We start from the raw sequence: 72,089 nt of genomic DNA, 5'->3' as shown, positions 1-72,089 counted from the left end.
AGGCCCACTTTCGTACCAAATAGCAAACTTACTTAAAAAGAAGAAAAATATCAGAATCAGCTTTTCCACAAAAAATAAATTACAACAAAAAGTGATACATGATGTAAACACCTCCAAGAATCCCTACCGTAAATCAGGAATATACAAACTCAAGTGTGATACATGCCCAAAATTCTACATTGGACAGACAGGCAGAAGTTTTGAAATTAGATATAAAGAACATATTGATGCCCTAAGACTTGGTAACTTGAACAAATCAGCATTTGCAGCCCATATTGCTGAAGAAAACCATTCAGTGGGTAACATTGAGGACAACTTAAAGATTTTACATCTAACAGAAAAAGGGGCCACTATGAATATATTAGAGGAATTAGAAATACACACACACAAAAACAGCACCCCAGACTATATCCTTAACGAACAAACAGAGTTGGCTAACGCCCCTTTCCTGAAAAATTTCCAAAAATTACTTTCCAGCCTCCAAAGCAAATAATATTCATACACCTATCTGCAGATCAAGTAGAAAATTTATATGTTACTATAATTCTCATGCTGCCAAATGTAATAAAATAATGTACTATTTTACCTATACAGCTCTAAATATATATAAAAAACTTTATAATTAAATTAGCAATAACAGATTTTTATATATATATATATATATATATATATATATATATATATATATATATATATATATATATATATATTTACAAAAAAAATTCAATCTCTCTACACTAATGTAAAAGACATTACAGTTTTGTAAAAGAATATATGATCCTTTCCAAACATAGGAGATCATCGTCAAATGTTACGATATATCATAGCATCTGTGACACCCATATGTTTGTAAGCTCTTTGTATGCACCAAAACATGTGGTGCGTGGTTGGAATGAACTCAGTGACAAATCTAAAGTGTACAGTGAGAACTATTACGTGTGCAACAACGAGGATGCAGTGGGAATGCATTTACATCGATTGGATGAACGTTATAGAAACAATCACTCGAAACCGACGTTTCACGTAAGTCACATGCAACGAAAATCTGCAACGCAACCATCTGTGTGTGGCGTGTTTGTAATTGTGTTTTATTTATATTTTAGGACAATTAATCTGTAAAAAACACACCAAATGTAGAAAGAAAGCGTGTAAACCGTCTGATGATGAATCGCAACGATTCGAAACCGGTAAGGGTTTCCTTTGAATAAAGGAACTCAAAGTAAATTTGTGGCTGGTTGCTGTCCTAACACGATCAACATTTACCGTAGAATTATTTCAGAATTCAAAATAATACGTCAATACGTCATCTCTTTGAGGCATACTAGATCACTGACTGTATCAACCAGGTTGCCTCCCTTTGTTGTTCTTTTTTTTTTTTTTTTGTTCAAGAGAAAAATTAAAGGAGTGTTTTAGTACAGCGGAAGGTTCTGTTGAGCAGCTGCCAGCAGCTTTAAAAAGAGACTGTTACTAATGTGATGAACAAATTATATGGTTTCTGTTCAACAATGTTTATTCACTTGATAAAATAAATAATAATTAATATAATTTGTATAGCGCAGTTCCTTAACTATATTCGTCCATATTTCTTCCGTTAACTTATTCCGCATGCAATCCGGTGACTCGTAAGATAAAGCACTGTGTTATCCCGAACTGAGTGAACCAGGTATTCCATCATTAAATGATTTTTTATGTTAGCAACCGAAATTAACTGTTGCGTTAGACGCACGTGGTGCCACGGTAAGCTCTGTAGACGAAAAGCGCAGTCTGATGTAAATAGAGTTGCCAGGTCCAAAAATAGAAAAGTCAAACATGGCTTTACATTTAGCCGGAATTTTGCCCTAAACCCGGACTACTTAGTTTAAAGGGAAGTAGTCAGTTGGGTTTTTTCCATCGTTTATTAATAATCAGTAACTTTGTGTAATCAGCCTTAAACGTGCTTATATAAAATATTAATTAGTAAATAGAGTAAATTAGGCAATTATCACAGCATCTAAGTGCTCAATCTTCTTAATTGTTCAGTCTTATTCTTAACTCAGTTTAATGTCAAAACAAACTAAAATTTCTTCATTAAACAAAATAAGCAACTATCAGCTTTTCAGGGCAATAACATCAAAAGATGTTCAATGATGTTGGTTATTTCAGTTAGACGTATAAAAATATAATAGTAATCTGTAGTTAAGTATTAATATCTCCTATTTTAACTCATTTTATAAGTAACGTTATTTTTCTTGGAAATAATTTTGTTGAATTGTTGACAGGATAATTATAAATTACACAGAACGAACAATAGCATCATCTTTCTGTTTCTAATTTACTGCGCTCCTTTGTCTGTTGGGTGTTTATAAAAGAGTACTCACTCCACGTTGTAATCATGGCCTGGAACTGTGAAATAATATGTTGCCAGTTTCAACAATTCTGCATAAAATTCTTCACGCTGCTGCGATTTGAAATAAGATGTCTGGTTTTCATGTGGACATAGCGGCTTGGCATCGGATGATTGGCAAATTCCACTTTGCCTAAGTAATTCTCCGCATAGCGCGGTTGTAACATTGCGCGTTAGGCTCGTTTGGTGTTTGAAGAAAAGCATAAAACACAGATGGAAGCGTAGCTTGGATTGGTATACATATATGTTTTTATTGTGTGCAGGGTGTACATAAAGTCCGGGAACACTTTCAATTATTTATTGCACAAGAACCAAACAATGTACAGATATCATACATAGGTCATTATGGAGAGAAACCCTGAAGGTTTTTTTTTTTCATGTATACCACCACAATGTAGTTTGGTAATTGATCGATAGTCGGCGCTAGTCGCAAACATGGCGAGTTCAGGTGCAGAGCGAGCTTTCTGTGTGTTGGAGTTCGACAGAAACAAGTCTGCTACAGCTGTTCAACGGATATTTAGAACCAAGTACGGTAAAAAGCCACCAACAAGGAAGACCATTTACCACTGGCACAATAAATTCGTTACGATGGGTTGCTTGTGCCGGCAAAGAGAAGCGGACGTCCCAGTGTGAGTGAAGTGAATGTGGAACGCGTACGAGAGACATTCACAAGGACTCTAAAGAAATCGGTGCGTCGAGCAACCCGTGAACTCTAAATGGCTCCAATGACAGTGTGGAAAGTCCTGCGACAGAAGCTGTCGATGAAACCATTCAAATTGGTGTTAGTGCAGAAGCTGAATGACGACGACAAAGACAAGCGTTTTGAGTTTTGTTCTCAGTTCCAACAACTGAATGTGAGTGGGAATGGCATTGTTGATCGCTTAATTTTTAGAGACGAAGCAACTTTTCACACCAATGGGAAAGTGAACAAGCATAATTGTGGAATCTGGGGTACAAAGCACCCACACGAATGGATTGAATTTGAGCGTAATTCCCCCAAAGGTAAATCTTTTTTGTGCCCAGTCACGTCGAAAACTGTACGGGCCATTCTTCTTCGCCGAGAGCACTGTCAGTTGATATTCCTACTTGGAGATGTTTCAGCAATGGCTGATGCCTCAAATGCAATTGGACTCTCCGTTCGTCTTTCAGCAGGATGGGGCTCCACCCCATTTTCATCGTGAAATTCATGGGTACCTGAAATGGCCTCCCCAGAGATGTCTCTCCGTGTGACTTTTTTCTGTGGAGACACATTAAAGATCTGGTGTAGCAGAGCTCCGGGAGAGAGAACGCGGGAAGCGATTGCCACAGTAGACGATGCCATGCTGGGACGGTTATGGCAAGAATTCGACTACCGTGTTGACATCTGCCAGTTCGCTCATGGTTTGCATATCGAATGTTTGTAAGAAAAAAAACTTTCAGAGTTTCTCTTCAAAATGCAGTATGTATGACATGAGTACAATGTTTAGTTCTTATGCAATAAATAATTGAAAGTGTTCTCAGGCCTTATGTACACCCTGTATTTTATTCCCCCTTATAAATATTGGCAATGGCCTTGACAGTGGTTGTTATCAGATCAGTAATGTGAAGCACTCTCTGGCTTGGATAACACTTGGATGGGTGACCATCCGGGTCTGTCGGCCACTTTTGCTAAGTGGGATGCAATCAGCCCTTGTCAGGCCAACTGAGGAGGTGATTGACTTATACGTAGCGGCTCCGGTCACGAAAACAGACGACGGCTGAGAAAGGGGTGCGCTGACCACAGGGCTCTCCATATCTGCGCCTAGTGACACCTATCGGTTGAGAAGACCTGGAGATCGGTCGGACAGTTGGGCCTTCCGAGGCCTATTCGGAAGGATTTTTATAAATATTCCTCCAGGTCAAAGAAGGGAGGAAAGAAGATCAGGGTTAAACAACCCGTCGACGTCGATGTCATTAGCGACAGAGCACAAGCTCGGAATGTTTCAAGGAACGTCCATACCCTTTCAAAAGAATATACTGGCATACGCCTGGAGCGGTTTAGGGAAATCAAGGAGATTTTAAATCCTGATGGCCGGACTCGGATTTGAACGGCCGTCCTCTCGAATGAGAGTCCAGAGAACTAATCACTGCGTCTTCGCGCTTTAATTAAGTAGCTCGGAACAGGCATCAGTTGTTGGTTGTTTACTTCATCCCTAAGAAGCCTAACAAAATCTCGAACGGCAAGCTTATATATACAGTATTTAGCAGGACACGACTGTAAAAACCAACCGTAGATGGAAAAGCTGACAAACACCGAGAATGCAGACAACAGGTGTGACAGTTCCGTGACAGAGGGTAACTGTGCTGCTCTGACATTGCCAGAGGCCCGCCCAGTTTGACTGCCTGTATTGCGCATCTGATGGTCCACATGTTTACACGGTTTAGTAGGAATATTGTTTGGTCGTTGCTAATAGTATTAGTCTCATGTTACTGACTTAAGGCACTTACCTTCATGTGGGAGAAATGCGTACTGTTAAACACTGACCAGATCTGTTGTTGCTGTGGTAACCAGCGGTCACCTTCATTAACAACTGGAAAAGCTACCAAAGCAAAACGTATTTAGCTACCAAGTGGTTAGCCCTTATATTAATGCACTTGTGATCTAGGGCATTAATCACCATTTATATAACTTCACGTATCACGATCATATGTCTGTGAGATAGCGAGCGCTTCTCTACGTCGGCTAACGACAGCCGTCAATACCGTATTTCGGAGATGAAGCTGAAGAAAAATGCCGGAACGACTATCGCGCACCATACGGCCTGGCAACCGGGACTGATGGTCTGGGGTGCCGTTTCTTTTCATAACCGGTTTCCTTTGGTTGTCGTCCGAGACATCCTTACACGACGGCGGTAAGTCGACGATATTCCACGCTCCGTTGTTTTTTTTTTTTTTTTTACCCTTCATTGCAGGCCATCATGGGATTACATTTCAGGAAGATAATGCCCGCCGACCACGGCGATGGTTTCTACTGTTTGCCTTCGTTCTTAGCAAACCCTACCTTGACCACCAATGTCACCGGATATCTCCTCAACTGCAAACGTCTGGAGCAGTATGGGCAACGCCCTCCAACCAGATGGGGATTTTGACGACATTAAGTGCCACTTGGACAAAATTTGGCACCATGTACCTCAGGAGGACATCCAGTTTTTCTATCAATCAAAGCCAAGCCGAATAACTGTTTGCACAATGACTAGAGGTTGTTTCCTGATATTGCAGTCATTGTCTGTACATCTAGTTTACACCTAGCGATTTCTGTCCCATTCGAATAATTTCCTCGTGGTGCGTCGTCTTATATATATACAGGCTGGTCCATTGATAGTAACCGGGCCAAATATCTCACGAAATAAGCGTCAAACGAAAAAACTACAAAGAACGAAACTTGTCTAGCTTGAAGGGGGAAACCAGATGGCGCTACGGCTGGCCAGCTAGATAGCGCTGCCATAGGTCGAACGGATATCAACTGCGTTTTTTTAAAATAGGAACCCCCATTTTTATTACATATTCGTGTAGTACGTAAAGAAATACGAATGTTTTAGTTGGACCCCTTTTCTCGCTTTGTGATATATGGCGCTGTAATAGTCACAAACATATGGCTCACAATTTTAGACGAACAGTTGGTAACAGGTAGGTTTTTTAAACTAAAATACAGAACGTAAGTACTTTTAAACATTTTATTTCGGTTGTTCCAAAGTGATTCATTTACTTTTGTGAACTTATCATTTCTGAGAACGCATGCTGTTACAGTGTGATTGCCTGTAAATACCACGTTAATGCAATAAATGCTCAAAATGATGTCAGTCAACCTCAATTCATTTGGCAATACGATTAACGACATTGCTCTCAACAGCGAGTAGTCCGCCTTCGTTAACGTTCGCACATGCATTGACAATGCGCTGACGCATGTTGTCAGGCGTTGTCGGTGGATCAAGATAGCAAATATCTTTCAACTTTCCCCACAGAAAGAAATCCGAGGACGTCAGATCCGGTGAACGAGCGGGCCATGGTATGGTGCTTCGACGACCAATCCACCTGTCATGAAATATGCTATTCAATACCGCTTCAACCGCACGCGAGCTATATACCGGACATCCATTACGTTGGAAGTATATCGCCATTCTGTGCAAAATGGTTCAAATGGCTCTGAGCACTATGGAACTTAACATCTGAGGTCATCAGTTCTCTAGAACTTAGAACTACTTAAACCTAACTAACCTAAGGACATCACACATATCCATGCCCGAGGCAGGATTCGAACCTGCGACCGTAGCAGTCGTGCGGTTCCGGAGTGAAGCGCCTAGAACCGCTTGGCCACTGCGGCCGGTGCCATTCTGTCATGCAGTGAAACATCTTGTAGTAACATCGATAGAACATTACGTAGGAAATCAGCATACAGTGCACCATTTAGATGCCATCGATAAAATGGGGGCCAATTATCCTTCCTCCCATAATGCCGCACCGTACATTAACCCGCCAAGGTCGCTGATGTTCCACTTGTCGCAGCCATCGTGGATTTTCCGTTGCCCAGTAGTGCATATTATGTCGCTTTACGTTACCGCTGTTGGTGAATGACGCTTCGTCGCTAAAGAGAACGCATGCAAAAAATCTGTCATCGTCCCGTAATTTCTCTTGTGCCCAGTAGCAGAACTGTACACGGCGTTCAAAGTCGTCGCCATGCAATTCCTGGTGCATAGGAGTATGGTACGAGTGCAATCGATGTTGATGGAGCATTCTCAACACCGACGTTTTTGAGATTCCCGATTCTCGTGCAATTTGTCTGCTAGTGATGTGCGGATTAGCCGCGACAGCAGCTAAAACACCTACTTGGGTTGACGTTTCACATTTGGCTGAACACTTCCTGTTTCCTTAAATAACGTAACTATCCGGCGAACGGTCCGGACACTTGGATGACGTCGTCCAGGATACCGAGCAGCATACACTGCACACGCCCGTTGGGCATTTTGATCACAATAGCCATACATCAACACGATATCGACCTTTTCCGCAATTGGTAAACGGTTCGTTTTAACGCGGGAAAAGTATCACGAAGCAAATACCGTCCGCACTGGCGAAATGTTACGTGATACCACGTACTTATACGTTTGTGACTATTACAGCGTCATCTATCACAAAGCGAAAAAAGTGGTCCAACTAAAACATTCACATTTCTTTACGTACTACATGAATATGTAATAAAAATGGGGGTTCCTATTTAAAAAACAAAACGCAGTTTATATCCGTTTGACCTGTGGCAGCGCCATCTAGCGGGCCAACCATAGCGCCATCTGGTTTCCCCCTTCAAGCTAGACGAGTTTCGTTCTTTGTAGTTTTTTCGCTTGATGCTTATTTCGTGAGATATTTGGCCCGGTCACTATCAATGGACCACCATCACACATTTCTTTCTCCTTCCACCGGCAGCCGCAGCTAACCATACTGGTACAGTATCATCTGTAAAACATATGTCGTGCGAATGCCATACCGACGGCTGAATTTCTGTCTCTCTTACATATATTCACTTTAATGATTTTCCAAGGTGAAGAGAATGCCATACCAACGGCTGAATTTCTATCACTCTGACGGTTACGTGTGTTCACTTCAATAATTTCCCAAGGAGATGCGAATGCCACACTGACAGTCGGATTTCTATTACTCTGGCGGTTACATGTGTTCACTTAACGATTCTACAGGAAGAAACATATACACCGTCACCACAACCAATTAATGCTTTCATAATTACTGACATTAACAGTTTGCTATGACATTCACCTTAATTTATGCTCCCTCCCGTAAGGTGATCGAGCAGTCTCCGACTTGCCTGCCAGTATCATCAGCCCAGTGTATATTACCACCACTGTCGCCTTGACAAGTCGCACCACCTCCCCGACGCTTTACGACCACAAACATCACCGCTGGCCATACCAAAGGCCCTTGAAGAATGGCAGCACCTTCGTACACAGTTTTCTTCCTCGCGTTTTATTACAGGAGCATTGCTATTCGGAGACTAATATTGTAATGAATTCCTATCAGAAATGAGTGATGCTTTTTTAGAGCGGAGAACATGAGAGAACAGGGCTCTATTGCCAGAACACTTAGAATGTGCAGCAATGTGTATCTGGTGTCGCTCAACATTTCCTTGATGTGACGTTCAGTGTTGATAGAAAGCGTCTGTTCGTTTCCCTGTTACAAACAAAATAATTATTAAGGCGAAGTTTTTCCTGTCTCCTCACTATTGCAATCTCCAATTTAGTGTAGTTTAACATATAGATTACTAGTGACCCATCCCAGCTTTGTACGGGTCGCAATATGTATGGCCAGACGACTGGAGTAGTTTATTTTGTTTCGTGGCAAGGAATGAAATACCTAGAACAACATTAAGTAACTGAATATAAACAATTTCATACCACCTAATTGGTGTAAGCAGCGCATGCTAGGAAGGTTGTCTGCAGTCATATTCCGTATAGAAGTGGCTTTTGGAGTGACATATCAAGACAATGAAGAGGGTACATCGCGGTGTAAGTAATACGTGTAATTAGCCATCCTGATAGCCGCGCGGTCTAACGCGCTGCTTCCCGAGTTGGAGGGCGTGCCGGTCCCCGTCACGAATCCGCCCGGCGGACTAATGTCGAGATCCCGTGTGCCGACCAGCCTGTTGATTGGTTTTCAGGCGGTTTTCCATCTACCTTGGCGAATGGGGGCTGGTTCCCCTTATTCCACCTAAGTTACATTGTGACATTGTGTCGGCGATTGCTAACCAAACACCATTTCCACGTACGCGTACATCATAATTACTCTACCACTCAAACATTTGGGGTTACACCCGTCTGGTATGAGACGTCCCGGTGTTGGTGTTGGGGGCGGGGGGGAGAGGGCGGGGGAATGGGGGGGGGGGCTCCACTGGGGACGGACCGCAAAATAACCCTGTATTCGGTGTGGGGAGGCGGTGGGGTGGATGGACTGCTGTGGCCTGTTGCCTGTTGTGGGGTGTGAACCGCTGAGGACTACGGCGGAACGAAACCTCTTCGTCGTTTCTAGGTCCCCGTTTAATACAATACAATATGTGTATGTAGAACCAATGTAAATAATGTACTTGAATCGTGGGTGTAGGTGCAAGTGAGTGATTCCGTATATATTGGAGGCTGACTGAGATGTCACAAATAAAAGACAAAACAAGAAAAACCACACATGATCTACACGATTATCTCGTGTCCAAAACATTCATTTAGTGAAGCTTAGCACACAACACAATGCGTTGTTGAGGCTCTTTACCGCAATCCTTTGTGGGGGAGCTCGTTGTGGCAGACTACTTTGCCGTGCCAACAAATAATCGTGTCCACATCTAAGTTTAATTCAAGGAAAGCAGAAGGTGAAATTTGAGTCATCTTCTGCGCTGTTGAAAGACCGTCCTGTACGTAAACGAAGCAGAGTTGCTGAACCACTTTGTCGGAAAACGTTTTACTTGAAGCATAAATGATAAAACACGACGTTTTTTGGATTGTAATGTTTTTGCCGCTGTACAATTGTTCTCAAACGATGGCAGGATAAGTATTGGTTAAAAATATTTGATTATTTCAAAATGTAAGTCTCAAATTACAACTTTACAACGAGGTGGCTATCTTTTAGTTATTGCTCATATACAATTGTCCGTTGTTCGAAAAATTTGCATTGAATTAAGAGTATGAATTGCAACTGATAACTCAAGGGAAGCAAAAATTGACAGTCTGATGCTGTCGTCATACTGCAAAATGCATTCCTTAACCATCCGTAGACAAATCTCGAAATCTCGTGTATTTATTCGCGTGCAATTTACGAATTCCATTCAATAAGATTGTGGCTGTGTATTTATGATCAGTAAGAGGCTTGTATCTCTTTCTCAACAGTGGAGATTCGTATACCAGTCTTCTGTGTAATTTGAGACTGTCCAAAGAAATGATATATTTCGCCCCACCACGCAGAGGATCTATGTTTGACTCGAGAAAAGCAGAAAGCTGTTTGTTAGGTGGCAGTGGCGTCGTTTTCAAATCTCAACTTCAACTCGTCGTAACTCAAACAGTTTGTATGAAATATTTACAAATTAGATACAAAAATCTTCCTCGTAAATCAGTGTATCTATTAGTGAGAAACGTATCAAAGTCTGTAAGACAGTTCACGAGATCTGCACGTAATCGGTAGCATCATATCAACTAACTTAAACGTGAGTCCATGGGGTTTTCTTTCCAACACAATGTTATTAGATGGATATAACCAACATGTTTCTTATGTGGGAGGTAGAGGGTATATTAACTCCGGTTTAGGTAAACCTAGATATCAATTCTAGTTTCTCAGCATGATCATTTGTGGGAAGATGTAATATCTTGGCCAGAATATAATGTCTAGGATTTTTTCAGCTGTAAACCTCTCCGCAATGCGGAAACCTCTCTTGTAGCGGCTGCCCGGAGTTCGCTATATAGCATTTCCGTTACGATAATGTGCCATTCCACACTGGATCTTATTTGTCTCTTCTGTCAATTCGACCTTGCGCTGACAGACGATAGACTCACCGCAGTTCACGACACTTAAGGAAGATCAGAAAAATGAGCAGGCATTTTGTTCTCGAGTTATTACTGACAAAGGTTAGGGAACATATACGGCCATGAAAGAACACTCACGTAAAGAGCTCGAAGACATGAGAAAATTAGGACTCTTACAAAAGTATAGATTCGTTTTCTTCTCACTAAGGTGTCACCACTTGATGTCTAAGGCCATTGGTCAGAGTACTTTGTTTGTATCGAAATCCAAGAACATTTGATGTTTACTGTCAGTTCTTCGAAAATGGGAATGGCTGCTTAATACCGTGTCGGTATACGGTGCAACGCCGATTTTGTGATAGACAGGACGAGAATGCTGCGGCTGGTCTTGATATGTGAGTCGTGCTGCGCCTCGCATTGGTGCTGTTTGTAGGTTCCCTCCCTCTGTTGGAGGCCAGACCATATCCTTTAGTTGGCATGGTTGAGGTTGTTTGTCTTCTTCTTGTCTTGACTGATGCCACTCGTTTCGCAAGCGTTGTCTGTCCGCTAGTGGCAGCATCGGCGGTTATCGATATGTAGCAACTGTTGCCCTATCTTCGAGGCGACGTAGTTGTTTTTCCGTATAGTGTGAGTTTGGCAGTTCGGTTGGGGACTCAGGAGGAGCCAGGTCCGTGCAGTGCGAGAACACGCCGGGAACTCTGGCGGCGATCATGGACTGCCGGATATAAGGGCTGTGGTCACGAGGGTGCACGACCTCGTCCTAAACCAGATCCTGCCGGCTTTAAAATGGTTCAAATGGCTCTGAGCACTATGAGACTTAACAGCTGAGGTCATCAGTCCCCTAGGACGTAGAACTACTTAAACCTAACTAACCTAAGGACATCACACACATCCATGCCCGAGGCAGGATTCGAACCTGCGACCGTAGCGCTCTCGCGGTTCCAGACTGACGCGCCTAGAACCGCACGGCCACACCGGCCGGCTGCAGGCTTTAAGATGAGTGCATTTCAATTCAAGTAGAGAAACCTCCACCATTGTGGCATCTCGCGATTCTGAAGGGACTTGGGCTCTTGCTGCTGCTCGTAGTGTCGCCGAGAAGAAGAGCAGCGAGTGGATCATCTCTCTGTTGAGACATAACGATGCGAGATTGCAGCACATCTAGTCACTGATTCGAATCGCTACAGAAATGAAACCAAAATCGGACAACAGAAAGACATCGAAGCAATTCGGAGCCAAAATAAGAGAATTTGGTGGCGAAATCCTTGCTCTGATTGCAATGAATCGCAAATGAGGGAAATCTTGTGGAAATGTGCCATGTTTGTTGCGTGCTTATAGATGTGTATCCAGCATACTGATGTAGCTAGGACTAGTGTGGAGGCCGCGCGATATTAGCCGAGCGGTCTGAGGCGCTGCAGTCATGGACTGTGCGGCTGGTCCCGGCGGAGGTTCGAGTCCTCCCTCGGGCATGGGTGTGTGTGTGTGTGTGTTTGTCCTTGGGATAATTTAGGTTAAGTAGTGTGTAAGCTTACGGACTGATGATCTTAGCAGTTAAGTCCCATAAGATTTCACACACATTTGAACATTTTTGAACTGGTGTGGAACTTTCAGCTTTCTAGTTGTGACGGATTTGAGTTTGTGGTAGAAATGATGACACACTTATCACAATAATTCAATGCATAATACCGCCACGTGTCATAAATACATATGATCTGTGATCTGTATTGCTCTCTAGGAATACATGCGTCTCCTCAGTCTGCACATGGATGGGTTAATGGAAGAAACAGACAATATCCAGCACAGAGTGGGATGTGGTCGTTACAGACGCTCCAGTGGCATTCATTACAAGAGAGGTCTGATGCATAGTGGAGATATTACTGTAGAAAAATCCTAGAGGTTACATTCTGGGCAATGTATTACATCCCCCCACAAATATCTCACGAAATGATCATAATCAGAAATTAGAGCTAATACATAGGTTTACCTAGACCTAGGTTAATTACCCTCTACCACACACAGTAAGGTGGTAAGCAGATGTTATGCAAAGCAGATGTTACGCACCTAATTGCACTGTCTGGGAAAAATACTCCACGTAAACGCATTTAAGTTCTTATGGTGCTACTCATTACCTAACTTACAGCTTAAACTGTACTTGTTACCATAAAATATACCATGCTGAAAAAAATTAGTACACCCTTTTAGAGGTTTCCACTTCATTCAAGATTTGTTGTTGCAACAGTGCATATTGAGTACATGGAAATAATTACATTTACAGATCAATAGCACAAGCGGTTATGAGATTGATGGTACAGACGGCGAATGCTGTCTTGAGATATGTTATGCCGCGCCTGATCGGCCTGTTCCCATTGTACTGTAAGAGTTGTTGGTTGATGAACCGCACGAGTCACTTTTCGTCCCATCATATCTCGCTTGATTGCAGACAAGTCCGGAGAGAGTGCTGGCCAGAGAAGCTGCTGCACGACTTGCAGTGCACGTTCAAATTCATGGGCAGTTTGTGGGTGATCATTATCCTGTTGGAACATCTCCTTGTTAAAACAATGGCAAAAGAATTGATCTGACAACATTTTGCACATATAGAACGCTAGTTAGCGTACTCTACAGAGACACCAAAACTGAACGACTGTTGCAACTTATCGCACCCCAGACCAGTGTGCCTTGGACGAATGCACTCTACGAGACAGGTCTCACTAAGCCAACATCGTACGTGGAAATAACCATGACGTGTGTGCAGGCAGAATCTGTTTTCGTCGCTGAAGACCATGGAGCGCCAATCTATCACCCAAGTGATCCTCTGACGGCACCAGTCGAGCCATTATCGTCGATGCTGTGGCGAGAGTGTAAGACGGGCTGGAGATCGCATGCGACTGTAGTGCCACTGCTTTCAAACGGCTCCGAGCACTATGGGACTTAACATCTATGGTCATCAGTCCCCTAGAACTTAGAACTACTTAAACCTAACTAACCTAAGGATAGCACACAACACCCAGTCATCACGAGGCAGAGAAAATCCCTGACTCCGCTGGGAATCGAACCCGGGAACCCGGGCTCGGGAAGCGAGAACGCTACCGCACGACCACGAGCTGCGGACAGTGCCACTGCTATTAACTGGTCCGCAGCAGTTCGTGTTGACACGTCTGGGCTCATAAGCCTTCTTATCTGTGCTGTGGTAGCTTACGATGTGCCACTGCTGCCCTTACAATACGAAATTCCTGGCGACCGTCTGAGCTGCTTAGATGTCCTGAACCCCCTCTACGGGTGTGAGATTGTTCACGTGATCACGTTCAAATGGTTCAAATGGCTCTGAGCACTATGGGACTTAACATCTATGGTCATCAGTCCCCTAGAACTTAGAACTACTTAAACCTAACTAGCCTAAGGACAGAACACAACACCCAGCCATCACGAGGCAGAGAAAATCCCTGACCCCGCCGGGAATCGAACCCGGGAACCCGGGCGTGGGAAGCGAGAACGCTACCGCACGACCACGAGATGCGGGCGTGACCACGTTGCACAACTGACACAGCACGTCCAACTTGTGTACAATTCTCCAAAAGAACCACTCCCACCATGCCGAACACCACAATTTCACCCCTTTCAGACTCGTTGATTTGGCTGTAGAGAGCACGAGTGTGTTTCCGTTGCTTTGTTGGCTGCTTGCTTCACACGTTTGCACCACACTGAGCCTTCGATCTGTGGGCATTCCCTATGAAAGGGTACACACAGACGGCGTCTGATAGCAGTGCCCCCACGCTATCTGAGGACGACGTTGAAACATTACCAGCACAGTTACAAACCGCACGTGGCATATGCCGTCATCGAATCAAAATCGACGTCGTCTTTCCAGGTGTACTATTTTTTGCCGGTAGTGTGTATAATGGAATCGACTGATTTGGAGACTGAAGTAATGAATAGACATGTAAAATTCGGGCTTAAAAATCATTTTGTTCTTAATGGGGAAGCAAATTAATGTTTTCTGTAAACGCTGGATGTCGCATGAAAGACATGACAAGTAGTATATACAGGGCGGTCCATTGATCGTGACCGGGCGAAATACCTCACGAAATAAGCGTCAAACGAAAAAACTACAAAGAACGAAACTCGTCTAGCTTGAAGGGAGAAACCAGATGGCGCTGCCATAGGTCGAACGGTTATGAACTAGGTTTTTTTTTAAATAGGAACCGCCATTTTTATTACATATTTGTGTAGTACGTAAAGAAATATGAATGTTTTAGTTGGACCACTTTTTTCGCTTTATGATAGATTGCGCTGTCACTGTCACAAACATATGGCTCACAATTTCAGATGAACAGTTGGTAACAGGTAGGTTTTTTTAAATTAAAATACAGAACGTAGGTAAGTTTGATCATTTTATTTCGGTTGTTCCAATGTGATACATGTAACTTTGTGAATTTATCAATTCTGAGAACGCATGCTGTTACAGCGTGATTACCTGTGAATACCACATTAATGCAATAAATGCTCAAAATGATGTCCGTCAAACTCAATGCATTTGGCAATACGTGAAACGACATTCCTCTCAACAGCGAGTAGTACGCCTTCCGTAATGTTCGCACATGCATTGACAACGCGCTGACGCATGTTGTCAGGCGTTGTCGGTGGATCACAATAGCAAACATCCGTCAACTTTGCCCACAGAAAGAAATCCGGGGACGTCAGATCCGGTGAACGTGCGGGCCATGCCATGGTGCTTTGACGACCAATCCACCCGTCATGAAATATACTATTCAACGCCGCTTGAACAGCACGCGAACTATGTGCCGGACATCCATCATGTTGGAAATAAATCGCCATTCTGTCAGGCACTGAAACATCTTGTAGTAACATCGGCAGAACGTTACGTAGGAAATCAGCATACATTGCACCATTTAGATTGCCTTCGATAAAATGGAGGCCACTTGTCCTTCCTTTTATAATGCCGCACCATACATTAACCCGCCAAGGTCGCTGATGTTCCACTTGTCTCAGCCATCGTGGATTTTCCGTTGCCCAGTAGTGCATATTATGTCGCTTTACGTTACCGCTGTTGGTGAATGACGCTTCGTAGCTAAATAGAACGCGTGCAAAAAATCTGTCATCATCCCATAATTTCTGTTGTGCCCAGTGGCAGAACTGTACACGACGTTCGAAGTCGTCGCCGTGCAATTCCTGGTGAATATAAATATGGTACGGGTGCAATCGATGTTGATGTAGCATTCTCAACACCGACGTTTTTGAGATTACCGATTCTCGCGCAATTTGTCTGCTACTGATGTGCGGATTTGCGGCGACAGCAGCTAAAATACTTACTTGGGCATCACCATTGGTTGCATGTCGTGGTTGCGGTTTCACATGTGGCTGAACACTTCCTGTTTCCTTAAATAACGTAATTATCCGACGAACGGTCCGGACACTTGGATGATGTCGTCCAGGATACCGAGCAGCATACATCGCACACGTGCGTTGGGCATTTTGATCACTATAGCTATACATCAACACGTTATCGACCTTTCCGCGATTGGTAAACGGTCCATTTTAACACGGGTAATGTATCACGAAGGAAATACCGCCCCATACTGGCGGAATGTTACGTGATACTACGTACTCATACGTTTGTGACTATTACAGCGCCATCTATCAGAAAGCGAAAAAAGTGGTCCAACTAAAACATTCATATTTCTTTACGTACTACACGAATGTGTAATAAGAAATTGGGGTTCCTATTTTTAAAAAAACGCAGTTTATATCCGTTTGAGCTATGGCAGCTCCATCTAGCGGGCCAACCATAGCGCCATCTGCTTTCCTCCTTAAAGCTAGACGAGTTTCGTTCTTTGTAGTTTTTTCGTTTGATGCTTATTTCGTGAGCTATTTGGCCCCGTCACGATCAATGGACCACCCTGTATTTGGGTCGACACTAGCTACACAATTCTGCACATTCTAAGTGTTGTGGCAATAAAATACGGTTCAGTTGTGTCATTCTTTCTAAGGTGCTATCAGCCCTGTCTGATAGGGATTCAACACAACAGCAGTGAGGCCGGCCGGAGTGGCCGAGCGGTTAAAGGCGCTACGGTCTGGAACCGCACGACCGCTACGGTCGCAGGTTCGAATCCTGCCTCGGGCGTGGATGTGTGTGATGTCCTTATGTTAGTTAGGTTTAAGTAGTTCTAAGTCCTAGGGGACTTATGACCACAGAAGTTGAGTCCCATAGTGCTCAGAGCAATTTTGAACAACAGCAGTGACTGGATGTTACTGCTCTGGTAATAAAACGTAGGACAGAAATGTTTGTACCAAGTGATCATGTTTCTACAGGGGCGTTCGTCGTGGCCAGTGTGACGGCTGTGGCTGTACGGCATCCGGCACGTGGTGTGTTTGGCTTTTCGAGTCTGGCAGGAGTGTATACTAGGCTGGTTTGGGTGGTAGGCTGGTCAGAGACAGCTTGATGACCTTAGCAAAGTGATTGTAAATTGAGGAGACAGTCATAGCGGTCTTCTAAAGTGAAAAATTATGAAACCTTCACAAATTATAGAAATAGTGTCACGTTTTTTCTCGGAAAATCATTGATATGCCAGCATTTAACTGTCAGGGTGAAACATGTTAATCTGTTTGTATGGCATTCAGACATATTGCATTTTACGCGAGCGTGGTAGACAAGAAAGCACCTGCCGTAAGATACTGCCAGCACACAGGGTTGCAGCTGAACGTGGGGGGTGAACGGCGTGTGTGATGTTTTATGTTAGAATACGATCTCTTAGGTGCTAATGGTAGCATAACCACAAGGCCCGTGCCTCTGTAAGGGCACTGAGACGGCAGAAGGAGTGTGTGTGAGTGTGTGTGTGTGTGTGTGTGTGTGTGTGGATGGGCGGTGGGGGGGGGGGGGGGGGGGAAACGGGGAGACAGTGTGAGCGTGCGCCATCGGGTGGGATTTTTTCGTTGTGCCTCCAGGTGCTGGCTGGGATACACGCACACAACCCTGACTGTACAGCACCCGCTAGGCATGGTGTTACTCTTTCGAAGCCCTGTCATTCCAGCCGTAAATGTTTGCAAGAAAAAGCTGTAACTGTTTACAAATGAGATCCCAGCATCCTCCCTTTCTTTCTACGTAACAGCTACATTGCCTCCGTGTGTGACTACAAGGGGATCTGGTAGCACAGTTTATCTCCAATTTCAATCTGCTGCATTGCTGTTTTCAACGGATACTGATATGTACATAGTGCGACTGTTCAGCGGAAAGAATGTACTTGATATAATATGTGGAGCTATACGACCTGTTGATTTTGTCATGTCATTCTGTTACAAAGTATGATTGTGCAGCGGTAGGAGTGTGCTTAATGTGCTACACAGGATTCGTGAGTGGGCTTGGAAATGGAATTGATGCACTTTTACATTGGACGAATGTCCACTGTCATGCTTATTCATCAGTAAATGGTTTATGTTATTGTAATACAGGATGTTACAAAGAGGTACGGCCAAACTTTCAGGAAACATTCCTCACACGCAAATAAAGAAAAGATGCTACGTGGACATGTGTCCGGAAACGCTTAATTTCCATGTTAGAGCTCATTTTAGTTTCGTCGGTATGTACTGTACTTCCCCGATTCACCGCCATGATTTCATACGGGATACTCTACCTGTGCTGCTAGAACATGTGCCTTTACGAGTACGACACAACATGTGGTTCATGCACGATGGAGCTCCTGCACATTTCAGTCGAAGTGTTCGTACGCTTCTCAACAACAGATTCGGTGACCGATGGATTGGTAGAGGCGGACCAATTCCGTGGCCTCCACGCTCTCCTGACCTCAACCTTCTTGACTTTCATTTATGGGGGCATTTGAAAGCTCTTGTCTACGCAACCCCGGTACCAAATGTAGAGACTCTTCGTGCTCGTATTGTGGACGGCTGTGATACAATACGCCATTCTCCAGGGCTGCATCAGCGCATCAGGGATTCCATTCGTCGGAGGGTAGATGCATGTATCCTCGCTAACGGAGGACATTTTGAACATTTCCTGTAACAAAGTGTTTGAAGTCACGCTGGTGCGTTCTGTTGCTGTGTGTTTCCATTCCATGATTAATGTGATTTGAAGAGAAGTAATAGAATGAGCTCTAACATGGAAAGTAAGCGTTTCCGGACACGTGTCCACATAACATATTTTCTTTCTTTGTGTGTGAGGAATGTTTCCTGAAAGTTTGGCCGTACCTTTTCGTAACACCCTGTATAGGTTGACTCCTACTTAGCTGCAGAATATTTCATTTAACTTCTGCTTATTGTATTTCATGTTTGTTTCGGCTGGTACGCCATTGTCAAGTGCACTTGTTGACGCTTACTTACATGTACATACTGTATCATATGAAGTTGTTTTGACATTTTTACTCGTTTCTAGGAGGAGTGACGTTCATTATACATCTTGGAGCTGATGTCAGTCTGGTGACAAGTTGTATGAATCATGTGCTTTCGTCTGTTTAGAATACTAGGTTTGACAGATCAAATGACCTTGCTCCTACGAGACTCCAGGTTAACAGAGTAAACCGGATCTCTCTCTGTTGCTGAGAGATATTGGTTGTACCTCACAGATATTAGAATTTAGTTGTTAACTACAGTGAAAGCGGTGAGGTAAAAAAAATGAGGGAGTTGTCATGTCACGAACTTGACGCCGACTTCTACCACTTTACATCGCCCAAAACGTTGGGTTCTCCGCATTTACACATCTATGCTTCATCACGGTGCTAATGCCCCGTCATGTCACTCTGACGTGCTCGGTCCAAGTTTCGAGAGTTGGAGATATCTATCGATTTTTGTGGTAGTATCCCAAATAATAGATGGTGTTTTCCTTGTGTGGAAATGTTGTTCCATCAAAAATGTCAGCTTGCGTCGCTTAGGAGAGTACTAATCGATCCATCTAAAGTCCAAAAGAATCACATTTAATTCGTAAGTGCAGCCGTTTATTCTTTCCTGTATTTTTCATTGCCCTACAAACCCTACCGCTCTGACATCCAAGCCAAACTGTACCAACGGTCTCGTCCCCACAGAACACACGGCTACATGAACGCGTTGCTTGTTGGTGCAGCATCTCATGCCCTATATTTGTTTCGCCGGTAATTATTCATTGTTCCCACTACATCCCTCTTTTAAAATGATTCTGGCTAGAACAGACGGAGACAGCGGTGATGGGTGTATGAGTTTTGTTTGTGTGATTCTATGAACGTGTGTATTTGTGTGCCTTTGCTTCCTTTTGAAGAATCTTTGGCCGAAAACTTATGTGAACAGCTGGTCAGCTACTAGGCGTGTGTGTAGCAGGCTATCTGTTTCACGGTATAGTTGTTCCCACATGAAGTTTTTTGTAAACAATCTATTACACTTCAACGGGAACAATAATGTATAAAATTACAATACCATAAGCAAAAAATGGCATTCATTACACCACATTAACGTTGTCTGCAGCACAAGCAGGGTTCACAATGCTGCAACCAAAGCTTTTGATCACTTACCCAGTGATAAATGCCTGAAAGTCAGAAAAATAAAATTTGAAAGTATATTGAAAACATTTCTCTTTAAGAACTCCTCCTGATGCGCAGAAGACCGTCTATTACTGTAATGTGGACATGGTGATGGGTAGGAATTACTGACTAACGTCTTTCTTTCTTTAATTGAAAAACAAAGAAAAACTAATGAATGTTCAGCATAGAGGCATATTTACAATAAATAATGAAATGAAAGTAAAGAATGATGTTAATACATAATGACTCGTTCCACGTAATTAAAATTTATCGTGCAAATTATACAAGGAGCATGAAACTATCTATTGCTGTGTCACGAAGCACTTATACACCTTGAAAACCTCAAAATGAAATGCAAATGATCAAAGTAGACGTACATTGCAATTGTGATATGACTGGTTTTTGCTGAAAAACTGATAATTAATGGCGAGAAATATTACGAGAAAAGAAGAAAAGATGCTGGTGTTGAAAAGGTAGGCGTGCATGTTGCACAGGGAAGGCTATCACCGTTAAAAATGACTAGCATACATGTTAAATATCCATTTTGCAAGGTCTAAGCGTTTGAGATCATTCCTTTGATCACATTTATAGTACAGGAAAATGCTGGAACATGTTTAAAAATTTTGTCGTTGTTTTACCCTGTAAATTGCTATTGTTAGTCACACACTGAATGACACATCATATGTAAGATTTCAAAGTGATAAGACGTGTAAATTACGAAACTAATCCACTGCCAATAAAATAAGTATTCTTTTCTGCGTGAAGGTATACCTCTATGTAGTTCTCTTTCCTTTACATTTCAGTAATCGTTCACTTCTTTGACATGCACAAAATGTGAGAGCATGCATTGCTTCTTTCCTCATTGCACACATTATGAGCTAGCAACGAACACTTAGGTAAGTTTTTTTTGCAAACTTCAACATCAGAAATGTTGTGCGTATGACATGAAAGCCGATCATGTTACGAACAAGAAGCAGTACCAGTAAACAAACGTATTGATAGCGGACTTCCAGCTTCGTTTGCTTTCGATACAAATACAATAAAAATGGAATGAAATTGATTACGAAAGCACGCTTTTCACATCACTTCCTTCTATTCTTTGTTATTCGAAATATAGAACTTTAACCACAAAATTTTTTCTACGCTTGCCTTTTCCTTACTGCGCACTGTCTCTTTCGAAATTCTCTCTTCCACAATTGATACACCGCTCCAAACACCGTTCCCACTTCCGGGAGCAGTCTGGATACGCCTCTTGCCTGATCGCGCGAAGCGCCTTCTTCGAATTTTCTTTTAGCTCGTCTATCGTTGCAAATCTTCGTCCTTTCAACGGGGTTTTCAACAGTGGAAATAAAAAGTATCCCTAGGGGCCAGGTTCGGAGAGTACAGAGGATGACACAGCACAGTGATTTCCTTTTTTGTGGAATAGTCACACACGAACAGGAATAAATGAATGAGTGGGTGCGTTACCATGATGCAAAAACCATGAATCGTCTCACCACATTTCAGGCCGTTTAGTTCTCAAATTTTCTCGCAGGCATCGCAACACCTCCCGATAGTACCATCGGTTAACAGTTTGTCCTTGTGGCACGAATTCATGATGAACTAATCATTGAGAGTCAAAGAAAACTATCAGCATGTGTTTGACATTTGACCTGACCTGACCTGACGAGCTGTTTTTGGTCCTGGAGAAACTTTCCCGACCCACTACGAAGATTGAACCCCGGTATCAACACTATAATCGTAAACCCACGTATCGTCACTCGTTACTATTCTCTTAAGGAACATCTCGTTCTCATTTGCACGATCCAAAATCTCTTCAAAGATTGCGAGGCGAAGGTCTTTCTGGTCTGGAGTCATAAGCCGTGGGACGAACATGGCGGCAGCACGATGCATTCCAAGACGCTGTGTCAGGAATTCATACCGAGCGAGGTGGCGCAGTGGTTAGCATACCCGGTCTCGCTTTCGGGAGGACGACGATTCAGACCCGCGTCCGGTCATCCTGATTTCGGTTTTCTGTGATTTATCGCTTCAGGCAAATGTCTGGATGCTTCCATTGAAAGGTCACTGCCGACTTCCTTCCCCATCCTTCCCTAATGCGATAGGACCGACGACTTCGCTGTTTGGTCCCCTCACCCCACATCAGCCAACCAACAAGCCTTTTATGACGTGGTCGATCTGAAATGTTAGATTGTACTGCAATTTCTCGGACAGTCAGTCTTCGATTGGCACGCACAGTTTCGGTAGACGTCGAAGAGTATCCTGAACGAGGGTCACTTTAACTTCCGTCCGGCAGTTTCTCAACCGTGTGAACCATACATAACACCAAATGCGGTTTAAGTCCGCATCACCGTAGGCTACCTGCATCGATTGGTGTACCCCTGAAAATGTTTTCTTGAGTTTCATGCAAAATTTAATGCACACGCATTGCTCCTCTAGCTCTTCCATCTCGAAATTCGCAAACTGTGTAAAACAACGTTCTACTCAATACAGAACTGAAAATTAACTAATAGACACATAACAATAAAACTTCCGGCAGTTAACACATTAAACACAAACGTGTGGAGGGATTCCAACTGCATTTACTCGTACACAACATTGGCGTGAAATTACGAATGTCCCGGAAATTTTTGAACAGATGAAAAACAAGATACATTGACGAGATCAAATATGTCGTATTACTAGAGCAAATAGGCATTCAAGAACAAAAAAACGTTAGAAACTGCGTTGCTACCAGTATGTTATTCATGTAAGCATTGTAATTTTTAGAGCTTGAAATTGTTGTTGCGGCACACGACAGAAATTATGAACAAGAAGCAACAGTAAACAGTAGCCTGCTAATATTTTGGGTTGTTCAAGATATCAGCAGGCTCCGCCTACTCTGGTTTCAAAACATTGTACAGCGTAAATCTATAGCACCATCTCCCTTCTTTTTTTTTTTTTACATCCATGAGTGAAAGGTTGTCTATTGTACTTGTGTGTCACGTGATTTTTATTCGTTTTCTTTTTCTGACATTTGAATACAGCATTCTAATTAATTTCTATGTTTCAAGTCGGTTTGCTCGTTGAGGAACTTACTGGTAAATTTATTCGTATGTGTGTAAGTTTCCATTTCTTCCAAAATGTTCATACTACGGCCTTTAGGGATTTCTCATAGAATTTTTAAACCATCTTTTATGTGCTTTGCAGTGTGGTTTTTGGGTCTTTCGGTATATGTAGAAGCTTGACTGGTTGTTTTTCTAGCTTTTTTAAATCGAATTGTGAAGCTTCCTCCCAGTTGTCCAAAACAAAAGTAAGTGAAAACGATACATGAAATTTTGTGGTCGTCTGGCTCACACAAAAAGTAAAAACGGTGTGCGCCACATTAACCTTTAAGACAATCTTTTGATTGCTGTTATTCTAGAATTTAAGGACAACAAATTTCCGATATTTGTATTCAACACTCTTTTAGTCAAATTCTGAAGAAAGACTGCTCATATCCCAACTTAAAAAATTTATTACTAAAATGAGACACACCTTTAGAATTTTTCAACAGTCCTAAATGTCCTAAATCTGGTTATTCGCAACGACAAGGACTATTAACAAATGTTTCAAATGGCTCTGAGCACTACGGGACTTGACTGCTGAGGTCATCAGTCCCCTTGAACTTAAAACGACTTAAACCTAAGCAACCTAAGGACATCACACACATCCATGCCCGAGGCAGGATTCGAACCTGCGACCGTAGTGGTCGCGCGGTTCCAGACTGTAGCGCCTAGAACCGCTCGGCCACACGGGCCGGCTGACTATTAACAGCTTAATTAACTAGATACAGTATTTTATACAGTACACAGTATTATATACAACAGCTACAGATCATTGAAAAACTTTTTCACTCCCCCCTCCCCGCCAACCCTCGCACCACCCCAATATGCCCATCCTCGATCTCTCCCTGCATGTATATATGGCCTAAGCGTATCGCCCCTTCACATAGAAGATGCTGATACAATAGGTCAACAGGAGTAGAGCTAATACACACATAAGGAGACGTTGATAACAGCAAAGGTAGTCACTCAGTTCATGGTGGTTATAAATTCAATTAAAATGCTGATACATGCCACTAGAGTTCTGGTAACAATTTGTTTATGCTGTTTGGTGGCCGCATCCTCAGTGACTTCAGATATTACTTCACGTTCTTATTAATGCACAGCTCATGACAATTCTTTATATACCAATGTGAATCTAAATTTTTCCCCAAACTTATTGCCCCTTCGATGTAGCTGGTTGATTATAAAAGTCCCGTAGAGAAAAGGGACTGACCAGAAGAGTACCAAGCTTTTCTGACGATCGCGTGCAAGCGTCATGTTTTGTTGGTTTGTTGCTGCCAACCCCTGCAGGCTGTTCACGTAATTAACGCGTATGACGCAGGTCGACGCTCCTGAGGGAAGTAACCCTATCTCAGTGTGGATCGGACAGTAGCAGTGAAGGTGTCCACAATGAATGACGCACATTGCTGAAATTCACATCTGCGATAGAATATCGAGGATGCAAGGAGACGCAAGTACTACAAGTAAAATAATGAAACAGCTGTATTTGACAATCTGTCTGACAAAATGAATCAATGTGGTGCAACTGGTAGTAGTTTTATGTATTAACCATGGCGGGCCAACAACGTGAAAAATTACAATTACGGCTCAAAACAAGTGGCCGTGGGATTCTTCTTCCTACAAAATGTCATCCCACAAGGAGTGACGCACTAAACCAGAGCTCGCCTCCAACCTGGAGGTGAAGGAAGACAATATTATTGACATGAGCCAAAAAGTATCATTTCCAGCGTAGAAAACGGTTTACGACACGCTTTTAACATAAGAATTATGGGAATCAGTTATGAAGTGTAAACACTCTTTCACCAACATTTTGTTTTGCAGCGAACATATCATAAATAGTGTAATTAATTAACGGTTCTGTGAGTGCCAGTTGCCTGTGCACGAGATTAATGCAGTAACAGTATACATATCTCACTATGCTAACTATACCGCAGTTCAATTACAGTGGACAGAGCATTTATCTATCTATATACTGTAAGCTTCCCATAAAAAATATCTAGAAACGAAATACTGATTATTCTTTTTTCAAAAGTTTTCTCATCCTGTAACGTGTGCTCTACGTAGATACCGTATTCAACTGCTGAACAATACTGGCTGTTTGTTGGCCCTCTGTTGTGCTTATGAACAGTGCCATGAAACAAAACTTCATACTTTGCCATATACTAAATCTGAAATAACTAAAATTCATGTATTTAAATGCCAAAAGTAAGTAATTGTGCACTCAGTGAAAACTATTGAACTGAAACTCAGTAGAAAAGTATATTATGAAACTTACATGACATGACGTGCAGTTTCTGACTTGAAATGCCCACAAAAATAAAATATCGCTCTACTCAGAAGAAAAATAACTTCTGAGATTAACCACAGTGTTTACTGTAAGTTAATCTGCTTGCTCAGCACAACACTCGATAATTCTGACTACTAACTGTTTCCTCATAATAATGCAAAGTGAGATCTGCCCTTACGTAAGAGTAACTTACCTTATGCTCACAAGGAAACCTCCCCGTCGCATCCTCCTCAGATTTAGAGGTAAGAGGGCCCAGTGGACAGCCTATCAAAAACTAAATACAAATCGATCATGAAAACAGGAGGAAGGTGTACTGAACTGTGCCAAAAAAAAAAAAAAAAGCAAGATAGGAACTGTGAATGGTCCAAGCTTAAGAAGTGCAGAAGAGAAGCGACGGCGTCAAGGTAAAGTGGTCCCCGTGCTGGACTGCAACGCTGGCGAGCCGTTTTCAAGGCTACCCTCTGCCTTTTCTTTTTCTTTATTTAATTTCTTTTTCGCTGTTCGCTGTATTCAAATTTGTATCAGTGTAGCGTTGTAACGTCCATTTGCGACAGCGAGGTGTAAGGAAGAGACCGATAATGAAAGTTGACTCTGCACAACTACTCTATTAGCAGCCACAAGGAAGTGGCTTTCGAATGGAAACCGCAAACCTTTGATGACAAGGCGGCAAGTCAGTCGAATCCTCCACCGGAAAACACGTCTGCTGTGTCACACACGTATGTAGTATGACAGGGCCTAATTTGTACGCCTGGTGAGTGAGTGAGATATATCTCCTTACCCGTTTTAGGTGTGCGTGTGAATGTGAATGTGATTTCTTCCAAGGAAACGATGAAAACATAATAGTTCGTCACATAAGCTGCAACTAATGAACGCAACAGTTTCGAAATCACACAGTTTCTCTGTGTTCTGTCAAAACATATGTTTTTAATATTTTTGAAGTTGCATTCCGTTTTGGAAGTTTTGACTCTTGAATTCCTTTGTTGTGACATAGTTCACGTCCGCTTATGTGTTGTTTTCATTTCTGTGAGACGTCTAAGTGGTCTCTCGCTTGCTCCCACTGTTCATCAGATTTACTTGTGACGGTAATGCATTTGATTTACATTCTGTAACTAATATATGGTATGAAAACTATCAAGACTAGAGAAAGAGAACAAACATTTCAGTGACTGAACCGACTGAAAAAATAAAATAAAATAAAAATAAATGGCACTGGGAATTTACAACCCGCCTCGCCCGCTTTGCCTATGAACACCGTGACCGTGACCACTTAACTATGACATCATGTCTCTTACACACTTCTCAATTTTTTACTTCTTAAGCTTGGATCACTCACTGTTTGTGTTTTGCTTTTTTTCTTAATTCAGGACAACCTCTTCTTGTTTTCATGCTTCATCTATGTTCAGTTTCTGACGGGCTATCCATTGAGCCATCTTACCGCTAAATCTGGGTTGAGTGGGGGGGGGGGGGAGGTTCCCTTTTCAGCATATTGTTTTGTGTCTGGGGTACTGACGTTCTTGAAAGCAGATAGAAATCACCAGATGCAGCAGGTAAAGAAAAAAAATCTGGTCACTGCAAAATTTGTTTATACCTGTCAGAAACAATCTGTGGATGCGTTCGGCGTAAGGTGCAATGCACACAAAACAAAATATTCAAAACTTTAGTAAGAAAGATGGAGGAGGGTTTTACTTTTAAAAAAGTCGTTGTTGAAAAATTTACTTCTAATTATTGTCAAAAATATTCTACAACATTAGGAAACGCTAAAAATTATAAAATTCTCTTATTACTAAAAAAATTACAGTCATTGAAATTAATTACACTAATTGTGATGTAACGGTAACAAAGGGCTCAAACAATACTATTAGTTAGCTAAGGGACAAAGATTTCCTTGAATTAATAGTTCTGACAAACATTTCATTCTTGCAGACGCATTGCTTACTTGAAAAATTCCTTCAAGGAATCTTCTCTGTCAGCAGAATCAACAACAAATGCTTACAAACAAGTTTTAATATCCATAGTTAAGTATTCTAGATAACCTTTCTCAGATTCAAAGTTATCAATTCTCCTTCTCTAAAAGCACAACTGTTCTTTACAATGTCCCGGTTAAGAATGTCCCAACGCTGCACATCTGACAGGCGAGCAAGCGAACCACAGATAAACTTAAACACAGAGTCAAGGACCTTATTCACTACTTGTCCAGCATGGTCATTTATGTTTGTCCCAGTACAGTAAAGGTGAATTATTTACAGTGGCAGGAATCATATGAAAAGTTTGCGATACTAAAACTTTTTCAGGTAGAAAACATTCTGAGTATGCATACTGCAGACCTCTACTCACCCTAAGTCTTAAGCATATTTTCAGATTTTCAGTGGTGGACAGTTAGATGCAGACTTTGAAGAGGTATCTGGGTAGCAGAACTTGGGACGATATCGTATGCTGCGACAATTTCGTGTTTATATCAATATGTCAAATCATTAGTCAAGAAGCATATTTCAGCTCATAAGGCAATGTATTTTGAAAGCAATGCTCCCCTACATTTTAAAACTGCGCAGAGGCGATTAAACATTATGTAAATGGGGAAGGGGGGGGCACATTCATAAACATACGTGATGCATTTAGAGGACTTCATTGGGAGCTGCTAACAATGACGTCCTTTGAACCGTTGAGTTCCTTTAAGATGTCCTCTAGAGGTCGTCCCTTGGTTTCTGGCAGCAACCACCATCCAATGACAGCGCAGGTCAGACAGACAGCTGCGAAGAACCAGAAGCTGCCATAAGTTCCCATTGCCTCTGACATGGCTGGATAAAGTTTGGTCATGATGGCCGCAGCGCCAATGATCACTGTGTATGTAGCTATGGCAGCTAGACCTCTGATCCTCGGAGCCACAATCTCCGAGAGCACCACATATGGCAGTGAGTTCAGCCCAAACGCCAGCATCAGCACGTATACCGAGAGACATGTGGCGGGCAGCCAGCTGACGGAAGAAAGGTCCGTCTGCGTCTCTTGCTTGAGGTACATGTAGACCCCCATGATAGTGACGGAAGTCCCGACAACCCCATTAGAGAGGAACAGGAGGGGTCGTCGACCTAGGCGGTCCATCGCCACCACGGAAGCTGCAGTGCCAACTACCTGTTCCAACAAAAACAACAAGTAAAAAGTAAAGATTTACAAACATTTGTACAATATTTGTTTCCGAAATATTAGGGTACTAAGGGCGTGAGTGTCTAGGTTATTTTAGAAATTGTTAATAAAATAAGTACACCAAACAACATATTTGTTGAAAATATTTTGTATATGCAGTGTTGGATGTTTATCAATGTTAAAAACTGCGTTACCAATACAAATCTGTACCAGTTATTTTGTTTTTGACTACCGATTTTCGTCTGTTTCATACTATACATGAGACCTGTGCGCAAAAGGGAACAAACTCTACATGAAGTGTATACAATGACTAAAGCTCATAAAAAAATTATTCCTACCTAGAATATACATATATATATATATATATATATATATATATATATATATATATATATATGGTGTTACAAAAAGGTACGGCCAAACTTTCAGGAAACATTCCTCACACACAAAGAAAGAAAATATGTTATGTGGACATGTGTCCGGAAACGCTTACTTTCCATGTTAGAGCGCATTTTATTACTTCTCTTCAAATCACATTAATCATGGAATGGAAACACACAGCAACAGAACGTACCAGCGTGACCTCAAACACTTTGTTACAGGAAATATTCAAAATGTCCTCCCTTAGCGAGGATACATGCACCGTGGAGAATGGCTTATTGTATCACAGCCGTCCACAATACGAACACGAAGAGTCTCTACAGTTGGTACCGGGGTTGCGTAGACAAGAGCTTTCAAATGCCCCCGTAAATGAAAGTCAAGAGGGTTGAGGTCAGGAGAGCGTGGAGGCCATGGAGGCCATAGGCCTCTACCAATCCATCGGTCACCGAATCTGTTGTTGAGAAGCGTACGAACACTTCGACTGAAATGTGCAGGAGCTCCATTGTGCATGAACCACATGTTGTGTCGTACCTGTAAAGGCACATGTTCTGCCCAATCAAGACATCACCAACAATGCCTGCCCAAACGTTCACAGAAAAATTGGGGTGATGACGTGATTGCACAATTGCATGTGGATTCTCGTCAGCCCACACATGTTGACTGTGAAAATTTACAATTTGATTACGTTGGAATGAAGCCTCATCCGTAAAGAGAACATTTGCACTGAAATGAGGATTGACACATTGTTGGATGAACCATTCGCAGAAGTGTACCCGTGGAGGCCAATCAGCTGCTGATAGTGCTTGCACACGCTGTACATGGTACGGAAACAACTGGTTCTCCCGTAGCACTCTCCATATAGTGACGTGGTCAACGTTGCCTCGTACAGTAGCAACTTCTCTGACGCTGACATTTGGGTTATAGTCAACTGCACGAAGTATTGCCTCGTCCATTGCAGGTGTCCTCGTCGTTCTAGGTCTTCCCCAGTCACGAGTCATGGGCTGGAATGTTCCATGCTCCCTAAGACGCCGATCAATTGCTTCGAACGTCTTCCTGTCGGGACACCTTCGTTCTGGAAATCTGTCTCGATACAAACGTACCGCGCCACGGCTATTGCCCCCGTCCTAATCCATACCTCAAATGGGCATCTGCCAACTCCGCATTTGTAAACATTGCACTGACTGCAAAACCACGTTCGTGATGAACACTAACCTGTTGATGCTACGTACTCATATGCCTGTTGCTAGTACTGTAGAGCAATGAGTCGCATGTCAACACAAGCACCGAAGTCAACATTACCTTCCTTCAGTTGGGCCAACTGGCGGTGAATCGAGGAAGTACAGTACATACTGACGAAACTAAAATTAGCTATAACATGGAAATTAAGCGCTTCCGGACACATGTCCACCCAACATCTTTTCTTTATTTGTGTGTGAGGAATGTTTCCTGAAATCTTGCTCATTCTGAGATGTACTGTTACAGTGCACATATACCCAATATGTCCTCTGTCTCAGAATATGAACATTAAAGTGTGTGACAAAGCTGATAGTACGTAGTTTATTGCTGCTGTTGTCGAAATGTCTTATCTTACAGGCACAAAAATTATGAAACAGTTAATATTCAAAATCCATTCACTTTATGATTACAGCATTGAACTATATACAATTACAAAAACAAATTAAAATGTGCAGTCGATGCTATATGTAACTCGTACAATTTTAATTCACTATTAACTGATGACAGTGGCTGTATAACCAGGTCAATCAATATGTCTTAACAAATTATGATTATGAGACAGGTATGTGCTTTCTCACGCGCAGGGCCATAACATCTGTTACTCTATTGAGGCACAATGATCAATTTAACTATTGACATATTCTGTTGTATATACAGAATACAACTTCATAGTCTGTTGGATACATTCGTGCACTAATTGCTGTTTATAATTACAGAATTCATAAATATAAAAACAAAATTAGTCATTACCATGTTTTAAATGAGTATCTAGCTCTATCTACGTATACAAGTACATGGTCCATTGATTGTAATTCTATAGTTTAATTTTTAATTACATGGGGGAACATATATGTCTACATGTTCTAACATTATGTCTGGGTGGAGAGTAGTGTACACTTGTATGGCACTTTCACTTCATTTTAAACTCCTTATACAGGGTAATTTTTTCCACCATGTACTATCTCTAGGGATCGATCGAAGAGAGGATACGGAAGAAAAAGTTCTAACGAATTTATACCCGGAAAATCAAAGTACTCTAGTGGTTATGATAAAATATCAATGAAGTTAATTAAAGAGTGTTCATATGAGTTACGGTATATATTATGCTGTTTGTGTAATCAATCTCTTATCAATGGAACATTTTCAGACTGGCTAAAACGTACTGAAGTTATGCCTCTTTACAAGAACGGGGAAGAACCGATACCGTCGAACAATCCACCAATTTCACTTTTGTCACCTTTTTCAAAACTATTTGAAAAGGTCTTAAGCATCTGACTGCAAATACTATATTGTCCAAGTAACAGTTTTGGTTTTTCCTTAAGGATTCCGAAGCTATGAACCCTACTTGCATGCACAGTGAGAATGTACTTAATTCATTAGATAATAAATTAGAGGCTACTGACACTTCCTGTTAAGTAACAAAAGCCTTTGACTGTGTGAATCACAGCACTCTCTTAAGTAAATTAAAGTATTACCGTGTAACTGGCAGTGATGCAGAATGTTTCAGGTCTCATCTAACTAAAAGGAAACAAAAGGTGTCGTTCCAAAATACTTATGGAGTGAGCAATCAGTCTTTATCTATTTGTAAGTTAATTACATATGGTGTTTTGAAGGTTCCATCTTGATCCGCTGCTTTTTCTTGTGTACATTAATGACCTCCTGTCTGTTACATTGCGAGATGATAAGTTTGTTTCGTTTGCAGATGATACAAACATTACAATAAATACCAAGTCATGTACAGATTTAGAAATGAATGGTAATCAAACTTTCACTGACATTAATAAATGGATTAAAGCTAATGCACTGTATTTAAACTTTGAAAAAAAAAGCACTACACACAGGTCATAACCTGTAAGAGATACGCTTCCATCATGTGTACAACATACGAAGATATGCAGATAGAAGTGGTTGACACTGTTAAATTTCTGGAACTACAACTCAACAACAAAATTAGCTGGAAAGGCGTACCACAGAACTATTGAAGAGCCTTAACAAGTCTGTATTTGCAATGTGAATGATGTCAGTTGTAGGAAATGTAGATATAAAAAAAAAAATCTTCCATACTTGGCTTACTTTCAATTTATTACGTCGTATGGGATCGTATTCTGGGGTAAATCGTCAAACCGAGCAAAACTGTTTAGAGTGTAAAAGCGAGTAATAAGAATCATTTGAGGCGTAAATTCGGGAATATCGTGTAGAAACCTGATCAAGGAATTTGGTATTCTGACCATTGCTTCTTAGTATATTTATTACTTAATGAAATTGTTGCACCTATCACGTCTCTATTTCCAGCCAATAATTCAATTCTTAGTATCAATATCAGGAACAAGAACAGTCTACATAAAGACCTAAAATCACTTACCTTCGTCCAAAAGAGGGATCCAGTATTCTGGAACACACATTTTCAGTAAATTGCCAGAAACCATTAAAGACTTGGGTTCAGATAAAGCGCAGTTTAAACAGAGTTTGAAAGACTTTTTGGTAATAAAATCTTTCTACTCTACAATAGAATTACTTAATAGGGACCATTCAGTAGAAATATCTTTTAGATTCCAGTTTTGACAGCACTTAGTCACAACTGTCAGGATTAGGTATTTTGTGTATGATAAATTTATCAAAAGTGCATATCTGTTTCATTCTGAGAGTGTATTAATTCTACAAATATTACCAGTTCCATTTTACTGTACTGTATTCACAATTCTGACAATCTCCTAACAAACGATCAGGGAAGTGAGTATTATATTAAACTGTTCTATGGTTTTTACGTTATACTTTCTGACATTTTCCACACTCACGAGAAGCACCTCATTTTTAGGTCTATGGAATAAAAACTGAGCCTAATCTAATCTAATGTGAAAGTAGAGTGGAGTGATTGAGTATGAAATGGATATGGGCATCTGGTATCCCATCCAGGAAAATACTTGTACACTGTAGGAGGGAGAATAGTAGCGGCACTCCAGTAGCGCGACTGGGATGGTTGACAAAATTTCGTCCCCAGGGTCTACTTCACTACCTTCTCTGGTATTGGCAATTGCAGAGAATAGGGTGCCATTCCCGTACAGATATTCAGATTCTTCAGTGGAAGTTTCAAGCCGGCCGGAGAGGCGGAGCGGTTCTAGGCGCTTCAGTCTGGAACCGCGTGACCGCTACGGTCGCAGGTTCGAATGCTGCCACGGGCATGGGTGTGTGTGATGTCCTTAGGTTAGTTAGGTTTAAGTAGTTCTAAGTCCTAGGTTCAGGAGTGGAATTAAAATACAAGGTGGAAGGATATCAATGATACGATTCGCTGATGACATTGCTATCCTGAGTGAAAGTGAAGAAGAATTAAATGATCTGCTGAACGGAATGAACAGTCTAATGAGTACACAGTATGGTTTGAGAGTAAATCGGAGAAAGACGAAGGTAATGAGAAGTAGTAGAAATGAGAACAGCGAGAAACTTAACATCAGGATTGATGGTCACGAAGTCAATGAAGTTGAGGAATTCTGCTACCTAAGCAGTAAAATAACCAATGACGGACGGAGCAAGGAGGACATCAAAAGCAGACTCGCTATGGCAAAAAAGGCATTTCTGGCCAAGAGAAGTCTACTAATATCAAATACCGGCCTTAATTTGGGGAAGAAATTTCTGAGGATGTACGTCTGGAGTACAGCATTGTATGGTAGTGAAACATGGACTGTGGGAAAACCGGAACAGAAGAGCATTTGAGACGTGGTGCTATAGACGAATGTTGAAAATTAGGTGGACTGATAAGGTAGGGAATGAGGAGGTTCTACGCAGAATCGGAGAGGAAAGGAATATGTGGAAAACACTGATAAGGAGAAGGGACAGGATGATAGGACATCTGCTAAGACATGAGGGAATGACTTCCATGGTACTAGAGGGAGCTGTAGAGGGCAAAAACTGTAGAGGAAGACAGAGATTGGAATACGTGAAGCAAATAATTGAGGACGTAGGTTGCAAGTGCTACTCTGAGATGAAGAGGTTAGCACCGGAAAGGAATTCGTGGCGGGCCGCATCAAACCAGTCAGTAGACTGATGACCAAAAAAGAGGACGGTGGACAAACCCCATACTAGCATTCATTAATAGGTGGCCAGCTACATGTGATCAGTTATTGTATTGAGGAACGTAACGCACCTGCAGAGCGCCTAGAACGATTGTTGCCACCTCGGAAGGTACTGATCCTCCAGCCTCGTCGAACATCATGACGGCGTAGTTGAGTACAGCATAAGAGCCGCAGAACTGCAAGTTGGCTGCAAGGACGATGACGTTAGCGAAGCCCTTTAGGGAGGCCCTGGAGCAGATTTCCCTGAGTGAGACGCGTCCAGCGCTGCCCTCCTTCGTGCCGTCTGCTGCCAGAGATGACCGTATGCGCTCTACCTCGCGCTCCAGCTGCTCGTCTGAGATCCCACGGCGCAGCCACCTCAGTGCCTGTGACAAAGGGCATACACCCATCTCACAGGAAGTCCTAACAAACTGTCCCACTGACAGTAGTGTGTGAGATGTTTTACACTGTCCTTTTCACATACGATATCGTGAAATCCATTGATCAACGCCGTCAGGCATATGCAGTATTTCTTGACGCACGAAGAGTAGCTTGATCTGTACCACGTCAACGTTTATTAGCAGAAGTGTGATCATATGGCTTATCAAACAAAATTTGGATTGAGGACTTGAGATTGTGGGGACATTCTTGAATAAATGATTTGCAGATATCTTGCCGTATGGTATTCAGATTCATCACCGCTGTTCCACCAGATGGATAACGTTATCGTTTGTGGATACGCGCGGGACTTTGTACGGGAATTTGTTGCTTTGTTTCACTTGACTCATGTCATTGTAAATAAACATTTCCTACTGACGAGATTTGGTATGTTTAATTGTTTAGCATGAGTCATGTCACTGCAAATAAACATTGACTTGCTTTTTATGGTTGTATTGACAGTTAAGGTGTTTTCTACGTGTTAACATAAGAGTGATATCTGTGACTTTGGCTTAGCGTGTGCTGTACACACATACCCAATTTTTGACTCTACCCACTGCACGAAAATGTCGCGCAATGGTGCTACCACAGTTCATCACATTTGCCAATTCTGGAGTACACTGACGTGGATCGCTGTAGATTAATGCGTTCAAACTACCTTCATCAAACCCTGAAGGTATTCCTGAACGTGGAAAGTTACTAATGTCAAAACGATCCTCCTTAAAACTAGAGAATTATTTTCTTGCCGTTCACTGTCCAATGGTATTATCCTCATACACGACGCAAATGTTCCTGGCAGCCTCCGCTGCTGTCACCCCTCTACAGAACTCAAACAGAAGAATTTCTCGGAAAGGTCTCTATTTCTCCACTTAGTATTCCATTTTCTAGCGTCCACAGCTCTATTCACTATCCCCAAATGACAAAATGACAATACGTAAACTACACATTAAACGTAACAATCGACAAATAAACCCATAGGAATCGGAATGGCAACAGGCAAAACAAAAACGCTACGAACTTGTGCACCAACCTCATACAGGGTGATTTTTTTCATCGTTTAAAAACTCTAGGAATTGATCGATGAGAGGATACGGAACAAAATGGTCTATCGAACTTACGTCCGGAAATGGATGGTTTTTATGCAAGAGACCATTTATTAAGTCACACATTTTTACAGGGAATGCAGTCTAATACGCGCTGTACCATGCAGCCATAGTTGCAGTTGTGTTGAAAAATTTCTTCCATGTGCTTCGACGCATGCATGTACGCGCTGTGGCATGTTGTTCTGCCTCACACGTTCACATCGGACAGGCAACATGAATATTCTGCTCCAGTGTCTCCACATCTGGAATCGGCTCTGCATACACGATACTTTTGAGATGATCCCATAACCAGAGACCACACGGGTTGAGATGCGGTAAACGAGTGAGCCATTCAACTGGACCCCCTCGTCCGTTCCATCAACCACGGAAGACGTTAACGACGAATACGACTGGAACACCATCATGTAGCAGCCACATAACCCTTCGAATCATCAATGGCACTTCTACCATCAGGAGATGCAAATTCATCCGCAAGAAACGCCGATATTTCCGGCCTGATAGGCGACGTCGAAGGAAGAAAGGTTCCAAAATACGGTCGCCAATTATCCTGGCCCACACATTCCAGCTGCAGCTATGCTGATGATTCGCCATCATCATACCATGGGGGTTCTGCATACTATCCCACTCTTGACTGTTATGAAACCTGAATATCCCACTCTGCATAAAGGTGATCTCATTTGTGAATAGGATGGAAGACACAAATCATGATTGTCTGATGAAGAAACCAGTGACAAAACTGCTCCCGATGTGGTAAGTCAGTTGCTAGTTAGCCCTGCACACGCTCTGAGTGATAAGGGCAGTAACAATTGTCATGGAGAATGTTCCACACGGTCGTCTGGCTTAACCTTGTACTGACGGGCCAACTGCCTGGTACTGACACGGCAGTCGCCTTCCACACTGTTAATCACAGTTTCCTCCAAGTATGATGTCCGAACATTTCTGGTACGCCCTTCACGATTTCCTGCTTTCTGAAACGACCCTGTCTCTCCCAAGCTGTAAAACACTGTTGCAGACATTGAATGCTGTGGTTGTTGTCGGCAGGGATAGGTCTCCTGATACAACCTAGCTGCCTGCCGCCCATTGCCTATTGCCTTTCCGTAAGTAAACACCAGGTCGGCAAGCTCTCGATTTGAATACGGAACCATTGGGTACAACGCTGCATCAGATCCACTACGAAGGTGAGTTAGCAAAAGAAATTGATCGGACACAACATTACCAGTGCATTCAAGTTCTAAGGCCTCCGATTATTTTTCTAATTAACTACTCACCCGAAATCGATGAAACTGGCGTTACTTCTCGACGTAATCGCCCTTCAGACGTACACATTTTTCACAACGCTGACGCCATGATTCCATGGCAGCGGCGAAGGCTTCTTTAGGAGTCTGTTTTGACCACTGGAAAATCGCTGAGGCAATAGCAGCACGGGTGGTGAATGTGCGGCCACGGAGAGTGTCTTTCATTGTTGGAAAAAGCCAAAAGTCACTAGGAGCCAGGTCAGGTGAGTAGGGAGCATGAGGAATCACTTCAAAGTTGTTATCACGAAGAAACTGTTGCGTATCGTTAGCTCGATGTGCGGGTGCGTTGTCTTGGTGAAACAGCACAAGCGCAGCCCTTCCCGGACGTTTTTGTTGCAGTGCAGGAGGGAATTTGTTCTTCAAAACATTTTCGTAGGATGCAAATGTTACCGTAGTGCCCTTTGGAACGCAATGGGTAAGGATTACGCCCTCGCTGTCCCAGAACATGGACACCATCATTTTTGCAGCACTGGCGGTTACCCGAAATTTTTTTGGTGGTGGTGAATCTGTGTGCTTCCATTGAGCTGACTGGTGCTTTGTTTCTGGATTGAAAAATGGCACCCACGTCTCATCCATTGTCACAACCGACGAAAAGAAAGTCCCATTCATGCTGTCGTTGCGCGTCAACATTGCTTGACAACATGCCACACGGGCAGCCATGTGGTCGTCCGTCAGCATTCGTGGCACCCACCTGGATGACACTTTTCGCATTTTCAGGTCGTCATGCGGGATTGTGTGCACAGAACCCACAGAAATGCCAACTCTGGAGGTGATCTGTTCAACAGTCATTCGGCGATCCCCCAAAACAATTCTCTCCACTTTCTCGATCATGTCGTCAGACCCGCTTGTGCGAGCCCGAGGTTGTTTCGGTTTGTTGTCACACGATGTTCTGCCTTCATTAAACTGTCGCACCCACGAACGCACTTTCCACACATGCATAATTCCATCACCACATGTCTCCTTCAACTGTCGATGAATTTCGATTGGTTTCACACCACGCAAATTCAGAAAACGAATGATTGCACGCTGTTCAAGTAAGGAAAACGTCGCCATTTTAAGTATTTAAAACAGTTCTCATTCTCGCCGCTGACGGTACAATTCCATCTGCCGTATGGTGCTGCCATCTCTGGGACGTATTGACAATGAACGCGACCTCATTTTAAAACAATGCGCTTGTTTCTGTCTCTTTCCAGTCCGGAGAAAAAATATCGGAGGCCTTAGAACTTGAATGCACCTCGTACTGTGGCAGGAAAGGCATTACGACACGACGTCCACCAGTTGGGGTACTCAAGGATGTATGCCCACTGGTTTCCTCATTACCTGACAGAAGACCATGAAGAGCAACCAAAGACGATCTGTACGGAATTGCTTGCGGGTTACGAGGCTGATCATGTCAGTGATATGCTGAACATCGTCACAGGCGATGAAACTTGGCTCCGTCACTTCGAACCGGAAATGAAACGTCAATACGTGGTGTGGCGCCACACCACCTCTCCTCTGAAGAAAAAGTTCAAAGCCGTACACTCGGCAGGTGTAGTCATGGGGACTGTGTTCTGTGACTCTGAAGGGGCTATTCTGTTTGATGTCCTCCCTCATGGTGCAACGATCAGCTCAAGGTTATTGTGCTACCCTCGGGAAATTAAAGAAGCACCACAAAAGGACAAAAGAACTTCGCCTTCTTGGACTGTTCTTCCTTATTCACCCTACAGCCCACATCTTGCACCTCCAGACTTTTATCTGTTTGGCCCAGTGAAGATGCACTTTGCGGGAAGCAGTACGTCGACGATGTCGAAGTTATTGATGCAGCAAGATTTTCATTTACCATGTGGGCATATAAGTACTCCTAGTCATGTGCCTGAACTCAGCATTAGAACTGGACCGGCCGCGGTGACCGAGGGGTTCTAGGGGCTTCAGTCCGGAACCGCGCGACTGCTACGGTCGCAGGTTCGAATACTGCCTCGGGCACGGATGTGTGTGATGACCTTAGGTTAGTGAGGTTTAAGTAGTTTCTAAGTTCTAGGGGACTGATGACCTCAGAAGTTAAGTCCCATAGTGCTCAGAGCCATTTGAACTGGACCGGCCGACTTACCTGCCTTCCGCAGGTAAACACTACTTACTTCAGCGAGTCTGCCCACACCACGCTTCGCGTGCGCCCCACATTGAATTTGGCCTCACTGGTCCGCTGCGCTACTTACTCCAGCTCATCTGCATTCATCGCGATGTCTTCTGGTGGGGATCTAAATCTACAACTACATCTACATGATTACTCTGCAGTTCACAGTTAAGTTCCTGACGGAGGGTTTATCGAACCGCCCTTACGCTACTTCTCTACAATGTGTAGGAAAATCGAACGTTTAAGTCTTTCCGTGCGAGCTCTGATTCATCTTATTTGATTACGTCGATTATTTCTCCCTGCGTAGGTGGGCGCAAAAAGAATATATTTTCACACTCTGAGGAAGAAGTTGGTGATTTAAATCTCATGAGAATTTCTTTCCGCAGCGAAAAAACCTTTCTTTTATTGACTGCCACCCCAATTCGTGTATCACATCCGTGACACCGTCTCCTCTATTTCGTGATAATACAAACCGAGCTGCTTCCTTTTTGAACTTTTCCAATGTCCTTTGTCAATATTCTTTGATGCCGATCGCACTCCAGAAGCGGGCAGACAATTGTAGTGTTGTCAGTCTCTTTAGTAAACCTGTGTTCTGCCAGTGAATGGCGGTCTTCGGTTTGCATTCCTCACATTATATGACCGTTCCAGTTTGAGTTATTCGTAATTGTAATCCCTAGGTATTTAGTTGAGTTTATACACCCTTCAGATTTGCGTGATTTATTGTGTAACTGAATCTTAGTGGATTTTGTTCAATGTTCATGTCGATGAATTCACACTTTTCATAATTTTAATGCAACTTTTTTCACCATATCTTATCTCAATCATTTTGCAATTTGTTTTGATCATCTGATAACATGACATGACAGCAAATGATAGTAGCATCATCTGCAAACAATCTAAGAGGACTGCTCAGATTGTGTGCTAAATTTATTTTGTATCGCTTGTTCCTTTTCCTGTGGTTAGGCAGGGTCGGCATGGTTAATCGGATTAGGCAATGCTAGTTTAAGGCGTGGCCGGATGCCCTTCCTGCCGCCACCCCATATCCCCTGGGATGTAATTAGTGTAGCTCAACTGTCTGCGACTAGTGTAATCCATTGAGTAGTGCGAATGTGTTCAGATGTCTGCGAGCCGTGTAACTGAGCCGGGAGTGGGGACCAGCCCGGTATTCACCTAGGGGTATGTGGGAAACCGCCTAAAAACCACATCGAGGCTGGCCAGCACACCGGCTGTCGTCGTTAATCCACCGGGCGGATTCGATCTGGGGCCGGCGCGCCTACCAGAGTCCAGGAAGCAGCGCTTTAGTGCTCTCGGCGAACCTGGCGGGTAGATTGTCTGCTAAATCGTTTATGTAAATCGGAAACAACACACGGCCTACAACACTCCCTTGGCGAACGCCATATATTACATCTGTTTTATTCAATGACTTTCCGTCGGTTATTACGAACTGTGATCTTTCAGACTGTAAATCGCAAGTCCAGTCACACAACCGAGACTATACTCCACAGGCACGCAATTTGATTAGAAGTCGCTTGTGAGGAACGGTGTCAAAAGCCTCTTCTAAGTTCATAAATATGAAATGAATCTGACGCCCCCTGTCGATAGCACTCATTACTTTGTGGGAATAACGAACTAGCTGAGTTTACCAATAACGATATTTTCTGAATCTGATTGTCAATAAATCGTCTTCTTCGAGGTGATTCACAATGTTCGAACGCAAAATACGTTGCAAAATCCTACCGCAGATCGACGTTAGTGATAAGGGTCTGTAATTCAGTGGATTACTCCTACTTCCCTTCCTGATTAGTGGTGTGACTTTGCAACTTTCCAGTCTCTGGGTACGGATCTTTCTACAAGCGAGCGGTTGTATATGATTGCTAAGAATGGATCTATTTCATCAGCATACTCTGAAAGGAATCTGACTAGTATACAATCTGGATCGGATACTAGATAAATAAACAGCTCCATTCATATCGCTTAAGTTTAGTCGGTGTATAGACTGAAAACCGTCAGGACACGCACCGTGCATTCAAACTTCAAAGTAGAGCATGCCGAGAATCTAACGCCATAGTGCGGAAGAGGCGTGTTGGGGAGGCTTTGCGAACGTGCGGAGCAAATATCTGGCGTTTCACGTACTTTCAACGTTCGTTGAAACGAAGGCCAATGACATGGAAGAGCCCCACCTATGTCATAAGACGCCATCTGTCTCTAGTACCGAGCCGGCAGACGCCATACCGTGTATCATTTGAAGTTTATAGTTGTTGGTTTTTTATATTTGCCGTTTAAAACCACCAGCAAATTCAGAATCTTTCGGAAACTGGTCATTAATTGTACGATTTATCCTAATATAATGAGAGGAAACGTCACATTGGTGGTTAAAGAATTTTCGAATTTTAACTTCGACTTTATGAAATTATGGGGTTGTAAGGCACATTGAGGATCCATCAAAAACGATTTGTTCTTGATACAGTTTGTTGTAATTGAGCTTCTATTAATAACGTACTTACGATTCAAGCTTTCAGGAGACAGTAAGATGCAAACTACGGTCGTTGCAGTGCAGTGTGTAGATATCTAGTATTCTAAGGAGTCACATGATGTGCTTGTTGGCTCGTGTCTCACAACAGTTTTTTTAATAGGTTCTAATAGATTGTTATTAATTTACTAGAAGTATGTTCTATAACATTTGATGTTACGTAAATATAAGTGCGCGCTGTCTGCGCAGTGAATTTGTTCTATTGGCTTTATCTACAAGACAACTTGCACTAACTGCAGTAAGATATTTTTCATTTTTTTGTTTCAAGTCTTGTATTACACGTTTTAAGTACTCTGCTACTGAACAGGAACAATGATCAAGTGAGAATGATATTAGGGCTTTAGTAAAAAGAGGCAACGAGGAAATAACTTTTATCTTAAGTGGAGAGCTGTTGTAAATCTGCATCGAACTATTTGTGCTGGAACTTTTTGACGGAACATCATGCTTTCATTTTTGCCATGTAACAAGTACGTGAATATTGAAGTTTTTATTAATGTGTACTACAGACAAACAAACATGACTTGAATATGAACGAGACTGGAAATGTGCGTTTTACAAGAGCAAATACAGAAGTTTTGTGCCCGTCTATACATAACCAACTGCGTGATTTGCGATCCAGATAGAGCTGACAAATACCGCTGGAACGCGCTGCAGTCGCATATATCACATTAAGACACACGAAACATCATATCCACGAGTCGCATCGTTTCTGAACATTCATCAGCACGGTGGACTCGGAACGCTTAACGTTCGCGTTTGAATGACTGTGTACCGACGGCTTAAGAGAGAGTTAGCCACGGTCCGCCACCAAATCTGTTCCCTAGTGCTGCTGTTTCTTTACATCCTGTAGGAAAGGCTCTGGCTGTAATATTCAGAAACCACAGGTTGAAGCATCAGTGACAATTGAAGTTCGAGTCAGGTCACACATGCCATCTGGTTAAACCATCTGATTAAGACAGGAATTTCTATTTAAGTCCCTGTTTCCCACAAATTTTCATGTGTGGAAAAAATTTCAAGATTTTTTTTGGGAAGCATGCAAAAGTGTATTTAAAAAACAATATTTAGTGAAACAGTAACATAACTTGTACCAATAAAGGTTTTTCTGGCATTTTTTTTGTAAGAACACTACCAGACCTGCCAATGTTTCACAATTTCTAAACGTGTAAAGGAATTGAGGATACGTCCTATTCTCCTTCTCCCTCCTCTCTCTGTGCATCTGCTCCTCTCCCCTCCCATTGTTTATCTTCTCCTCTTCACTCTTTCTCCGTCCAATACCTCCCCCTCGCTCTATCCACCTTCTTCGTTCCCTCTCTATGTCCATCTCCTCTCTCTGTTCATTTTCTCTTCCACCTGTCGCTGACCTCGAGCTTTGTTTTTTGTTATAGCCAAAGAAAACTTGATTCGAAATGGAATTCGCTTAAAATATATTGGTGAATTGGTTGGAAAGATTGGTATATGAGTTATGAGATACTTGTCCTGCTGCTGGATCTGTGAGGACAGTCGCTTCTATGACAGTATTTCGCATAGTTTTAATCCGCAAAATTTCAGACGTTTCAGATTCCATAGTAGTATTCTTATGATAAGCTGATAAGCCACAAATGCAACTTTCCTGTTTCCTGTCAAGACAGACACAGAGAAGAACGAAACAAACCAGCACACAGTCGAGCATACAAATTTTTTTAAACCCTAGATTACTAAACCCGCGATTACAGTTAGTAAAATTGCAGTTATACCACATCACAGTTCCTTTCAATTTGGTAGTCAGTATAGGGCGTAAAACAGGACATTTTGCACTTATTTTGTATGTGACATTCTAGTGCATAAATTTTTTATGTGATCTCTGATGGTTTAGTAACAAAGTGACATACACTCCCATTGAAATTGACTGCAAGAAAGAAAACAAAATCTGTACACTTTTATAGCACAGTGTAGCACATAATTTTCTTCCTCGCAGTCAATTTTGGCAGAAAACATGCACATAGTTGTTTAAAAAATTCATAGCCTTTGTCCATCTGAATATTTACTGGAGAATCGTGTAAAAACTTGAAGTAAGGCGATCAAGAACTTACCGAGATTTTTGCTTATGACTTTTCCCTTTATATAGGTTGTAATACGTATAAGAGCAGATACGAGTGTTTCTACTGGTGGTTGAGGATGGTGAACTGAACAAGATTATATCAGTATTTATGTCATTTGCAGACTAATGATTATGCTATTACAAGTTGAATGTCTTTAGCTTGGGTAGTAGCTCCACGTACATGTGGCAAGAGCAAACAAAATGCTAATACCCCCTGGGCAGCAGTTCAGGCCTTGTAGTGTGGACGCATGGATGCAAACCAGATCGTATATACTCCCAGTTGTAGTTCAAATGGCTCTGAGCACCATGGGACTTAACATCTGAGGTCATCAGTCCGCTAGAACTTAGAAATACTTAAACCTAACTAACCTAAGGACACCACACACAACCATGCCCGAGGCAGGATTCGAACCTGCGACCGTAGCAGCGGCGTGGTTCCGCACTGAAGCACCTAGAACCGCTCGGCCACAACGGCCGGCATGTGTAGTTCACTTGAAGTCCAGGTACGTCATGCAAAAAACATCAGGTCGTCAAGTTTGCGATGTGTTTGTGGGAAGAAAGAGAAAAAACAACAACATCCCATGTATGCACATATTAAGATACAACATGTAAAAATGTCTGTAATTGTACTTGTTTCACCCATTTCCCATGTACATCCAAATGTTTATTTGAGTACCGTGTAAAAATACGAGAGTTGACCAGAAACTAAGATCCGATCGGTCGTGATATGAACACCACAGTGAAAACCCGATGAAGCTTTGCACATATGTGTTGGGTAGTGTCTCTAGTATGACCGGCGATCGCAAAAGACGGTCTCTTCAGTTGTGAGCGTACTGTGAGCGAGTAGAGGTGCCTAGAACAACGATGTCTCCTGCGAAGTATGAGGGTCCGCTGAGAGGCTTCGCCTTAACGAATGCAGCCCACCTAACGCAACTGCCACGCACTACCTTCTGCAGGGGCAGTGAAGACATTCCTGCAGCCTTTTCGATGGGAAGTGTTCGATCACCCACAACACAGCTCTAATTGGCTCGTCCTGAGTATCATCTCTGTTCACATGAAACATTGGATACGAAGACAACACTTGGAGAAAATTATTGGAAAGCACAGGCGGCTGCCTTCTATGACAATGGTGTTGGAAATATGGTATAACGCTCCGACAAATGTCTACGTCGGAGCGGCGACTATGTAGAGAAGTATCTGGAAAGAGTAGCTAACTTTTTCAAATAAAATGTTTCTGATTTTCACTGTGGTTTCCATTTAGCGACTGATCGGAACACACTTTCTAGACAACCCTCGTATGAAATACATTGGTCAAGCAATTTTCGAGATTTTTGGTGAGAACGGTATACAAGGACTTGTCTTTATATTGTGAAATAGATAAAGGCAATCCTCAAGCAGTTATTACCTTTCTTGCCTGCTCATACCGATGAACAGTTGCCAGCCTGTATGGCGTCTCAGGCATGAAGGCGAAACTGATGATGAAGATGACTGCAGGAACGACGTTCACGTACAGGACGACGTAGTAAGGCAGGAAGGCGCCGATCACGTACGCGAACAGGATGCCGCTGTTGCACAGCAGGGGCAGCATGCAGCCCAGGCTGCCCCGCACCTCGTCGCTGGCCGTCTCGCTGACGTACAGCGTCGTCAGCATCAGAGTGCCAATACACTGCACACCTGCCAGCACCCTGCAAGCCGAGGTGGTCAGGGAGATGCGAAGTACTTTCGATACGGACTTAAAGCCAAAACTTCACAAGGATACCTGAGAAGCTGTGCCATAGACTTCGTGAGGCTATACCTGGCTGTGACTTAGGATCTTCTATCCCTGCTCACTACTGGCCATTAAAATTGCTACACCAAGAAGAAATGCAGATGATAAACGGGTATTCATTGGACAAATATATTATACTAGAATTTACATGTGATTACATTTTCATGCAATTTGGGTGCATAGATCCTGAGAAATCAGTACCCAGAACAACCACCTCCGGCCGTAATAACGGCCTTGATACGCCTGGGCATTCAGTCAAACAGAGCTTGGATGGCATGTACTGGTACAGCTGCCCATACAGTTTCAACACGATACCACAGTTCATCAAGAGCAGTGATGGCGTATAGTGACGAGCCAGTTGCTCGGCCACCATTGGCCAGACGTTTCCAATTGGTGAGAGATCTGGAAAATGTGCTGGACAGGGCAGCAGTCGAACATTTTCTGTATCCAGAAAGGCCCGTATTGGACCTGAAACATGCGGTCGTGCATTATCCTGCTGAAATGTAGGGTTTCGCAGGCATCGAATGAAGGGTAGAGCCACGGGTTGTAACACATCTGAAATGTAGCGTCCACTGTTCAAAGTGCCGTCAATGCGAAGAGGAGGTGACCGAGACGTGTAACCAATGGCACCCGATACCATCACGCCTGGTGATACGCCAGTATGTCGATGACGAATACACGCTTCCAATGTTCGTTCACCGCGATGTCGCCAAACACGGATGCGACCATCATGATGCTGTAAACATAACCTGGATTCATCTGAAAAAATGACGTTTTGCCATTCGTGCACACAGCTCCGTCGTTGAGTACACCATCGCAGGCGCTCCTGTCTATGATGCAGAGTCAAGGGTAACCGCAGCCATGGTCTCCGATCTGATAGTCAATGCTGCTGCAAACGACGTCGAACTGTTCGTGCAGATGGCTGTTGTCTTGCAGACGTCCACATGTGTTAACTCAGGGATTGAGACGTGGCTGCAGGATCCGTTGCAGCCATGCGGATGAGATGCCTGTCATCTCGACTGCTAGTGATACGAGGCCGTTGAGATCCATCACGGCGTTCCGTATTACCCTGCTGAACCCACAGATTCCATATTCTGCTAACAGTCATTGGATCTCGACCAACGCGAGCAGCAATGTCGCGATACGATAAACCGCAATCTCGATAGGTTACAATCCGACTTTTATCAAAGCGATGGTACGCAGTTGTTGGAAGTCTCCTGCAGAAGTAATGAGCCACGCTGCCTGTAAAGCCAACCGTAATTGCGAAAGGATTTATGTGGTGCAATCTGGTTGGCCAAATAATTTGCTCGAATTGTCCAGAATATTCTTCAAACCATTTGCGAACAGTTGTGACCCAGTGACATGGCACCATAAAAATCCCATCGCTCTAAATGGTCTCCAAGTAGTCGAACATAGCTATATCCAGTCGTTTCAGTTGGACCAGAGGACCCAATCCATTCCATGTAAACGCAGTTCACTCCATTATGGAGCTACCACCAACTTGTACGGTGCCTTGTTGACAACTTTTGTCCACGGCAGCTAGGATAGTACGCTACACAACCCTACGATCAGCTTTTACCAGCTGAAATCGGTGCTCATCTGACCAAGCTGCGGTTTTCCAGTCGTCTGGGGTGCAACTGATATGGTCACAAGACCAGAATAGATGCTGCAGCTAGCAAAGAAACTCGCATGAGTCATCTGCTGCCATAACCCATTAACGCCAAATTTTGCCTCACTGTCCTAACAGACACATTCATCTTACGTCCTACGTTGATTTCTACTTTTCTATTTGCACTCATAACTCTACGCCGTCGTTCGTCACTGCGTTCTCCGCAGTGAGAGGCAATTCCTAAAGTTTGGTATTCTCGGTACAGTCTTGCACTGCGGATCTCGGAATATTGAATATCCTAACGATTTACGAAACGGAATGTAAACGGTACGACCGCAATCTGTAAACGTGCATATCGTGATGCCACTACTTTTGTCATCTCAGTGTATGATGAACGAAGCAGGACTGGCTCACTTCGCTAAAAGCATCAAACATAGGTTTCAGTTTCAGAATGAAGTCTCTGAGAATGTGAAGAAGTGAATCATGGAATGTGAGAATTACTTACTTGTTCTATAGTTCATATTCACTTTAAAAGTTGTTATGTTAAACCTGCCAATAGAACAAACATAAAACCTATGAGAAAAAAATGTTATGGAACATATTTATAAGGCTACTTGTGAGCTGTTAAGGATTTTCGTCTGAAAAGACTGATATTTCTCTTCAAGAATTCGGCTGTAATATACAAGGAGATGCTCAAGGTTACTAAATAATAAGTTTGGGCAGTAAGCGCTCTGCTCTGCCATTGGCTGGCTTAGTGACGTCAGCGTGGAAGCAAACGCTCACAAGCAGACGACACGGCATGCGCGTTTACGTCAAGTTTTTGGCGGAAGATTTTGTTTATACCAGAATTGAGATGTCTAAACTGCTTTTCTGCTGCTAAACTATCACAGTTAAAACTGATGAGTTATATTCTTTCTCAGCTTATGCCTCACACATCGGTAAAATATCAGATCACAACCACACTGACACACACTTGAAATTCGAAACCTCGGCTCAAATAAATCAGAAACTATTCATTTAATCGCATTGAAATGAATTTACTTAAGAGCTCGAAGTTGCACACACTTGTTTGTAAGAAAAGCATTCCTTCTGTCTACAGCCGCTATAGTATTCATGAAAGTAACTTTATCCATGTCTGGAAAAAAAACTGTCATCTGTACATGTACTCTTATTATGATGTTTCTTATTTGGTGACAGCTTTTCCAGAGTTTCCAGAGATCTCTTATGTAGTTCTCGTTTCTTATACCGTTTGGTTCTGTCTTCTGTTGCGGGTGACGCATTGACAGTCGCACTACTGCACGGTAAATTGCACGAAGGAACTGTATCTGGCTTGAGCATTCTTTTTCGGGGCAAATTAAGCAATTCAGACTGTAAATCCCTTAAGTAATCTGTTTCTGCGAAGTGGCAAGAACATATTCGTGCATGCACAACATTTACACTGTATTTCCTACAACATTTCGACAACCATAGTTTTTGTAATGTTTCATTACGCGGGAAACTGTATCACATTACGTCAGTTCCCTTTGTGCTCCGGTTGTAGGAAAAACAGGCCGTAAAAGCAGAGCCTGGCATTGTAAAAATTAATTTTCTCACTCACTTGTAGATTCTCCAATAAGATTTTCACAGGACGAACCATAAACTATAGAGCTGGCGAACACAATGTTGATCCCGCTGTCCACTATCGCTAACTATTTCAGTTCCGAATCAAATATCAATTACAGCAAAAACCGTTAACACTCCCGCATTCCGAATGTTTCCGCTGTTGACTGAGTACCTCAGAAGAAAGAACTCAATCAAAATACTCCTTCAAACACAAAACAACGCAAGAAAAACAATCACACACAATTCGAACTGTGTACTGTTTGGCACAGCTGCTTCCACCGTGACGTCATGCGCACAACTGAGAAAACACGTTGCTTTCTACGCATAGCTTTCTGCGCCCCCCTGGGAGATGCTAAAGATGAGTATCCTTAATCTTCTTTTGAAGAAACTTCATTTTTCTGCCAGCCATTTTATTTCTCAGGGTAAATTATAAAGAAGTTACACAACTGCATATTTGACCATTTTCTGTAACAAAGTTTTCTGTAACGCAGATAATTCTTCCTTCTAATACTTTACTTGTGTATCCATGTTACTGTCGGAGTAATGGAGTGCTGATAAGACAATTTCATAAGTGACCAAATGCACTATGGTGGTGTGATTAATATTCCCAGCTGCTTACTTTCTCTTGTGATGAACATTTTTTTATGTAAGTGAGTAATTATCCCAGAATATTATCGCAAATGGCATCAATGATTGAAAATCTACAAAACGTTATCTTCCTGATTGCTGAATCTCCTGTTGACAATAACTCTTATGGCAAAAATATACGAATCTAAACGTCCTAGGAAATCCACTACATGGCTTTTTAAGTTTCAGTTTTCCTCAATATGCATACTAAAAAATTTAGAACCATTATTTATACTTATGGTAAGTTCGTAAGTGGTGGGAGATTATTGACTGTGAAAAGCTCCTATTCCATTAAATTTCGGGCGTGCAGCCAAATAAGTTCCACTCTATCTAATATTTCGGCCCTATACCGCTCGCCCATCTTCAGAAGGAGCCGAAAGACTTTCAGCTCACTCTGGGGATGGCCGAACGGTACTCAAACGAAATAACAGAAGTGGAATTTAAATGGCTGCACACCCGATATTTAATGGAACAGTCATTGCAACGCAAAAGCTAGTAGACGAATATGGTGTGTTTTTCCATAGTTTAAACTTGGGAAAGGATAGCATTGTATTGGAGGCTTATTCTTACGTAAAGATGCTGAAAATTACGTGGACTGATAAGAAATGAGGTCCTCCACGGAAACGGCAAGGAAAGTATGAAGAAAACGATGACTAGAAGAACAGACACAGTATGTTAAACAGAGCCATAGAAGGTAGAACCTGTTCGGGAATAAAGAGATTGGATTTCTTTTTTCGTCATTCTTGATGCGCCCCCCACGAATTCCTCTCCAGTGCCAGCATTTTCTTCTCAGAGTACCAATTATAGCCTACGTCCTCAATTACATAGGTGTCCAAAATTAAAGCAACAAACCGCTATTTCCCCTATTGTGTCTAATTCACGGTATAATCATGCAAACTGTCAACAGATGTCCGTATAAGTGTGTCTGGCTCGGACAATCATGTCAGCGATGACGTCAGGGAACCTATCAAACGGGTAGTGTGTGCCTGGTAGTCCGACATTCACAATCGTTGTGTACACAGTCACAGATGGTAGTGTATGGCACAAAGAAGACGCCAGAGAAGACGCCTATTGCTGCCAGAGGTGGTAACAACCCATGTTGAACACATTAAAAAGTTACCGGAATGTGTCTGAAAATACGTTAATTTGGGAAGAACGAAGAATATTTTTGTCTATCGTTATGCATGTTGCAGTTGTTTATGATCTGTGTTATTTACTATCGCATACACTGTTTTGTGGAAAAATAAATGCAATCTCGCAAAATTTCCTTTTGTTTCTTTAATTTTAGACACCAGTGTATTTGCCAGATGTATTCCAGTATGTGTCTTCCTCTACAGTTTTTACTCCATAGCTCTCTCTAGTACCATGGAAGTTATTCCCTGATGTGTTAACGGATGTCTTATCGTTCTGTCCCTTCCTCTTGTCGGTGTTTCCCATATGTTCTTCTCCTTGGCTATTCTGCAGAGAACCACCTCATTCCTTACCTTATCAGTCCACTTAATTTTCAAACATTTTTCTGTAATATCACATCTCAAATGCTTCTATTTTCTTCTGTTCCGGTTTACCAATTATCCATGTTTCACAAACATACAATGTTGTGCTGCAAACGTACACACTCAGAAATTTCTTTCTCAAATGAAGGCCTATCTTTCATACTAGTAGACTTCTATTAGTCAGTAATGTCCTCTCTGCCAATCCTAGTCTGCGTTTTATGTCCTCATTGCTCTGTCCATCATGGGTTATTTTGTTGCCTAGATAGTAGAATTCCTTAACTTGATCTAGTTGGTAATCACTAAACCTGATGTTAAATTTCTCCCTGTTCTCATTTCTGCTACTTTTCTTTACTTTGGTTTTCTTCAATTTACTCTCATCTATACTCTGTTTATTCCATTCAGCAGATCTTTTAATTCTTCTTCGCTTTCACTGAGGATAGTAATCTCATCCGCGAATCTTATCATTGATGTCCTTTCACGTTCAAGTTTAATTCCACCCTTGCGCGTTTTCTTTATTTCCCTCACTGCTTCTTTGATGTGTATATTGGCCAGTAGGGGCGAAAGATTACATTTTCTTGCATTATTTTTAATCGAACACTTCGTTCTTGGTCTCTCACTCGTATTGTTCCGTCTTGGTTCTTGTAAATATTGTGTATTACCCGTCATTTCCTATAGCTTGCCACTATTTTTCTCAGAATTTTGACTTTTATTGATGCTGAGTCTGTTCCTCTGACAATCATTCCTCTGACGTTTCTTTACATTTCTCATGCAAACATTTCACCGTAGCTTTCCTGCACTTCCTAGCTATTTAATTCCTAGCAGACTTGTATTGCTGAATTTCCCTTTATATTTTTGTACTTCCTTCTTTCGTCGATCAACTGAAGTATTTCTTCTGTTACCCGTGGTTTCTTCGCAGTTACCTTCCTTGTACCTACATGTTCTTTCCAACTTCTGTGACTGCCATTTCAGAGATGTTCATTACTCTCCAAGTGAACTGCCTATTGCGCTGTTTGTTATCACAGTATCTATAGCCTGAGAGAAATTCAAGCGCATCTCATCCTACCTTAATATTTCCGTACCCCACTTCTTTGCACATTGGTTCTTTACCTACTCTTTACCTACTCTTCATTACCATTGCGATCTGAGCTATATCTGCTCCTGGCTAAGCCTTACAATCCAATATCCGACTTGGGATTCTCTGGCTGATCATTATGAAATCTGACTGGAATCTTCCCGTATCCCCCGACCTTCCCAAATTTCTTGGGATTATTGGACAGAGTATACACTCTTATTAGCTAAAATTTATTGCAGAACTCAGTTCTTTCTCCTCTCTTATTTACGCGACCAAGCCTATATTATCCCATAACCCTTTCTTATTCCCCTACAGCCACATTCCAATCTCTATGACTATTCATTCCTATTTCCTCTTTGGACGTCGGCATGTACACATGAACTATTATTGTTGGTGTTGGTTTACTGTCGATACTGATGTGGACAACTTTATCACTGAACTGTTCACAGTAAGTCAGTCTCAGGCCGTCCTTCCTATTCATATCGAATCCTACTTCCGTTATACCATTATCTGCAGTTCTTTATATTATGCTAGTCCTGTCTGACCAGAATTCCTTGACTCATTTCCATTTCACTTCACTGATCGCCACTATACCTAGTTTGAGCAATTGCGTTTCCCTATTGAAATTTCCTAGCTTCCCTGTCACGTTCAACCTTTTGACATTCCATGCCCCAGTTTGTACAACCTTAACCTTTCGTTGCTTATTCACTGTTTTTCTCGTGATCACCTCCTTCTTGGCTATCCTCTGCAGGAAATCCGAATGAGGGACTTCTCCGGAATATTTTGCTAATGGAAAAATCATCATAACGATTTTGCTTTTTCAAGTACAGGGCACGTGTTCTGTGGATACACATTACATTTTTTTTCTTTTTTAATGCAATGGTTTCCTTTGCCGTCTGCATTCTCATGGCGTTGATCGTTGGCTTTATAGGCAGTTTCATCCTAAGGGCAAGAGAGTGTCCTGAACCTTTGCCCGCTCCCCCATCATCTTTGACAAGGCGTTTGGCAGTGCGAGGTTGTCTTCTTATGCCGGAAGTCTTCGGCTGTCATTACTGATGGTTTTTATTCGATATCTGAGCATTAGAGAGGTTCGAACCGAGGACCCAGAACGTTTAGGTGATTAGTCAAAGACGCTACCCCTAGACCACAGGTGGAATATATACACAAGACTATTGAGTGTGTATGTGCTGTTCTGAGACGAAGAGAGTGGCACAGAGAGAAAGTCGTGGCTGGCTGCAGCTGCATCTAAAGAAAACTTTGATGATCTTCCCATTCCCAAAAGAAGTAAGTTGTAATATAGTGACTGCAGTCTCGAAAGACTATCACTCTTACCTTGCAATGTAGAGAGCTTCGATCGAAACCGAGAACATCTGGATGATCAGGCTAGCCAGCAGCGGAGTTATTATGACGTATCCGAGCGTTTTACGACCCATATGTGCGCTGGCAACCGCAAACAGGGGAATGACGACGAGCGAGCTGAGTAACAGTAGAGACGCCACCCAGGATGCCTCGTCCGCCGTCAAAGGCCGGTCTCTGAGGCCGCTCTCTGCAGACACCAGCTGCGGCAGCGCCATCGCCGGCCACACCATGGATGAGCCCGTGGCGAACGTGTTCAGGTTCACTGAGCAGGCACATCATACAGTCAACAGACACTTTGTTGAAATTGAAAGTAAAATCATCGACATTACAAGTGCAAGAGGAATTCTAATGTTAGAAGCAGAGGAGAGAGCGGATAATTGAGAAATGTGCACTTAAGGCTCTACAAAGACGAAGAACTGTCTGTTGACGTGACAGAAGAAGAAATGAGAACCGATGTGCTGGGCATGAGGGATCCGGTATTAGGATGGCTTGGAGAAAATTAAAGGTTAGGTTAGGTTAGTGGTGTTTAACGTCCCGTCGACAACGAGGTCATTAGAGACGGAGCGCAAGCTCGGGTTAGGGAAGGATGGGGAAGGATATCGGCCGTGCCCATTCAAAGGAACCATCCCGGCATTTGCCTGAAACGATTTAGGGAAATCACGGAAAACCTAAATTAGGATGGCTGGAGACGGGATTGAACCGTCGTCCTCCCGAATGCGGAGAAAATTAAAGCAGCATCTTAGGCTGTGGAGTGGAAGTGGCTGGATGTGACACCATTTATTTGCATCTCTGTTATTGAACAAACGCACTTACTAATTATTATTAAAATTAAATGGGAGAGTTAAGACAGGAAATAGAAGGCACTATTGACAGCAGCTGCGTCGGGACCAGTAAGACGGAAGCTCTAGTTCTGGCTCACTTGGCTCAGTCCTGGCGTCCTTTCCTTCTAATATAGTCAAAATATCAAGGCTAACTTATTTATTTTCCTTTAAAAAACGCCTGTTTTATTATAAATTACTTACAAAAATTAAGAAAAATGAATATCTTTTTATCACGTTCACTTATTTTAATTTTTTTCTCACAATAGGTGAACTTAAGACAAAAATAAAATATTTCTTCCTTTTATAAAAGGTGCACGTAAGAAAAAAATCTTTCGTTAGTTGGTTAAATTCCGAAAAGTTATTTACAGAATATTTCTTTTTTGTTTCTAGCACACATTTTATTTTCAGCATCCATATATAGCGGAAAAAAACATTAGATTTGATTAAAAGTAGCTGGAATTTAAAAGGGGATAAAAAATAGTAAAATCAAAAAGTAGTCAAAAATGGGTAGCTGAAAGTAGAGTGAAGTGATCGTGTTACCTACATGAATGGGATAAACCAAATAATTTTGATTGTACAAAAATGAGTGAAAATGAGTGTAATTTTGTATACTGCAAAAAAACTGGATATATTTTCGAAGTAGAGCTAGAATATCCAAAAGAATTACGTAATTTATATGAAGATTTACCATTCGCTCCTGAAAATGTAATATTACCTGGAACTAAAGAAAATGAGTTATGGACTACTTTGAATGACAAATGTAATTATGTAGTTCACTGTACAAATCTCAAACAGTATCTGTCTCTAGGAATGAAAATAACAAAAATACATAAACTCTTAAAATATATAGATTTGAATACTCAAATGAGGATGCAATCGAAGTATTATTTTGAATAAGATTTCTGCAAGTTGAGTAATTCTGTTTTTGGGAAGACAATAGAAAATATAAGAAACAGAGTGGATATAAAATTAGTGTCAGATAGACAAAAGCGCGATAAATTAATAGCTAAGCCAAACTGTACAGAAAGAACGATGTTTAATGAAGATCTTATTGCCAGTCATACCAATAAGAAAAAAACCACATTTAATAAACCGATCTACGTTGGTATGAGTGTAATAGAATAATGAAACAGGAATATGGAGAAAATATTGAGTTATATTATCAAAATATGGAGAGTTATATCTACAATATAAAAACTTAAGATTTCTATGAAGACATGAAATCGACGATTGATTACTTTGATACAAGTGGTTATCCAACAGATAATATTTATGGTGTTCCATTATTAAACAAGAAAGTTTAAAGAAAAATGAAAGACGAATGCAATGGAAAAGTAATGGAAGAATTCTGTGGCTTCAAAGTAAAACTTATGCTTATAAAGTTGATGATAAAACAATGAAACAATGTAAAGGTGTTAAGGAATCTGTTGTTAAAAATAAAATAAGCTTAGAAGATTACGAAGATTGCTTGTTTAACACTAGAGAACAATATGCAACTACGAATTTGATTATTTGATTTGAAGTAAAAAAAGATGGAATTTAGTCAAATCAAATAAAAGGACTTAAGTAGACATGATGACAAGATATATGTTTTGGAACATAAAATAGATACATTACCATACAGACATTACACATTTGAAAAAATCTAATAATTGTTTTTTACATAAATGGAGACTCTAATCAAGAAGCTCAACAGCTTAAAAAAATAAGTGAGTTAGAGATAAATGATTAGTGTAACATTAGCGGTTGTGAATATTTGCCAGTCTCTGTCGCCTTCATTCTAGAGCCACGCTACTGCTACAGTCACAAGTTCGAATCCTCCCTCGGGCATGAATGTGTGAGATGTCGTTAGATTAGTTAGGTTTAAGTAGTTCTACGTCTAGGGGACTGATGAGCTCACATGTTAAGTCCCATAGTGCTTAGAGCTATTTGAACCATTTGTTAATATTTTAATGCTAGATATGGAGAAAAAAGTTGTGTGGAGATTAATAATGAGTTTAAGATTATCTTACCAGTAGGTATTCTAAGTTACTGAATGGGATTTTCAAATAGCTGAAGAAGGGCAGATGGAATAGAGATATAAAGGAATGAAGAAACTTAAAAATAAAAATAATGAATTTCATGATCTGTAATTCACTCTCTGAATCTGATAAAAGTTTTATATTTTCCTATTAAAATTTATAATCTTTAAATGGACAATACCAAACAGCTAAAGGGGTGTAGTAATTTTATGGATAATTTTTGTAACAAAATACAGTGAACTGATAAGCCAGTAAATTAAAAAAAAAATCATTCATTCTGCATTAACCATAATTCACTTACTTTTTTTCTTACATGCACCTTTTATAAAAAAAGTTTACTTTTTTCCTTACATTTACTTTTTGTGAGAAAAGAAAACTTTTTTATAATAAGTGAGTATCACAAGAAAAATATTTATTTTTGCTAATTTTTCCAAGTAATTTATAATAAAATAGGCATTTTTAAAATGAAAATAAGTGAGTTAACGCTGAAATTTGTAGTATACGAGGAGGAAAGTACCGTTTTTGGATAACTGACCCAAATGAGACAACTAGCCCTTTCCTCCTACTGGGATTTTCATGCAGAACCAGCGGCGACAGCTGAAAAGTGTGGCAGACTGTGATCCGAACTCGGTATCTTCTGCTTACTAGGCAGTTTCGTTAACCACTGAACGTCTTAGACACAGTGTTTATCACAACTGCACGGATTATCTCCATACATCTCTCGTTCGTCTCACATTCCCACCTAACCCCACCTGTCCCCTGTCACTGTGCTTGTCCTTCATGCCCGCTACTTTGACATGCAGGAGGTCGAACGTAACTGTGCATGTACACTGAAGGTGGTGGATTCATTGCCCAATCAACTGTACGAATAATGTGTCCGAATGAACAGACACCACAGGGAATCTGCAGCTGTGATACATATTGTGTAAATTGAAGTTTGGGGAGGGGTAGAAAGGAAATGAAATGAAAGGGACTGTTGATGACTGAAAGAACGGACATCACAAATTCATATAATTGATCACTTCACTGGGCAATGATTCCATCACGTTCAATGTGTATGTACAACCACATTGGACCCCTCGAAGTAGCGAGCATGGAATACATGGACGCTTATAGTGGATAAATGGGGCTAGGTGGGAGTGTAGGTTGACCGAGAGGTGTGCTGAGATGCTCTGCCCGACTGCGATGACCATTATATCTGCTTGGTGTAGTGGTTGACAGTGGTTAATACAGCTGGCTAGTAAGCAGGAGATCCCAGGTTCAGATCCCAGTCAGGCACAAATTTTCACTCCATGCTGCTGATTCCGTCTAAAGATCCCAATGCATGTGACATCAATGGTCCCTTCCCTTTACTTTCTCCCCCATCCACGTTCAGTTTACGTACTTTACACAATATGTATCACAGCTGCAGATTCCATGTGGTGTCTATTCTTTCTGACATGAAAGAAATATTAAAAAATCTTATAACCCAAAAGTAAGTTCTGGCTGAACATACTACAAACCATAAATTACAGAATAAATTAACACGTGAACAGTAAAAGCCAGATGTGAGGCACAATATAGACTATTGAAACTAAAATTTAAAATACACAGAATAGATCAATAAGCATGAACATATGGTAAACACACAATCCTGGGTTAAGACAATATTCTTGCAAGACAGAAAATATTCTCCTCTGCACTCTAGGTGTCATTTGACCAAACAGAATAGTATCAAATAGTAAGCTCATAGAACAAACAAACACAGCTGAACACTAAACAGGTATTGTAGTGTGTTACTTGATCGAAGTTTGACACCTTCAGAAAGAATATTTTACCAAGCACTTGGTCAAAAAGGATTGCATAAATGGCATCAAGGAACTGTTAGTTACACACTGCAAGACATAAGAGCTTCATATGGGAGTGTCCTTCAGCAGTCTTGTGTACAAGGCACACAGCACTAGATACTGTCTCATCCGTGCACTCTAGACATAGCCTTCTTGAGCATCAGAACAAAACTGGCCAGCCTGTTCTCCAAGGGCTTAACGTCAGGGGTATGCATAATTGGCATCAAGGAACAGACAAACTTTCAGCATGCTGGATTAGTTTGGCTCAGCAACTTCTGTTAGTCAGTAGAACGAAAAACCAGTCCGAGTTGCAAATTTGTACTTTTTATTCATTTGGTGACTAGTTTTTGGCCCAGAACTGGTCATCAAATGAATAAAAGTAAAAATTTGCAACTTGTACTGGTTTTCCATTCTAATAATTACAGATTGTAAGACATGAGAGCTTCACATAAGAGCTTCCTTTAGCAGCCTTATGTAGGAGGCAGCCAGTACTAGGTACTTCCACAACTGCCCATTCCAGGAGTAGCCTCACCAGGCACCACAACAGAACAATCTAGCTATTCAATAAAAATGTCCATTCACAGCACCCATGAGCTGGCCAACCTGCACCCTACCACTATAAAATCGTAAACACAAAGGCGAACCTGTTGGTGCAGACCTGCTCTGCAGAGCGGGTTGGCCAACTGGTAGACCTGTGAATGGGTGGCTTCAGTGCTTGGTGCCACACTCTCTCACATCATCAGCCATTAATCCTTAACCGACTCCACAGGCACATGCTTCAAACTGAGGATATTCCATCGATCCCCAACAAAATGACTTCCGCACACAGTGGACACTAGCTAATTGATTCAGATTGGTGCTTGCGCATCTCTGCTCTAGAAACCACCCCTTTCTGGCAGGATGAGGAAACTGCTGCAACCATTGTGCCACCCACTTAGCAGGCCAAAGATTTATGTGTACCTTGAAATCTCGACAATATCTACTTTGCCCTACTTCATGCTTTGAAGAAGGAATGTCTGAATCCAAACCAAAGATGCATCGGGGTTCTGTTTCGCCTCTTAGGGATACATGCATTTTATAAAAGTCCCAGAGGAAAGCACAATAAATATAAAAACCAAAATTACGCGTCAGCCATGCCATAACGAAGTTTAAGTGAGAAATATAACACTCCCTTGCTGTTGTGATCTCCTTAAAAAGAACATTTCCAGGAGCAACAAATTTAAGATTTTGGTAAGACCCAAAAACTGTGGTAAGAGCTTTCCAATCATCTTCGCTCTCGTACTAACAATTCTGTCAAAATTTCTCAGGTGGATTTGTGCCCCTATGCTAAGCTATTCGATCATGTTCTTTATTACAGTGTTTAGCTTTCTGCCTATTGGCTACTTGAATGTTTTTCCTGGCATGACCCTACTTCTCATGAATGTGTTCAGTAGTTGTCCTGTTGGATAGTAATTCATCAGTGGACTGTAGGCTAGACATGGGCGATTTTGGCTGAAAGACAAACATAAATTTTGCTGGAGTATCCTTACATGTCTCTTGTGTGCCATGTTTGAACTATTGAAGACATACATCAACCACTCCAAGATCTCATCCCACCAGTTATGGTCGTCATGATGGTACACGATTAACGCAGCCCAAAGTTTCCGATTAATGCTATTAGCAGAAAAAGGTTTCAGATAATACGGAATGCAGACAGCTCTCCATGCTTCCATCCTACATTCTGTTTCGAGTCACGCATTCATATCGCTTCAACAACTTGTTGACAATGCGTTTTTTTGAGCAGAATGTGTCATATGTATATTTACGTTTATAGTGAGACTAAACATTTTAGTATTCTGTAGCAGATTGTTAGCGTATCGCCTATTGGAAACATAAAACAATATTTTGCCTACTCTGTTGAAAAATCCAATGTCAGCAAGTCCGTAAAAAAATTGCGAGCAGCAGGAATGCATTACTGGAAACAGACTGTTGGATAGAAGCATGAAGAGCTCTGCTTTTTGCAGCGTTTCCAGTAGGTTCTATAATCACAATCTTGTGTCACACAAGGTGCGGTGTCATGAAAAGCATATCTCAAAAAATACTATAGCTTGCTGGTGTATGGTTCAGATAGCTGGACAAGTGCTAGATGTTTAGAGACCATCCCAAAAACTCTCTCTGCTGCTAAAGTAGCTGAAACTGGCTACATCACAAAGATGTTTGACAATTCTGTGACTGTCGATTTACCCCCTCCAGTGACACAGAATTGTTGTTCTAAATTGAATTTATATTTTCTTGCCATTGTGATGAAATATTGTGAACGATTCTCATCTAACGTATGACAGTGAGGTTAAAATTAAAATTTTGGACTGCTGGAAGGCAATTCAGCATATAAATGACCTTTACAATTCAACATATAAATGACCGTTGCTCTTGTCTTTCGCTGCACGAACCGTTTGCCTCTCTCTTTGACAGATGCAGCAACAGAAATGAGACAGTACATGAAATGTATTCACAACTGCGATTATGGACTTCTGTAGGTGGTATAATGGAATGACGACGATGAAAGTTTGTGCCGGGCTTGAGCTCGGACACGAATTTCTCTCTTCTTGCGAGCGGTCATCTTATCTTATGACTAGCCGATCACGACTCATGGCCACATTCAAACTTCCATATGTCGTCAACCATGTGTTTACAACCTCTACGCGTACATCAGTTATGTATATTCCCATACAAGGGAGACATTATACTTGAAAGACGCTTGCCCGGTGTCGGCTGATAAATATGATATTGCAGTCCGAAGGAACTTTGCACCGTAATTCGGTCCGAAGGAACTTTGCACCGTAATTCGGAATATCACAGGCACTGCAGTATCGTATCACAACGAGAGAGTATTCGCATCAGCGTCGTTTTACTAGATGTGTGCCATGTCACCAATTTCTTGAAGTTAATACAGCTATCGGCATAGATTCGAAACTCGCTGGAGTGCTGGTTTACTTCATGCCAGTTTTTTTCCTTACATAACGCAGCTGATAACTATCACAACGAAAGTCAGTAACAAAATCATAAGCACGTCTTTAAAGTCCATGCTGCATTTGTTTCAGAATAAAGAAACAACATTTCATAATCAGCAGCCTTCTGCTAGTGTCACAACTTCCAAAAATTATTACTATATTTCTATTATTAATTCGTTAATATCAACTCTTTGTCGGTCACAGTGCAGCTGGAATAATAGAAGCATTGTATCTTCACCACACAGAATACAGGATTATAAAGAGATGCCCTAGCATCCAGAGTCATGCATGAGGTGGTAATTAATTTTGATAGCGTAGTAGTTTCCAAAGACATAAATTCGGGATCTGTAGGGATTGGTCAAGCAATGTTTCCGATGCGAAAATACTGCAAGAACTCTATATTTTGCACAAGGGTGTGAGATTATATAAGTAGTTTTCGATTTCTCAAGGTAAATTTTGGCACCAGGCGTAGATATGCGAGACTTCTAGGTGGCAGCTACCGGTACTGATAGCTGATCGGAAATTGTGATTTCAGGATTGAACTATGTGGAGATTTAGAAGCTTGTGTTATGTATAGAATCCAACCTTTGACTAGCATCTTGGAACTGTGTCTTTGTTGAGCTTTTTGATGAAATTGCGGGGCTTTAGTTGCGGATTATGTGGGGACTAGCAGTGATTCATGTTTCCAGTTCAGTAAGAAGAATTTTGAACACATCTGAAGGCAATCAGACCGTTACGAAGATGAAGGTGGTATAAAACTTATGACTTGGTGATCCTCACCTCGCGGGTCAAGGCAGGGTTACTGAGCTTTAGCTTAACAATTTCGTTAATACCAAAGTGAAGGGAGTTTGTTTTTGGGCCCACCCATAAATTTTTCTCACAATGGCGTAGTTGCATCGAGTAGTGACATAGCATGCCGCGACATACCGGGACTGTGATGTTGATAGTAGTGGGTGATGGAAACTCTCCTTCAAGACTTCGAGTTACCAAAGTAAGTGACTGAAATGACTCGAAGAGACTCTCAGTGGCATATACTTATCATTTGTTCACCACGTAGGAGCGATTGTAACACAGAAATTCTTTTGAATGCAATGAATTTTGTTTGATCCCGATTTCTTCAAATTATTTCATCAGATTCATTTAATGTAAAACAGTAACCTTACCACATTTCAATTTCTTAACAGTTTTACGTTATTCCACGTTGATCTCAAGAAAGAGATGTGTAGTCTCCATGTCTATTTGTCGTTCAGGTTCTCCTCTATTTAAGTGGCACAAATTTTTTTTAGCTAAGCCAAAAGGGGTATCAGCAGACAAGTTCATGGGCACGAGGCCTATCTTGGAAGTGTTATTAATTACACATCATTGTTTGATAGGAATAGGCTTCGTTTGTGTGAAACAACCGGGAACCAAACTATGAGCAAAATCCGTCAAATATGAGGCTCTGCATTGGAACTCTGTCCCATGCTCACCTTCCTCTTACTTTGGTTTCTCTGTGTCTTTAGCTGCCTGAAAATTTAAAATCTCATCCAACAAGCACTTTTCACGTTTATGGATAAAGCATCTCTAGCAGTTATATTGTAATCATTGCATTAAATCATGCTTTTTGTTACTTTGGTTTTTGTAGACTGAATGACGGTTTTGCTTAAGGATGACATCTGTGAGGAATTGTTTGATCATCAGAAAATCTTCATAAGTGAGCACAAATTATATTCTAGGACAAAAGGAAGCCAGTGAGCACAGTGAATGTATAGTGCAACTATTCCTACAGATAGAAAAATGATAAATGACTTTTTCAATGACGTGGAATGCGTCACTATTCAAATGACTTTAGACACGCTGTTGCTAGAAGAGGGCCAAGTTCTTCTACCCCACATCCAAAACTGGATTTAAAGGGTGCCCTCAAAATGCTTGGGGGATTCTCCATTATGAAACTTCTGCTAGTGTTTCACAATTCCATCCTCATTTACTTTTATGTTTGCCATTGTTAAGTTTTGGGAATGAAAACATGGCACAAGTGGGCTGTAATCTGTATTATCTGTTCAATTAGCCAGTTTTAATGGTGAAGCGGAAAGCTTAAAAGATGTGTGTGAAAATTAGCCGTTGCTAAAATTGGCTAATCACACAGATAATAAACGTATTACAGCCTACTTGTATCATATTCCTATTCTGGAAACACACTGAGGCTCTTGACTTCTACAAAAATAAATAAATAAATAAATAAAAAATAAAAAAATAAACAAAAGTTGTTACGTACATATGTACTACGATCAAAATTAAGTATAGCATTATCTCTTTTATAACAACTTGTCAGTTTTCCTGTACAAGAAAATCCTGTAAACGTCAGCTACAAAGGGAGAAAGCTGTAATTCGCATGAAAATGCTGTGAGATGAAGCGCCTCTTTGGATGCACTTGAATAACTTTCCTTGTGCCCTGACCACACGTTTTTATTTTCAAAAACATCTTGCGCGTTTCGACTGCCGTTATTTTCAAAGGCAGTGTTATGTCAATCAAGATAATTGCTCATTACATACATTGTATCACGTCAACATTCTCAACTACTTCGCGCTTGTCTCGTGATTGGGAATGTTGACATGATACAGTGCATTTAATGAGCAATTTTATGCGACTGACATAACACTACCTTTGAAAGATGGAAAGTCGAAACGCGTAAGGTGCCTTTGGAAATAAAAGAAGTGTGGTGAAGACATAAGAACAGTTATTAAAGGAAGAAAGCGCGAATGACCTGAGATAAAACGACACTCAAGAGATCATCGGAATGGTGAACAACTGGAAATATGAAGAGGCGAGTATTTTGGTTAAGGTGCTCAAGAAAGGTCGTAATATTTCAAGAAGTTTTGAATGAGATGCATCTTACACGGCAGTATAGCTGGAACCTTCAGCAACTGGTTTATATGGCAAGGGTAATTTATACCTCCTGAGGCAATAAATTCTTCATCATTCTTTCGTTATGATGACATGTGGACACCGCAACTGTCGATCTTCTGTTTGCTTTCTACAGCATTAATGACACCTTCCTAATGAAGCTCATGTATATGAGATGCAGGAAAGTGTATAACTTCCGTTTGTCAGCAGTTAGTAAACTGAGAAATAACCAGAAGCCCTGTTTTTTATTATTTCTGCAGAATCCACGTACCTGCCTTTTCGCTTTTTTCTCGCCGCGAACGTTCGCTGATGTACAGGGAGTACATAAAGAACACTTTCAATTATTTACTGCACAAGAACTAAACTTTGTACTGATGTCATACATATTGCATTTTGAAGAGAAACTCTGAAAGTATTTTTTACAAACATTCGATATACGAACCATGAGTAACTTGGCAGACGTCAATACGGTAATGTGAATTCTTGCCATACCCGTCCCAGCATGGCATCGTCGACTGTGGCAGTCGCTTCCCGTATTCTCTCCCGGAGCTCTACTACATCACGTGGTAGAGGCGGTACATACGCCAGATTTTTAATGTGTCCCCACAGAAAAAAGTCACACTGAGTGAGATCTGATGATCGGGGAGGCCATTTCATGAAACAGCTGTCCCCCTTCTCTAGGACGGCCGATCCATCGATGTGGCAGCTTCGTGTTCAGATTCCCACGAACTTCACGATGAAAATGTGGTGGAGTCCCAGTCTGCTGAAAGATGAACGGAGAGTCCGATTGCATTTGAGGCATCAGCCATTGCTGCAACATGTCCAAGAAGGAATATCCAATGACAGTGCTCTCAGCGAAGAACAATGGTGTCTGCTTTGTACCCCAGATTCGACAATTATGCCTGTTCACTTTCCCATTAGTGTGAAAAGTGGCTTCGTTGCTAAAAATTAAGCGATCAACAATGCCATCCCCATCCTCATTCAATTGATACAAGTGCGAAGAGAATTAAAAACGCTTGTCTTTGTCGTCGTCGCTGAGCTTCTGCACTAGCTCCAACTTGGGTGGTTTCATAGACAGCTTCCGTCACAGTACTTTCCACAGTGTCATTGGAGCCATTTCGAGTTCACGGGATGCACGACGAACCGATTACTTTGGACTCCTTATGAATGTCTGTCATACACGCTCCACATTCACTTCACTCACACTAGGATGCCCGCTTCTCTTTGCGGGGCACAAGCAACCCGTAGTAGCGAATTTGTTGCGCCAGTGGTAAATGGCCGTCCTCCTTGGTGGCTTCTTATCGTACTTGGTTCTAAACATCTGTTGCAAAGCTGTAGAACACTTGTTTTTGTCGAACTCCAAAACAAAGAAAGCTCGCTGCGCACATGAACTCGCCATGTTTGCGACTAGCGCTTACTATCGGCAAATTACCAAACTACAGCGTGCCGGTATACATTAAAAAAAAGTTTCAGTGTTCGTCTTCAAAATGACGTATGTATGATATCTGTACAATGTTTGATTCTTGCGCAATAAATAATTAACAGTGTTCCTGGAGTTTATGTACACTCTGTACATAATGTTCAGCACTGTCATCCCGGGATTGGGGATTTTCCCGGCCCAGGAACTGGGTGTTTGTGTTGTCCTCATTATTTCATCACCTTCATCATCTTTCGTGACGGCGACTAGATTGGACTGTGAAAAAATTTGGACTTTGTAAAAAATGGGACTTTGAACGGGCGCTGATTACCGCGCAGTTGAGCGCCCCACAAACCAATCATCATCATCAACCGTCATCCCGTATTCTGACGTAGTTTCTCATACTTCTTCCCGAAAGAACGTTTGTTGAGCTGAACGTCCCATCCGAGTCATACATCCCAACGAACAGTGTTTTATATCATTAGCCTGTAGGATGCAATGGAGATGACTGAAATACACCCAGTAAACTAGGACAGCAATCCGAAAAGAGTATTTGTTGAAGATGCCCAATACTGGGAGCTTCACCTTTCTGCTGTCTATTGAAACGGCGATATTCAAATTGAGCTAGGTAATATCGGACCATTTTAAATAGGCTATGACTACTAACCGTTTGAGTCTTTTAGTTAAGGGAGGAAATTTACAACTCGTTGATTAAAACAAATGATTAATTTGTCCCAAAAGCGCTCTAGTAATGACACTGAATTTGTGTTTAATCTGAATCAGTAGTGCCTGCAATAACCAGAGGGCAATAAAATAAAAATAATGAAATTTTTTATCAAGTGTCTCAGATGTGGATAAGCAGTTAATAAAGTTAGACAAAGACATGTAACTGTGTTTCATTCTCCATACGTAGAAAAAGAAAGATAATGCACCACAGGTCAATTATATAAATAATGGGTAATATAAAGTCCTCCACTAAACCGCCGTTGCAGAAGAAACGCAGTTCTTACGGAAAACTGAGAACTGTTTGGCGAAGAACAAGGGGTTTGATATTCACGGTCAATGCGGGAGAAAACAGGGAGCGAGGAAGAAGGAGAGGACGAAAAACGATAAACGAAGAAAAAAGTGTTACGAAATAGAGCATCGTGTATATTACGAAGTATGAGAGATTTGTCGGTAGTGTTGTCGCCTGTTCGAACAAGTAGTACTTCATTTATTTGAGAAGGAAACTTACGATAGAAACGTGAAAAATTGTTATAACGTTAAGAATATGTCGATTTTCATGCCAAGTGAGATACATGCTAAGTCTCGTACGACAGTGAAAGGGTGTGGAAAGGGTTCTATATTCTTAACCAGATGTTAACCTACGGAATACGTTACAAGGCAATACTGCTGACCATAGCCAGCTTCGTAAGTAATTTCGTGGATCTGAAATCCAAAAGATATTCATTTTCATACTTTTGCCTCACAGAATACGTCCTATATATACAAAGAGAGGTGACGGAAATAATTTTAGGTCCGTTTGACATGTAACAGAAATGCTGGAAATAATTAATTTGCTGATGCCCAGAAAAACATTTTGTCTATCGCGCAAAGACTACTTTTTTAAATTTTGAGGACGGGTTTGGGTTGGGTTGTTTCGGGGAAGGAGACCAGACAGCGAAGTCATCGGTCTCATCGGATTAGGGAAGGACGAGGAAGGAAGTCGGCCGTGCCCTTTGAAAGGAACCATACCGGCATTTGCCTGGAGCGATTTAGGGAAATCACGGAAAACATAAATGGCCGGACGCAGGATTGAACCGTCGTCCTCCCGAATGCGACGGGTTTGGCATCAGATCCTCCATATACTACAGGTATATACATCGATTTCTTACAGGTTGTGAAGATCACGTGACTAGTAACAAATGGCAATGAGGCATGCATGTAAACACTGTTACCGCACTCCCTCTGTGACATAAGAAAAACACCCTCTGTGAAAGAGTGTCTAGAGATTAACTGGGTATGAATGTAGCTGCAGATGTAGTTACAGAAATTTGTGTTTTCAGTACTGCAGTATCCGTTGACAAAATTTGCTCTTTTGCTCAGTGACTGCCAATAATTCCTGTACGACAGACCGATGGGGAACTTCCATAGATTGTTCTCATAACGTAGTTCACAAGCTCCACAGGAACTTACGAAAAACGTAAACAATCAGCATTTTTAGATTTAGTTCTATTATGCTTATTTTGTGTGAGTCTGAACAGCACCCCCCCCCCCCCCCCCCCACACACACACACGCACATAACACAAGTTGAAATAACGGTATTTTTCGCCTTACCGACAACAGCAGCAAGTAGCTGGGGCCACGTAGCTGGCTTCTTTTCAGCCAACTGCACCTCTTCAACCATTCTCCCAATTGTGGTAGGTTTGGTATACGGCCATATCCCCGCAGTGTTTTTGAAGACACCTGCCACACTATAACCGTCAGCCACGCTGCACCGTTTGCTTGTGACGGCCTTCATTCCTGTACTTAACTGCTAGGAGACGTCGTTGCTTAAGTACCTACGAATAATCCGCGAGATTATCCACACGTGTCTGCGCAGGCGCCCAGATTTGCAAGGAACACGAGCACAGACTGGGAACATAATAACGTCTGCACCACAGCTAAAACAAGCTAGCGGCGCAGCCTATGTGAGTAACACGAATGCCGTTCCTTATTGATTTACTCTTTTTTTCCCCTCATTCATAGTGCGCCATTTGACTCATAAATACAGCAAGTCAATCATTGGAGATGTAATCCCTGGAGAGCACGGCTCAATTTCTCAACTACAATTATTACGTGAGCGAAGGACATAGAGTGTGATCATTAAGTACAGCGCTGGACAACGTAGTTTCTGTGAAAGGAGCATGTGCACACTATAGATGAGAAAAAGTGACCGGTTAAAACCATTACCGGTATTTTAGTTCCGAATGAAGGATATTTTTCCGTATTTGTTTGGTTTTGGTTGTAACAGCTAATTTTTATTTTTTAAAAATGGCTCTGAGCACTATGCGACTTAACTTCTGAGGTCATCAGTCGCCTAGAACTTAGAACTAATTAAACCTAACTAACCTAAGGACATGACACACATCCATGCCCGAGGCAGGATTCAAACCTGTGACCGTAGCGGTCGCTCGGATTCAGACTGTAGCGCCTAGAACCGCACGGCCACCCCGGCCAGCTTTTATTTTTTATTTTTTAAACTAATAACCGATTAATGTCATCGAAATATCATTTAACCGAAGCAGATATGCTAAAATTTTTCGTTTTCAAATAAACCTTTTTTTATAAAAGGAGTAATTTTTATTCGTAAAATTTGAATTGCTTCGAAATATTGCGTTATTACAGAAAGTGGGAAAAGCAGTCAGTGCAGTTTTAATAAAAATGGCCACAGAAACGAGCAACAAATACATGGTATACGAAGTCATACAGCATTGCTGACAGAATAATGTCCCTGTTGCCGTGCCGTGTGACGTGGCTTAAGGCACACGTGTATTTGACGTGTGCAAAATTTGCCTCCATCTGGTCTGTAAGGTTTTTTCTCACTGTCGTCGTCCGATATTCGTTGTATTGCTGAAAGACACCAGCTCGAGCTTGGAAATATTTTAAAAAATTGTCGTAGCACGGAAGTAAGAGCTTGATTTTCTTTAAAAGCTTAAATATTTGTCTGCCGTTTCTACGAAATTATAAAGGAGCAATAAAATTATTGTAGGAGTAATAAATTGAAAACTCAACAACTCTTCACTTATAGTACACAATAAAAATAGAACGTAGCCGATCTGCTGGCTGTGTCTATAAAAAAGAAAAAAAAAGTGTGTGACATCTTATGGGACTTAACTGCTAATGTCATCAGTCCCTAAGCTTACACACTACTTAACCTAAATTATCCTAAGGACAAACACACACACCCATACCCGAGGGAGGACTTGAACCTCCGCCGAGACCAGCTGCACAGTCCATGACTGCAACGCCTGAGACCGCGCGGCTAATCCCGCGCGGCGGCTGTGCCTATATAATACTCCTTTATCTGCTTGCAGCCCTCGAAAACGGACAGATTACCACGAAAATCAGAGTTCTTCAAACTCAGTTTTCACTCTTCAGCATTAACTATTCGCAGTGCCCAAATAGTGGTACGATCCCACATTACAACGTGACTTTTGAGCATAGTTTCAAAAAATTTGAATCAATAGGGGAATGCTGGTGTTTTTTGTAGTATTCAACCACTTAACACTTTTAGAGAGAAGCAGCGGACGTTGGAAGGAGTAAATATTCTTTTATTTGTCTATTTAATTTAATATTTTCATTTTGCATATCTTGATACTGATGGAGTCAAAGTTCTATAATTTTTGTTCGCTTGCTACGTTCATTACAGGAAATAATAGGAATAAACAACCAAAAATCGGTTATTTCAAACCAGTTATTTCGAGCGGTTTTAACAGTCAGGTTAAATGGCGTGAAAAAAAACGATATTACCTAAAACAGGTTGTTTCAGCGAGAACCGCCATCCCTAGTACACGTAGAGGACATTCACAGGTGATTGACTGCAGTGTGTGTGGAGAGTGTGCACCATCAAGAAAAGTGATGTTGCAACACGACAACGCTCGTCCCCATACTAGTCGGAAAACCACGGCTGTCGTTGCTGAAACTAGGTTTCCAGGTATATCCATTTCCACATTTTTTTTTCCTGATTTGGTCCCTGTAACTTCTGTGGCTCCCCCTCAAACCCCTTTCCTGCGGTCTGACACACACACAGCAGGACAGCTGTTCGCAGTTACTGGAAGTCTCCGAAATAATGTCCGCACGTCATAGCCCTGAACAGGTGGTAATCTGAAGGAGTTAAGTCGGGAAAATAAGGTAGGTGAGGCAGTGTCTGGAGTCCTATCTCAGCGATGGCAGCCGTGATTTCCCCATTCCTGTCAGGTCGAATACTTTTCGTGACTGGACACACCCTCCACACACTGCCACCAATCGCTTGTGAATATCCGCATGGTGTACATCCTGCTTCCACAGAAACCACGTGTGTCAGTACTGTCCTTGATGATCACACCCCATCTTGTCCTCTCACGGAATGACAGCTGTTGTAAAACTGCGCTGTACGGTGCAGGGATTACACTTCTAGTGAGCCAAAGCACTACATGCCATTGTAATGGTGAATCAAATGGCGCTCCTTCAACGATGGGAAGTAATACCCTCTCATGCGTCGCTTTCTCAAATATGGACACTTATATTTCGTTTCACTGATGTTACTAATAAATGTTTCGTGAAGAGGTAGTCATTTTCGTTCTCACTGTCCTCATATAGACACACCTTCATATTGCTTGGTCTATGAAAATAAATTTTTCGGTAAATTGAATTCTTTATAACATTCGTCTTAGGACACTAAAAAATGAATCAGTTTTTTTTTCCAATTTGAGCTTGATAATTCGTGCATGACAGGAATAAGTGCAAATCAATATGGAACGCCCCTCGTAGATTTGTTGCTCTCCGCTGTTTCTTATCGTGTAGTGTGCCGTATGGCAATTACGTTGTATAAATAAAGCGAAGGCAGCAAAGACAGGCCACTCAGGATATCATCAGAATGAGTAAAAAAGGCTAACAAAGCCACTTCAGTTCATGGAACCTCAAATTAAGGTTAATACTCTTCCTCAATAAGTGTCCATCACACTTAATATGTCACAAAACATAGACACTATCCTAACACGGGGTGTTCAGAAAGTCTCTCCGCAGTGCCGTGTGATTGTTAGCCAGCGTTCCGTATGATTGTTCGCTTGCCTGGGCTACTGCCCTTCAAGTGGATTCTCTCAACATTCCACTGTTTCGTTTATCTCAGCCAGCGTCGGTAGTATCGTTGATGTGTGTCGTTACGTGTTAACGTGAACGTTTAAGTTTAGTTCCTTTGTTCGTTGGTTTCGTTTAGTCACTGTTAAAATGCTAACCATTGAAGAACGTGTGTTTTTACTCGAACAAGGGTTCAAAGCTGTCTGTTAATAGACAGTTTCAGTTAGTCAAACATTTAATTCAGTTTTCCCGGAGACGACACTCCCACATAGCGATACTGTGCGAGATTTGATTAACAAATTTCGAAGTACGGGCTCGATGACAGATGCACCGAGAAGAGGTCGTCCTATCGTTTTGTCTGAGGATAAACTACTCAATATTTCCGATAAAATGTCCATGAGTCCGAACAAGTCAATAATGAAACCCGCCCAGGAAATTGATGTTAGTGTCGCAACGGCCCACACAGCTGTAAGGAAAAAATTAGAACTTTTCCCATACCAAGTGACAGTCGTGCAAGAACTGAAAAATACTGATCATTCCAAGAGACTGCATTACTGTCAATGGTTCGAAAATTTCGTTCAACAAAATGGGATATTCTCAATGAAACGTTTTTCACTGATGAGGCGTGGTTTCATCTATCCGGGTAAATGAACTCGCAA

At 41.8% G+C, this 72,089-nt stretch overlaps 1 protein-coding gene across 1 annotated transcript; it reads right to left on the bottom strand.

Moving 5' to 3' along the window:
* Positions 1–28,409: 28,409 nt before the first annotated feature.
* On the bottom strand, positions 28,410–68,020 carry LOC124803405 (facilitated trehalose transporter Tret1-2 homolog). The gene is made up of 5 exons (XM_047264589.1): positions 67,951–68,020; positions 53,648–53,936; positions 45,550–45,829; positions 34,681–34,974; positions 28,410–28,913 (listed from the first exon to the last, which is right to left on the bottom strand). The coding sequence occupies exons 1-5, from the start codon at positions 68,018–68,020 to the stop codon at positions 28,410–28,412; spliced, it is 1,437 nt and encodes a 478-aa protein (XP_047120545.1).
* Between the last annotated feature and the right edge of the window lie 4,069 nt (positions 68,021–72,089).

Source organism: Schistocerca piceifrons, chromosome 6 (assembly GCF_021461385.2).
Source record: "Schistocerca piceifrons isolate TAMUIC-IGC-003096 chromosome 6, iqSchPice1.1, whole genome shotgun sequence".
Lineage (NCBI taxonomy): Eukaryota > Metazoa > Arthropoda > Insecta > Orthoptera > Acrididae > Schistocerca > Schistocerca piceifrons.
The sequence above is the reverse complement of the archived record's forward strand: the minus strand, read 5'-3'. Positions and strand labels throughout refer to the sequence as shown.

Excerpts from the sequence above, each read along its gene's own strand:
- LOC124803405 (XM_047264589.1), bottom strand. The coding sequence starts at position 68,020 with ATGGTTGAAGAGGTGCAGTTGGCTGAAAAGAAGCCAGCTACGTGGCCC. Across the intron at positions 53,937-67,950 it reads GCTACTTGCTGCTGTTGTCG|TGAACCTGAACACGTTCGCC; the intron begins GTAAGGCGAAAA and ends GTGCCTGCTCAG. Across the intron at positions 34,975-45,549 it reads GGTATGAGCAGGCAAGAAAG|GCACTGAGGTGGCTGCGCCG; the intron begins GTAATAACTGCT and ends CCTTTGTCACAG.